General features: G+C 42.1%; 1 protein-coding gene across 3 annotated transcripts in view; it reads right to left on the bottom strand.

Moving 5' to 3' along the window:
- The window catches only part of CTNND2 (catenin delta 2), a 1164839-nt gene extending 1162750 nt beyond the window's left edge, over nt 1–2089 (bottom strand). The window contains exon 1 of one of the 3 annotated variants that reach the window (XM_037893329.2): nt 1239–2089. In XM_037893329.2, the coding sequence (XP_037749257.1) occupies nt 1239–1275 (37 nt within the window). In that variant the 5' untranslated portion in view covers nt 1276–2089. The remainder of the gene's footprint in view (nt 1–1238) is intronic. The other 2 variants (XM_037893327.2, XM_037893326.2) reach the window with 2 other exon arrangements.
- Nucleotides 2090–72089: the final 70000 nt, after the last annotated feature.

Here is a 72089-nt window from a genome sequence, read left to right as displayed (position 1 = left end):
ACACATAATGCATGATGAAAGAACTGAAATCTAAAAAGTTTCTAATCTCTTCTCTTGCTGCTTTCAATAGACAAAAATCATATTAATGTTTCGAGGTGTATATAAATAACAACTGCAATAGCTGCAGTTCATAAAAGTTAATATCTGGCAATTTAATAAAGCCTGTCCCTTTCTAATTATTTATAGTAAACAACTACAAGTTTCCTTGATGAAATTAATCGCTAAAATTAATCTTAAATTCATGAGCCAAAGCAAATCACGCCCTAACATTTAAAACATGTAATATAAAATGCACTAGAGTAATCAGACATCTCATTTTTGTTTCTCACGTTTTATACTCCCACCACACAGCCCTGTCAAGGGAAAAACTTAAAACGTGTTTTAAAATTATCCTTCGTTTGCGTTATTTCTCCAGGTGCCGTATCACTAGTATGGTGCTCCCGCACCTCCCCTATAGTTTCAGTGGAGGCTATGTTTGAAGCAATCGATGCAAGCACACTACACACCAGAATAAGGGTAAGGAAAAGGAAATGAAGAGAAATGCATCTTTCCTTTCAGCCATTAATTATAGATCAACCAACTATCACATTGCTGATCACACACCACCACCCCTTCGAGCCGGATATTTCACAGACATTGGTTCCAAAGAAGAAAAGCCCATACTTATTGTCACTATAACATGTGCCCGAGAACCCGGCTGGCTGCACTGAAATCTCACGATTTGATGCCTCTAAATATAGACTGCACGGGTTTCCAATGTCGGGAAGAAGCAGAAGAAGCGGACATGGACGTATGACTAAGTATTTCAATTTCGTTCCCCAAGTAACAGAATAATGACAGGGACCACAACAGCCCAGGACTACATGGAAGAGCAGGGTCTATTTCCCCCTCCCCTGGTATATTTATGACTTCACTGCTGTAATGACTATATCATTGCAGGACGTTAGAGAATCCAGTATTGCTGATGCCCTACATAAGCAAGCGACTAACGTATAAGGGAAGGGGGGTGGGGGTGGGGGTGGAGGAGGCACAGGAAAAATAACACACTTTGTTACCTCTCCGCTGAAGGCACAAGCAATGTTTCCAGAGCCAGACACAGCTGCCTTCTAGAAAAGAGAGGGACCTTTGCAATGTGGGTACCAAAAGCCAATGCTTGCTAGCACCACCAGAAGCAGAGGAAATAACGCAAGAGCAGGAGAGGAGAAACCTGGCACCATTACGATCGCAATTGCACTCACCGAACGGCGTCGACCCTGCCTGCTTTTTCCCAGGCATACACAGCAAATAAAAGGCAAATCCTCAATCCGGTGGGGAAGGTGTGTGCGGCGCCCCCGGGCTTCAGTGCAAGGTCCTGACCTTGCCCAGCTGCAGCATCCTTCGCTTTGTGTTGTGGTACTGCCGTGGGACAACTGCCTGGTGGCGGCGGCGGCTGCGAGGGGAGCGGCTGGCTCCACATCCACCGCCTCTTCTAGGGAGGCAAAGTCTCTGGATCAGTCTGTGGCTTCCTCCCCCCTCCTCCGGGGCTCTGCCAGGCTCAGCAGCGGCGTTCCGGGGCAGCGGCTGCTGCTTGGCACATCCGCCGCCGGCTGTGGCTGGAGACGATACAGTCACAGCTGCCGCTGCGCTCCCTTCTCCTCCCCTCTCCGGCAGGAGCGCGCGCCTGATGAGCCCGGCTGGGGCGGGCGGCTGCGCTCGCTCTCTCTCGCTCACTGAGACGCCGCCGCCGCCGCCACCGCCACCTGCGCCAGGCGAGGAGGGGGCGCGAGGCTCCTCCCGGGCTGCGTTCGAGCACCGCCTGGTCCCGGGCAGGCGCGCGCCGCGGGCTGGCGGGGAGTGACAGCGGCAGAGCCCAGGCTGTGCGACGGAGCGGCTGCGGAGCTGGCCGGGGAAGAGGGGTTCCTTGGCCAGGCTTGCCTCAGCGCTGCTGCCGCCGCCTTTTCCTTTGCATCCTCTCACAGAAGCCGGGCCGTTTCCCTCCCCGCTCCACACCCATCCCCACGCGGCAGGGCGCGCACGTTGCTTTGTTTGAAATGGGGCTTCACGAGCAAGGGAGAAGAAAGCCCAGCACCGCAGACCCACAGAAAGCCATGGGCAGCGGAGTGAGGCGGGGGCTTTTGAGCGGGCACGAGTCAATAGCGCAGGTGCGTGTGGGTGAGCAGGACACACCCGGCCAGGGAACAATGCGCTCGCAGGGGCACCCACGCTCACGAACGGCTGCTGCACATGGGCCAGAGAAGGAGAAGTGGGAAATGCCCTTGAGTTACCCTCCGATGGGGGAGACGGGGGGAGAGCAGAGCCATGCCGCTGAGGTGTTCATGGGAGGCTAAGGCTTGGATGAGCTGGGCAGGTCGCTGGTGCTGAGCAACCACCGCAGGCTGGCAGCTACCTTCCCAGCGTTACCTGGGCTTGTTCAAACTTCAGGTCAACTAACCCCACCAATGGAGCAATTGCTTACGCCCCTGCTCCTGTCTCCCTCTCCTTCCTCCCCCACTACTCTGAATCCCCCTCTGACTTGTCTTTAGATGGCAAATCCACTTAAACAATTTTCAGGAGTCTCGTTACAGACTGGCAAAGATGTTGAGGAAACACGACAGACATGTAAATTTAATCCCTTGCTATACGCAGAAACGTATATCTTTGCAACCATAACTCAGCCACCAGCCCCTTGGCGGTGTATTTCCTTGAGCAAAGTTTTCTCCCTTGGAAAAGATGTTAATTTTCTTTCCTAGCTGTGACCAGAGCACAGCTATAACAATCAGCAAATCCATGTAGTCAGCTGAGCTGTCAGGGTGATGCGTACATTTGCTAGCAATTCTTAGCTATACCAGATCTAAAGAACCTGTATTCTAGTAAATGAAAACGACGTGTTTTTGAGCCTAGAAAGGATGGGGGGAAGGAGGTTCGGGAGGGGAGGGGGAGAGGGATATGAAGGGAGGGGACGGGTTGTTTCCTTTTTTTTTTTTTTAATCGTTGACACCCAAGTACATAATTTAATTTTAGAACAAAGTCATGTAATCGGCCTGTCAACAAATTGTAATTAGCAGGCACTTTCTTAGCAGATCTGAATTTCAAAAATATATTTTCATCCAGACTGAGCAGACTCAGTAATAACAATAATGATTGCCTCCAATATCAGATTTCAGAATGACTCACTGCTGCCACCTTTTGCCTGGTGATTTCCACAGTTTTCCAAAACAACAGTAAATCAAACCTTGTTATCAGACACGAAGAGCTCTCTGTAAACTGGAACCTTTGTCTCTCTCACCAACAGAAGTTGGTCCGCTAAAAGATGGTACCTCGTGCACCTTGTCTCTCTAATATCCGGGGACCAACACAGCTACAACAACACTGCATACATTATTCTTCACTAACATTTTAGTAAAAGTTATTTCCAATATTAATTTTGTGGGGCAATCAGAGACTGTATTTTAGATCATTACTTTGTATTCATATTAACTCCCAATGCCAAAACCATGATAAATTCTTTATATTTGGGTGTGTATTTTTTAGGGCTGTCAAGTGATTAAAACATGATTAATTGCATGATTAATCACACTTAATAATAATACCATTTATTTAAATATTTTGGATGTTTTCCACATTTTCAAATATAGATTTCAATTACCTCACAGAATACAGTGTACAGTGCTCACTTTGTTTATTTTTTACTACAAATATTTGCACTGTAAAAAAGAAACGAAAGAATTTGTATTTTTCAGTTCACCTAATACAAGTAATATGGTGCAATCTCTTTATCATTAAAGTTGAACTTACAAATGTAGAATTATGTACAAAAATAACTGCACTCAAAAATAAAGCAATGTAAAACTTTAGAGCCTACAAGTCCAGTCAGTCCTATTTCTTGGCTCAGACAATCCAGTTTGTTTACATTTGCAGGAGATAATGCTGCCCACTTCTTGTTTACAATGTCACCTGAAAGTGAGAACAGTCATTCATATGGCACTGTTGTAGCCGGCATCACAAGATATTTACATGCCAAATGCACTAAAGATTCATATATCCCTTCATGCTTCAACCACCATTCCATGGGACATGTGTCCATGCTGATGATGGATTCTGCTCAATCAGAATCCAAAGGAATGCGGACCGATGCATGTTCATTTTCATTGTCTGAGTCAGATGCCACCAGCAAAAGGTTGATTTTCTTTTTTGGTAGTTTGGGTTCTGTTGTTTCCACATCAGAGTGTTGCTCGTTTAAGACTTCTGAAAGCATGCTCCACACCTCATCCCTCTCAGATTTTGGAAGACAATTCAGATTCTTAAACCTTGGATCGAGTGCTGTAGCCATCTTTAGAAACCTCACATTGCTACCTTCTTTGCGTTTTGTCAGATCAGCAGTGAAAGTGTTCTTAAAACGAACAACATGTGCTGGGTCATCATCCGAAATTGCTATAACATGAAATATATGACAGATTGTGGGTATAACGGAGCAGGAGACATACAATTCTCTGCCAAGGAGTTCAGTCACAAATTTAATTAATGCATTATTTTTGTAATGAGCATCATCAGCATGGAAGCATGTCCTCTCGAATGGTGGCCAAAGCATGAGGGGCATACAAATATTAAGCATATCTGGCACGTAAATACCTTGCAATGCCAGCTATTCAAGTGCCATACAAGCGCCTGTTCTCACTTTCAGGAGACATTGTAAATAAAAGCGGGCAGCATTATCTCCCATAAATGTAAACAAACTTGTTTGTCATAGTGATTGGATGAACAAGAAGTAGGACTGAGTGGACTTGTAGGCTCTAAAGTTTTATGCTCTTTTGTTTTTGAGGGCAGTTATGTAACAAAAAAAATCTACATTTGTAAGTTGCACTTTCACAATAAAGAGATTGCACTACAATACTTATATGAGGTGAATTGAAAAATACTATTTCTTTTGTTTCTTTTTTACAGTGCAAATATTTGTAATAAAAATAATAATAATATAAAGTGAGCACTGAACACTTTGTATTCTGTGTTGTAATTGAAATCAATATATTTTAAAATGTAGAAAACCATCCAAAATATTTAATAAATTTCAATTGGTATTCTATTGTTTAACAGTGCAATTAAAACTGTGATTAATCACGATTAATTTTTTTAGTCACGATTAATTTTTTGAGTTAATTTCATGAGTTAACTGCGATTAATCAACAGCCCTAGTATTTTTGTTTTGCGTCCATATTCCCACTTCTGACTTGTTTTATTTCCTCTTTGGTATTTAATTAGCTAGTGAGGGATTATGGGAATAATAAATGTTTTCTTTCAATTTTAAGATTAAAAAGCAGAATTTAATATGCATTCTACCTTGACACTGTCTCATTTCTAAGTGGCTGTAGCCTCAGGAGAAGGTCATTTGCTTCTAAATGAAGAAAGAGAAGGCATCACACAAGAGAACCATTCAAAAGAAGATAATCTGGATCAGTGGGATCACCTAAAATAAGACACCACAATAGCTAGTCCTTCTGCAGGACACTTTACAAATTAGAGCTTTATCTAACTCAATCGTCTAGATTCAAATCAAAGGACTACTCTTAACTAAGCAAAAGTTTTGTTTCTCCCCCTCCACCCAATAAGAGCTGTGTTGGAACTCATCTTTCAGGTCTAGGGCAGCTTTAGGGTGAGAGTTTCAAAAGTACCCAAATGATTTTAAGATTGTGCACCTAGGTCACTTAGGAACCTTAAAAATTCCACCTGTAATGCCTAGTATTAACCAGCGTGATTAGTACCTTACTTTGGGCTAGGCTGTGGATTTGCCACTATCCCTGAAAAAAAGGGAAAATATAAAGGAGTATTATCAGCTGCACTGGCAAATTCATTAGGGGATCTATGAGCATGCACCCGCATGCAGAATCAAATCTCTACCCCACTCCTTGAACCTTCCCACTGGCAGTAGCCCAGTCAGAGGAGTATGGGGGCTCCTCTTACTCCCCCGCTTTAGGGCAGAATGCAAGCATCTAGGGCAAGCCACAAACTCGCCCTCTGATTCTTGAACCTTTCTGTTGAGAAAAATCTTGCTATGGGACAGATTGTGCCACTCTTACGCATATAATGTGATAAGTAGTTGCATTTTATTTATTGGGACTACTTGCAGACAAAAGATACTACTCAACATGAACAAGGGTGACATAAACAAGGTAGTATTCTTAAGAATGGCAGCAGAATCAAGCAATATGTCAAAATTGCCACTCCCAGGACAATCTACCTTGAAGGTCTTATCCCCTAGTTTGCATCTTCTTTCTGTAGTATGTGTTCAACCAAACAAATTGGTTGAAACTATAGTAAAGAACAGAATTATCAGAAACTTAGATGAACATGATTTGTTGGGGAAGAGTCAACATGGTTTTTGTAAAGGGAAATCACGCCTCACCAATCTACTAGAATTCTTTGAGGGGGGTCAACAAGCATGTGGATAAGGGGGATCCAATGGATACAGTGTACTTAGATTTTCAGAAAGCCTTTGACAAGGTCCATCACGAAAGGCTCTTAAGCAAAGTAAGTTGTCATGGATAAGAGGGAAGGTCTTCTCAGGGATCAGTAACTTGTTAAAACAAGAGTGGGCAAAGTATGGCCCAGGGGCTGCATCTGGCCCTTGAGACGTTTAATCCAACCCTCAAGCTCCTACCAGGGAGCAGGGTTGGGGGCTTGGTCTGTGCGGCTCCTGGAAGCAGCGGCATATCCCCCCTCTGGTTCCTATGCGTACAGGCAGCCAGGGGGCTCTGCATGCTGCCCCCACTCCAAGTGCTGCCCCCACAGCTCCCATTGGCCAGCAAATGGCACCTTCAGATGTGGCAGCGTGCAGCAGAGCTCCTGGCCATGCCTCCACTTAGGAGCCAGAGAGGGGACATGCTGCTGCTTCTGGGAGCTGCTTGAAGTAAGCACTGCACAGAGCCTGCACCCAACTCCCTCCTGTGTCCCAACCCCCTATCCCAGCCCTGATCCCGCTCCTGTCCTCCAAACCCCTCAGTCCCACCCTCCTGCACCCCAGAGCCTGCAGCCCCAGCCAGAGCCCTCACTCCCCCACCCGCACCCTGCCCCAGGCCGAAGCCCCTTCCCACAGCCTGAACTCCTAATTTCTGGCCCCACCCCAGAGCCCACATCCCCAGCCAGAGCCGTCACTCCCTCCTGCACCCCAACCCCCAATTTCGTGAGCATTCATGGCCCACCATACAATTTCTATACCCAGATGTGGCCCTCGGGCCAAAACGTTTGCCCACCCCTGGGTTAAAATATAGGAAATAAGGGGCAGGAATAAATGGTCAGTTTTCAGAATGGAGGGAGGTAAATAGCGGTGTCCCCCAGGGGTCTGTACTAGAACCAGTAACTGTACAACATATTCATAAATGATCTGGAAAAAGGGGTCAACAGTGAGGTCAAAACGTTTGCAGATAACTATCTTGAGTAATTTTGCATTAAGTCCAAAGTAGACTGAGAAGACTTACAAAAGGCTCTCACAAAACTGAGTGACTGGGCAACAAAATGACAGATGAAATTCATAGGACCGGCCATACTGGGTCAGACCAAAGGTCCATCTAGCCCAGTATCCTGTGTTCCAACAGTGGCCAATGTCAGTTGCCCCAGAGGGAATGAAGAAAACAGGTAATCATCAAGTGATCCATTCCCTGTCACCCATTCCCAGCTTCTGGCAAACAGAGGCTAGGGACACTATCCCTGCCAATCCTGGCTAATAGCTGTTAGGATATAGATATTCAGGCCTGTCTATAAAGGCCTATACTCTAAGAATTTAGGTGTATTCTTATCACTTGGCTAGTTATAGAGGTATAAAAGAAAGAATCAAAGTCACTGTCTGCCAGTGTAAGGGCCTTCTCTGACTGTAACAGTCTGAGGCCCTGTTCTTAGGCTAAGGCCTTTGGCTAAGAAGCAGAGGCAGCCACAAGCTGGGAAGCGACCAGTCACATCCTCACCTAGTCACATTGAAATCAGGTGTTATTGGGCTGTTAGGAATACAATCCTGTCCTGATCATGCCTATCACCTCCAGAGAAAGGGAAGTGCCTAGAAGATGTAAAAGGAAACTTAGTTTGATAGCATCCTGTCTGGCAAGAACTCACTTATCAATAGCTGGGATGTGAAATCCTCACTTCTGTATTGTTTTGTCATTATAGTTCCCACTTTGCTACTGTTTGTCTGTATAATCTCTGTCTGGTTCTGTGATTGTTTCTGTCTGCTGTATAATTAATTTTTCTGGGTGTAAACTAATTAAGGTGGTGGGATATAATTGGTTACATAATCATGTTACAATGTGTTAGGATTGGTTAGTTAAATTTCAGGAAAATTATTGGTTAAGGTATAGCTAAGCAGAACTCAAGTTTTACTATATAGTCTGCAGTCAATCAGGAAGTGGGTGTGTGGGTGGGAAATGGGAACAGGGAATGGGGTGGGGAAATTGAAATCATGTTTTGCTAAAGGGGGAAATGGGAACAGGGAATGGGGTGGAGAAATTGGAATCATGTTTGGCTAAGGGCAGGAATGGGAACAGGGACACAGGTGTAAGGCTCTGTGGTGTCAGAGCTGGGAAGGGGGACACTAAGGAAGGAAACTGGAATCATGCTTGCTGGAAGTTCACCCGAATAAACATCGAACTGTTTGCACCTTTGGACTTCGGGTATTGTTGCTCGCTGTTCATGTGAGAAGGATTAGGGAAGTAAGTGGGTGAAGGAATAAGCCCCCTAACAATAGCCATTGATGGACCTATCCTCCATTAATTTATCTAGTTCTTTTTTATTCAGTGTTGATAAATGCAAAGTAATGCATGTTGGAAAACATAATCCCAACTATACACATAAAATGATGGGTTCTAAATTAGCTGTTAACACTCAAGAAGGAGATCTTGGAATCATTATGGATAGTTCTCTGGAAACATCCACTGAATGTGCAGCAACAATCAAAAAAGCAAACAGAATGTTGGGAATCTTTAGGAAAGAGATAATAAGACAGAAAATATCTATATAAATACATGGTACGCCCACATCCTGAATACTCCATGCATATCTGGTTGCCTCATGTCAAAAAAGATATATTGGAATTGGAAAAGGTTAAGAAAAGGGCAACAAAAATTATTAGGAGTATGGAACATCCTCCATAACTGTGCCCATATATCTATTCAGGGGACACCATCACAGGGCCTAATAACATCAGCCACACTATCAGAGGCTCGTTCACCTGCACATCTACCAATGTGATATATGCCATCATGTGCCAGCAATGCCCCTCTGCCATGTACATTGGTCAAACTGGACAGTCTCTACATAAAAGAATAAATGGACACAAATCAGATGTCAAGAATTATAACATTCATAAACCAGACGGAGAACACTTCAATCTCTCTGGTCACGCAATTACAGACATGAAAGTTGTGATATTACAACAGAAAAACTTCAAAACCAGACTCCAGCGAGAGACTGTTGAACTGGAATTCATTTGCAAATTGGATACAATTAACTTAGGCTTGAATAGAGACTGGGAGTGGCTAAGTCATTACGCAAGATAACCTATTTCCCCTTGTTTTTCCCCCCCAACAAACCCCCCCCCCCCCACCCCCCCCCGTTCCTCAGACGTTCTTGTTAAACCCTGGATTTGTGCTAGAAATGGCCCACCTTGATTATCATACACATTGTAAGGAGAGTGATCACTTTAGATAAGCTATTACCAACAGGAGAGTGGGTTTGTGTGTGTGGAAAAAAAGTGGGGGGGGGAGAAAACCTGGATTTGTGCTGGAAATGGCCCACCTTGATTATCATACACATTGTAAGGAGAGCGATCACTTTAGATAAGCTATTACCAACAGGAGAGTGGGTTTGTGGTGGGGGCATGAAGACATTATGAACAGAGGATTCAAGACTCTCAGATTAACCCAAAATGTACTGATTCTGTTTTGGTGTATATTCCAAATTCCCTTTTGTGGGTAATTTCCTTTTTTTTTTCTTTCTTTTTTTTTTTTTTTTTGGCCATTGACAATGGCAGCAGGATTTGGTTGTTAATTTTTACCACTAATAATGTCTCCCAGGATTCTCAAAATCATCATTAAACATTTCCAGTAAGCACCAGAAACATTTCCAACAAACATGAGCAAATATGGCTTTTGACTTCTAGTTATTACTTCAGGTGTCTAGACTAATCCTATAAAGCCTGCCTCTGTTGACTTCAGTGGGAGTTTAGTTTGTAAAACAATTGTGGAATTGGGTCCCTCAAAGATCATATAAAAGCCAACATTTTCCAAGTTAGGTGCCAACAGTTAGATACCCAAGTTCATATTTAGTCACCTACTTTTAAATGTCTGATTTTCAGAGGTGCTGAGCACGTACTATTCCAGTTTACTTAAATGGACAATGTCAAGCTGAATGTTTAGCCATTGACAAATTTTAACTTTAGTTAAATTAGTAGATTCAATTTTAGTTGATTTTTCAGAGAGGTATTATTTTCCTGCATGAACTAATCAAGACATCAAGGTCTATTATTTTTATTTTAATATTTTTAAGAGAAAGAAATAATTTATTGCTTATTCCCTTTTTCCAGTTCCTCTTTTTCAAAAATTTCTTTAGTGTGTCATTTAAACATTCCTTGTAGATGCAAAGGTTTCAATATTTATTGAATGGCAAAATAATGAATTAAAGTATATCCTATACCAGAACTGTGCCACCTGCCTCACTCCCAGGAACTTTATGGAAGTCAGATGTATATACAAAGTAGGTGACAACTGGACTACTTCCTTCACTCAATAGCACCAATTTGTCAGCACACCATGCTGAGTTTATAAAAGGATTGCAATGTAGGGACAGGTGGGATAATGCACCTGCTTCAGCTCTGTACTCACTTTCTTTTGTTCTACTATTTGAAAATGTCCACCAACACTGGGATCATTTTATGGAAAAGGCAGTTAAGATTTTTTTCTCCATTCTTCTGCTAAAGAAGAATTGTGTCTAATATTCTTGAGAGATTTATGAAGCTAACCTTTATATTACTCAGGCATTATGCCACCTGGGAGAATATTCCATAAACAAATGGACTTCACTTAGTTTCCCCCAGTATGAAGGTTTATAATACTCAAATGGAAAACTGATCTTTCCAGAGAACTTTCTGTGAATCTTAAGAAAGTGGTGCCTAAGGCCCAGATCCACAGAAACTCTTAGGCAATGCTGAGAATTTCAAAGTTTAACTTTTAGATGCCTAGAAAAATCACAGGAACAACATTTTGATCCACAAAGCCTGGGTTATATGCCTAGACTCCTTATAAAATGGATAGGCAGAGACAAGTGCTTGGAATGCAATCTACAAAAGCCATCATGCTGGGTGGGGAGGTGCCTTAACTAGCCAATGGAAGATTCTGATTAGAGGGGCATGATCTAAGCCCCACCCCCTCACAGAGGAGGAGCCTAAGGCCTGGTCTACACTGCGGGGGAGGAGGGGCAGGGGAGCAGGGGCTCGTTAAGTCAGTTTAAGTTACACAACTTCAGCTACGAAAATAGCGTAGCTGAAGTTGACATTCTTAGAGCTACTTACCGCGGTGTCTTCACTGTGGTAGGTCAATTGCTGTTGCTTCCCCGTCGACTCCGTGTATGCTTCTCGTTCCGGTGGAGTACCAGAGTCGATAGGAGAGCGCTCGGTGGTCGATTTATCGCGTCTTCACTAGATGCAATAAATCGACCCCCCACTGGATCGATCGCTCTGGAGGTCAGTGTAGACATGCCCTAAGTCTGGGCTGCAGGGAGGCATTTATCTCTATGTCTAATCCATAGCCAGGAACCCTTCTCCTGGAGTCATCCAAGGCATTTCTTTCAGGAATGAGTTAGGTATCTGCCTTTCTCCACACCAAATAGCTGGAGGAGGAGGAGAAGCTCACCCTATAATCTTTAGCCCTGTGGTTAGAGGACTCACCTGGGACATGTCTAAGTCCCCCATGTGCTTGCGAGGAAGAAAGGATTTGAATAGGGGTATCCCAAACCTCTCAGTAGGGTACTCTAGCCATTGGTCTCTTGGGTATTCTGATGTATGGGCCCCCTCACTGTCTCCTGTTGAAGCTGTTCCACTTTGGATAACTAGTTAAAGAATTATTGGAGTAGGGGAATTGGACCCTGGGTCTTCCACATGGATGCACTCACCCCCAGGATGTAGAATCATTTTCATCCTTGCTCTCTCTGTGGCCCAGTGACTTATTAACTATTTATACACAGTGGAACAAATTCAACAGGAGAGGCTGAGGGAGCCCCACATCAGAATATCTGTATCCACACCCCAGGTAAGTGCTCTAACCACTGGGCTAAGTTGTAAGATGGGCACCTCCTCTTCCAACCAGGGTTTAAATGGAACCCAATCCAGTAGATGGCCTCTACTTGGATTGGGCCTCACAGATAAGACAGATGCTTTTGTATCTATCTTCCCCTGGTTTTGTGGATTGCATTGGGGCTTAGGCAGGAGATAGGCATCTGGACACCTAGCGTGAGGCAACAATGTGAATGTTCAGAGGCAGAAACTTAGGCACCTAGCAAATTTCCACAGCACAAATTTACATGCTGAGTGAGTTTAGGCACCTGCAGGGTTAGGCAGCATCTATGCGGGAGTTTTGTGGATTGCTGTGGTACCTTATACTGGGACTTAGGTGCTTAAGTATGCTGTTTAGGTGCCTTAGTACCTTTGTGGATCTGACCCTGTTTGCCTAGTGCAACAGAGATAGACCCGCAATCAAGATTTAGTGGAACCTATCCTGATCTCAGTTACACACATGCAAATCCACTGAAGGCAATGAAAATACATTACTGTAATCTAAAGCAAAAAATTTTCCTATAATTTTTAAGATGCCATAAACAAATATCCTTGTTCAGACCACAAAAAGGCTCAAGTCCAACTATCTTCCTCTCTGCAGTAGGGCAGAAAGTTAGCACAATCTCTTGAAGAATATATGTAGAAATACATAAAATAGTATGCCTATGGTCTGTTACTTGATATCATAACAAACTTTTTGCCTATAGAGTATAAGCTTTGGAGAAAAATTAGCATTAATTTACAATTAGTGGATAGTTCTGAGAAGATTAACAACCAGATACAAAGTCCATTGACTATAATGGGTATTGGATCAGGTTCTAAATCAGGTGAAATTTTTATCTCGATAATTGGCTAAGAGCATTAGCTTATTCATTAATTTATCCTCTGTTCCTAATGTTGTACAGGGAGACTTTGCAAACCAGTAAAGTGCCTGAAACCACTATGGCTTATTGCTAAAAGCAGCCAAGTCAGCAGGCTGTAAATTGGCCATTCAGCAGTCTCAGTTTAACCAAAGCAAGGGGGGGGGGGGGGGTTGGGTGCCACAGAAAGGGCACTTGACCCCACGTCCTTCCTGATAAGAATTGTGTTGAAGTTGCTGATACATGCATCTTAGAAGAGCAGGATGTGCCCCAGGAATGTCTACTGGGGCCTCAACGCTGCAAACTCTGGAAAAACCCACACCTGGTTAATCGATAATCAGAAGGTGCCTCTTGCTTGCCCATTGGAACTGCTTGCTTAACAAGTTTTCTATAAGGGACATGCCATTCTATTACTAATGTATAAATAAGGGGGAAAAATTTGAGGTAGTGGGATTCTTTGGGACTCGACTCTCCCTCTGGATGCATCCTGTGTTCCCCACCAGCAGACAGGCTGCTGCTTTGCCACTCGATAGCCACACTCAGCTTTGGTAATTATCGAGGGTTGGGGGTGTTTTACTAACCTGTTGCGGACGTGTGTATAAGTGCTTGAGACTAAGTAAAGTTTAGCTTTAAGTGAAAGCACTCTTGTGTTGTCCTGTTTGTGCCAGCCATCTATTGGTCGGACGGCCGTGTCTCCCCTGATTTATTTCCTGACACCACCTCGCACAGAGTAAACATTACCAAGAGCTTTGGGTTGAAAGAACCCTGGGTAACAATGTCTCTACTTTTGGTTAGGAAGGTGCCTGTTACAATCAATCCTAGAAGCTTGCTTACATTTCATATTACACATCACTTACTTAGTGTTAGCAATAAAATGCTTGAAGATTGTGAAGTCATCTTTGTTACTAAGAGCCCAATACTACACTAGGTTATGCACAGCTCCCATTGAGTTCAATGAGGGTCATGTGGGTATAAATGAAGTCAAGACTGGGTGTTTCCATGGAGACAAGATAGTTTTCTTCCTGATTACAGTCTCAAGTTGGTACTGAGGAAGACTTTGGCTGAAATTTAGACTATTTTGTGAACTATGAAAATCAACTAAGCTATATTAAAATGACATATTTAGGGCAATAAATTAAAGCCTTGTTGCTGCTGTTTGTTTCCTTTTTCCAAATAAAAGTGGAATTGTTTAAAGTTCATAACATCCAATAGAACAGACATATTTCGGACTGGAAGGAACGTTCCTCTGTTGGCATATGTAGAACTGTGTCTTATGAAAGCCAAAAAGGGAATAGACTTGGATGTCTATATGGGTCTGCTGAGTCAACTTTGATGTCGTCTTTCTGCTATTTGGCTCAGATGCAAATATTATCATTAAAGAAGCTAAGTTAACACTGGATGGTGTGCATCTAAAATTTTCTGCAATGCTGTTTTCTTACTATAGATTTTTATGACTTTGTAAAATGTTATGCAGTACTATGTGCACATTGACTTATTTATCAGCAGCATACACACAAATTCTTGGATGGATTTTTTTTTAACCAGAGCTTCAACTCACAGCTAAGAAACTGAATAGAGTTACAGCAGCTCAGTGGAGGTGCAGTTGCACTTGGATGAGGTCATGGGATGTTCACATGAAAAAAAATTTCTGACAATTTTCTTTTAAAAGTATTATTTGCTGATCTATGGCATACCTGGTTTTAACTCAGTTTATTTATGTGTATTGAAGCAGAATGGTTAGGTTTGTTGTTGCACTTTTGTGTCCTATTTGATTGTCAATATGAAGATACAAATTTCATTTAATTTGTAAATCCATTAGACCGTGTTTTGTATGAATCTGCAGGTTCACTTGAAGATCCAGAATCTACATGAACCCAAACACCGAACAAAACTCCCATCCTCCGATGCCCCAGAAATGGCCATCATACTTTTTCATGCTTTCAGTGGGGAGGCCTACTGTTCTCTTGTGCATGGATGGTTCCCTTTCCTTTCTTTTTGGGCCTTTAAGGAGCATTTGGTGGCTGCTTCATCCCAGCAGGATGTTTGGGTAGGAGAAGGGGGTCTGTCCGATATAGGCTGATACCCTAGTCCACATGGAACATAATGAGATAGTGGGAGAGAGGCCCCTATCTCTAATGAATCAGTGGCACTGGTGCCCTTTAATCCCTAGCACTGTAGCTGGGGAACCAGGAGGGATCCTAGCAACAGCAACCTTGGGATCATGAGTCATCACTTCCCTAGTGTATATTGTCAAGGAACTCCATGAATATCCTACCTACCAAGGGAGAATTGTGGAATGTCTGGTGCCATGAAGATTCTGCCCTTATTCCCTCAAAGCCTCCCTCCAAAGACCCTGACTGGACATGGGCATGACATGTCAACCATCCCTGTCAAAAACCTATAGTTAAGGGTATCCTAAAATCCCTCCTTTACCTGTAAGGGGTTAAGAAGCTCAAATAACCTGGTTGGCACCTGACCAGAAGGACCAATGGGGAAAGAAGATACTTTCAAATCTGCGGGGGGGGGGGGGGGGGGGGAGGAGGATTTTTGTTTGTGCTCTCTGTGTGTTCCCTTTTGAGACAAAGAGAGAGACCAAACAGGTAATCTAGCTCCTACTGAAATGATACATCTAAAATTACAGAAATTGTAAGTAATAGCAAGGAAATGCATTAGATTATCTTTTGTTTTAGCGTGTGAGTTTTCCCTATGCTAAGAGGGATGTTTATTCCTGTTTTGTAACTTTGAAGTTGAACCTAGAGGAGAATCCTCTGTGTTTTACATTTTTTTTATTACCCTGTAAAATTACCTTCCATCCTGATTTTACAGAGGTGCTTCTTTTACTTTTTTTTAAAAAATATAATAAAGTTCTTCTTTTAAGAACCTGATGGGTTTTTAGTGTGCTAAAAAACCAAGGGTCTGGTCTGTGTTCACCTTATTAACCTATTTGGTTGGTATATTATTCTCAAGCCTCCCCAGGAAAGGGGATGAAAGGGCTTGGGGGGATATTTTAGGGGAGATAGGGCTCCAAGTGGCCCCTCCCTGAATGTTTGTTTAAATCACTTGGTAGTCGCAATACCGTCCAAGTACAAGGAAAGGATTTTGTGCCTTGGGGAAGTTTTTAACCGAAGCTGGAGGGATATAAGCTTAGGGGACCTTTCATGCAGGTCCCCACATCTGTACCCCAGAGTTCAGAATGGGGAGGGAACCCTGACAATCCCTATAAAAACTCTAGGGAAATTGCAGGAGGTCACCATACTCAACAAGATGGTGTCGCAGCCCCCACAGACTCACTGAAGATACCTAAGGCAAAGTGGCAACAGTGTCCTAGAGCAGAGCAGATGAGTGAAGGAGAATCATTTAGGGGAGCCCACGGGGAAGGTTGCGGGGGGGGGGGGGGGGGGAGAGAACTGTGTGAGCACTATCAGCTCAACTTTGAGACTCTGTTCTGAACCTGGGCTGAGGCCTTGAACCATAACAGGTCATAGAACTTTAACCCGCCTGGCTTTCCTGTGAGTTTTGCATTATATGCAAACCTTGTATAAAACCATTCATTAAAACCTGTCAAAATGTCTTCTGTTGGATTTATGTGTGAAGCAATGTGGTCTAGTGGATAAAGAATAAAACTAATAGCTATAATCTCTTGAATTCTAATTTCAGGTTGGTCATAGTCTTGTTGTGTTGATTTGGTCAATTTAACCTCATAGTTTTAATTTCCCTATCTGTAAAATGGGGACAATTATACTTTCCTTTAAAGTATGAGAACTAATTAGTTCGTGTTTGAATAATACTTTACAGATGTAAAGCACTATAAGTCCTAAATATTATTTTTCCTGTGCGAATATCATATCCATTTGGGAAGTCCATTTAGAGACAATAATTTGCATGACTTTATTTCTTGTCTGATTTGATATGTGTGAAGGCATCCATTTTCTGCTTACCCTACATTCAGTTGAATATTTTAGTAGTTGATGGTATGTGCAATATACTTTGTGATGCGTGCCTAGAGCAAGCTATGTAAATCATCTTTCAGATTTTTCATCAAGTGAAAATTAAAAGAAAGAATTAAAGTGACTCCTTCAGTAGAAAAGATTATTCTAACACCTATTCAGGTGCTAATTAACTCTATCAGCAAGTCCATGGATGGTCAGATAAACAATTATAAATATAACATCACTACAAATAGATGGTTTAACAGTCAACTTGTGCCTGCATATAAAGGATGATCATTTAAACAACATCTGCATTAATTTCTGCATTAATAACTAATTGCATTAATTAGTTAATATTTTCAGCATGATTTTCTTTGAAATTTTGTAAAATTTCAGTTGACCCCGTTAATCATGAACAGCTAGATTGAGAGTTTACTCTCAGTCAGTAGTAAGAGGGAACACGTCTTTTGCTATCCCAAGGGCAGATCATGGAGAGAATTGTGATTCAGGGTCACAGTTCTCTACCTGTCTTCCCACTTTACTCCAAGGAGCAAGTTGTTTTTTACTGGTTGTAGCGGGCCAATGACCCACTGGTGCAGCGCCTCCTGTTGGTCGTCCTGGGAATTAGCTCTTCAGCCTCCAGAGCACCCTCTTCAGGTCAGTGTCTCGCCTGCTGCTGGCCCCCCGTGTCCCTCCCAGACCCCGGTGCCCCTCTGTGTCAGGGTTCTGCCCCCTGCAGTAACCCACAATCTGCGTCTCCCCACCCAGGGGAACCTCCAATCCTCTATCCCCACCTTGCCTCAGTGGCTACTGCCAGTCACCATCTAGCCCCCACTCACGGGGGAGACTGCAGTCTGTAAACCACTCATCATCGGCAAGGGGGGGTTGGACCAGCTGCCTCTGCCTATTCCCAGGCTACCCCTCTGTAGCCCCAGTACCTTTCCTGGCCTTTATACAGCTTTGGGGTTTTCCAGGCTGGAGCTCCCCCACTCCTCTGGCCTTTCCCCAGCCCTGCTCCACTCTAGGTACCCTGCTCAGCTCCCAGGCAGCCAGGTCCTTCTCTCTCTGCAGCTAGAGAGAGACTCTTTTTTGAGCTCCTCGCTCACAACCTTTTATAGGGCCATCTGTGGCCTGATTGGGGTGTGGGCCCCGCTGTGGCTGCCTTCCCAATCAGCCTAGCCTTTTCTCTCAGCCCCAGCCCTCTCCAAGGGCTGGCTTTAACCCTTTCCAAGCTGGAGTGGTGTGATTGCCCCGCTACACTGGTCAATGCAAATCTCAGTTGACTTTCCTCACCATGCCTGGAATAGCCAATTTCCCACCTTTGTCTGCATAGTCCCCACCAACCTCTTATCCCTCTCTCACTGTGACCTATGATGCAATTAGGCAACCCAGAGGAATAAAAGAGTTCCATTGCATGGGTATATAGAGCAAACCATCTCATTGCCCAAAATGTTAGCATAGAGGTAAATTAGGTTAAACTCTAGTTAAAATTCATGACATCTACACAAGTATCAATAAAACAGTTTTTGCCTGGATAATTGAAACTCCTTGGCCATCATTGACCTTCTCTGATACATGGAAACTAAAAGAGCTGGCTAGCTAAGGTCTCAATCCTGCAAGCAGCTCAGTTCAGTCAGACCACTGTCCCTATCCACTGAGTTAAAATGGGCTCCACGTAGGTGTCCCACCAACCTGGGCTCCCTCTCACCCTGTGATGCTGTGAAAAGCAGCAAACCTCTGGCAGATACTGCATTCACACAGACATCCACAGGCAGGGACACACCCAGATGAGTTACATGAATGCTTCTCCCAGCCAATCATGAACTAACAATAGAGAAGCTCCAGCCAATTCCCCCAGCTCCCCAGCTTTGCTTCCCTGAGCTGTACCATCCTGCTTTGGTCAGAAGAACATTAATAATTTAGTCTGTTCCTCCCTCAATGTGGAGAGGACATGCACCAGTTTTTGTTCCTGAGCTCAGTTTGCCCAAGCACTTCAAACAAAGTACACTGTTTTAGGTAAAATATAAAACAGATTTATTAACTACAGAAAGATAGACTAAGTAAGTCTAAGTGGTAGGCTTAAAGGATAGAGATGGTTACCAAAGAATATGAAAATAAGCTCCCAATCTAAGTTCTATAAAGTAAATAGGATTTGAATCAAGCAGTGCCTCACCTTATAGATAGTACAATCAGGTTAAAGACCTTCAGTACACAGGCTAGAATACTTCTCCAGCCTGGGATCACCTTCCCCCTTTCAGTTCTTGCCTTCCAGACATGTTTCCAGGTGTTAAGTTATTGGGGGGGGGGGGGGGGAGAGTGAGGCCAAGTGATGTCATTTCCCTTCTTTTAGATTTTCTTCCAGCTTGCTGTGACATTGGTCAAGTAGTCTCCACCGTCTGAGAAGTCTCCATTGTATATGGTTCCTAGGATAGTTCTTGGGAGTGTGGTTTCCCTTTAATGGGCCATCAGCATGGCTGGCTCCTCTGTTGTTGCACCTGAAAGGCTGGTTGTGGGTGTTCCCAACCTCACAATATATTTCAGTAACACTCATATAGAAAAACTTCAAATATCATGATAGCACATACAATACAACAGGATATTAATGTTCAAAAGATCAAGACTTTTAGAATGATATATCACAAGGCATATAATCATAATTATATCACCACGGTGAATATGGGGGTTCCAGGGTGCTGCTTTGAGGTACAGAATGCCACAATGAGTATATATATGTAAACTGATACTGATTATGTTGCCTCTTCAGCATCTAGTTTAAAGAAAAAATATTAATGCTTCTTTATGGACTTATATCCTGTGCCACTACAGCATTAAAGGGATTAATGTATATGAAGACCTCAGCATTTGGAAATAATAAATTCAAAACCTCAGTCCTGTGTAAGAAAGTAATCACAATCTATCATCACCAGTTTTGTCAGCAGTATGATGTCAACTCAGCTAAAAAGTACGATCTAGTATTAACTGTTCAAAGCATGTTTATCCCTATTAGTGTCAATTGAAATTCCTCATTGCAAGTATTCCTTAATACATTTAGAGCTGCAAAAGCATTTAGGATTAAGGTATAACACTACCAGAATGGTATTACACATCTTCAGATGCCTTTTCCTCTCTATGGTGCATATACATTAGTTAAATCTCCAAACATCTTTCCTGAAAGCCTTGTGATGTAATCATCGCATAAAGCTTGACCCCACAAGGGGCTCTTCCTTGTGCCTTCTTTGTGCCAGCCTACTTGCTGGTTCATACACTCCTGGTGCATAAGACAGGGTTCTTACTGGCAGAGTAGCTATTGTCAAGGTCAACTGGGGCAAGCTGGATCTAAATTCTGCAGCAAGACACTCTGGTTTCTGTAGCACTCTGGTGAGGCTGAATGGAAATTTTGTAGCAGATTAAGATAAATACAAAAAGTGGTGCTTATATTGAATTAAATACGGAAATGAATGATACAATCAGTGCAGTGTCCCTTATGTTGTTTATTTTTATATACAATCCAATTTGCCAACAATTTTTCTATGTGATATAGATTTCTATATTGACAACACATCAGCTGCATTGTAGAAGTTGTTGCAGATTTTTTCAGACAGCTGTAAATTTTAAAAACTGGGTGAAGATCGTGTGGGACATTTTTTCACCCAGGAAAGTATAGGAGGTGACTCGGATTATTTTGCATTGCACAGGAGATCTGCTTGCTATTTACCCCCCCACCCCCATGTAGTCCTTGGATAATATAGTCTCTATATCAGGAAGACAGTCATGTTGGGGTGAAATCAGGGTTTAAGGGCTGCGGCCTCCTTATGCTGGACATTCAAAATAGCTGCAAAGCTGCTCTTTTGTTGTCCAGAGTTACTTTACCCTTAGACCAAGAATGGTGTAACTGCCCGTTGTGGGGCTGATACACCCCATCAACCTTCGGGGGCGGGGAGGAGGTATGTCGCAGCCCTGTGGTTGAGTTTAAAGGGGTGCCCTGTGTCTCAGGGCGGTGCAACCTGATAGGTAGAGTCAATACTATAGCCCCTGCTGTCAGGGCGGTGTGGCCTGATGGCCAGAGTCAGTACTACAGGTGTCAGGGTTCCTTCCCCACTCTGAACTCTAGGGTACAGATGTGGGGACCGGCATGAAAGACCCCCTAAGCTTATTCTTACCAGCTTAGGTTAAAAACTTCCTCAAGGTACAAACTTTGCCTTGTCCTTGAACAGTATGTTGCCACCACCAAGCATTTTAAACAAAGAACAGGGAAAGAGACCACTTGGAGATGTCTTCCCCCCAAAATATCTCCCCAAGCCCTACACACCCCCTTTCCTGGGGAGGCTTGAGAATAGCATCCTAACCAATTGATTACAAAATCATCAAAGACCCAAACCCCTGGATCTTGGAACAATGGAAAAAAATCAGTCAGGTTCTTAAAAGAAGGATTTTATTTAAAAAAAAGAAAGGTAAAAATCATCCCTGTAAAATCAGGATGGAAAATACTTTACAGGGTATTCAGATTCAAAACACAGAGGATCCCCCTCTGGGTAAAACCTTAAGTTACAGAAAACAGGAATAAACCTCCCTCTTAACACAGGGAAAATTCACATAAAACAAAAGATAAACTAATTCGCCTTGCCTGGCTTACCTATACTGGTTGCAATATTGGAGACTTGGATGGATTGGAGAAGATGGATTTCTGTCTGGCCTCTCTCAGTCCCAAGAGAGAACAACCATGTAAACAAAGAGCACAAAACAAAAGCCTTCCTTCCTCCAAGATTTGAAAGTATCTTGTCCCCTTATTGGTCCTTTGGGTCAGGTGCCAGCCAGGTTAGCTGAGCTTCTTAACCCTTCACAGGTAACAGGATGTTGCCTCTGGCCAGGAGGGATTTTATAGCACTGACCCTTTATATTTATATTTATGACAACAGGTGAGCTGGGACACCACCCCGGGGCGGATGGTGGCCAGGATAGGGGGACCCAGGCCTGCCCTCTCCACCAGAACCCAACCCAGGGCCCTGTCGGTGACAGGTTTATTTGCCACCAGCTCTGCCGGGGTCCAACCAAAACACAGGGAGCCTTCGTCTGGTTCTGTCACCAATTCCCCGCAAAACCTCACTGTGTCACTTCCTACCCAAGTCTCTGGAGTCCTCCGTCTCTGAGGCTCTCTGGTCTCTCCACTCTCCGCAACGTCCCTGTCTGTGTGTCAGGGTCTATCTCTCTCCAGCTGGCCTCTGCATCTTGGAGTGTAGGCAGGCCTGTCTCGGGAGCTATCGACACACCTCCTTCCCCTCCAGCTGTCAGCCCCAACTGAGCTGTTCTGCTGCCTTTTATATCCTGGCTCCAGCTGAAGCATGCCCAGCAGAGCTTTGGGTGTGTATGGCCTCCTTGGCTAAAAGAGAAGAGTTAATCCCTGCTGTACCAGTGTGAGGCTGATACACCCCGTCATACTGCCTTTACATAGGGAGTCAAAAGTCATGGTACCATTGGTACACATATATGTATTGTATTCGAGTGGTCATGAAACTCACTATAGTTAAGGTTACAAAAAAGTTATAAGACCCTGTTGAGTCAAATATAGGATAGGTTGCTTAAAAAGGGTCATTTTCAGAATTTTTAGAAGTACAGATTGAATGCTACAGGCTGGATCCCTTTCACAGAAAGCTGTCATTGATAAATGTGCTTTGGGCATGAAAAAATGTTAATTTGCCTGATATTTAAAGTTTTCCACATCATGGTCTTTCACATGGGACATCATAGATTTTATTGTTGGTGATGTTAGAGCTCAAGAATGAAGGAGTTGAGGGGGAAACAGCCTTGATTCCCCATCCATTAATCCCTCTCAGGTTGTTATTTCCATTCATCTCCTTCTCAGTTTTCCCTGCCCTCCTCTGACTCATCTCTTTTTTTGTGTGATAATTTTTAATGTTACTTTTCAACACATCAAAAAAAGAGATAGGGGCACTGAGGGAGAAAGAGAGGAGTGGGAGCCCTCAAGTGGGGGCAGACCTCTCCCTTCCTCCTATCTTTGCTTTTCTCTTTGTGGAGTAAGGTGCTATTCAAGGTGAGTATGGACCTCAAAATCTGGCCCAATGTCTTTTCAATAAAACTACTCTATTTTTGTAAAATCCTGTAATTTATATATTACCATACACCTGGCCTCCATTATTTTTAACTTTGTGAAAACATTTCATCTCCATCAACATGTCTGCATAATATAATGGTAACTGAATTTTGTGTACTGCTAGCTTTGATGCAAGAAGAAAACATCTTATTATTGCTGTCTATTTTCATATGCATCTCTACAAAATAGTTATTTTTAAAATATCTCGACTGTATGTAAATTAATTCATCAATGTAACACTATTTCTAAGCCTTCTGAGATCAATCAAGGAAGGAGAAACATTTTAAAAAATAAAAACTAAGGAACATAATTTAAAACAGATTTATTTCATCTTTAGCTTCAGTGAGCTCAAAACTCACTCATAAAAGGTTTACTGGATGTCATGTATTTAAGTGTTTCGAAGCTGATGTTGGAAATTCCAGAAAGGTCTTGGGATTGGTGAAGATTTGCAAACCTGCTTTTAAAAATATTTGTTTTAAAACTGCTTGATTAAAACATTTCATGCTGTGATACAATACAGCCGTAGCAAAGATTTTCTAAATTAAAAGTACACTTTTCATTTAATTTTTTTCATATTTAATCCAGACATTGTCACAATTTCAGACCACTGAATTATATTACATTTTTGTACAATATGTGCCATAGTATCCAATCCCAGGGCCAGATCTTGAAACTCCTGCAACTGCTTTCAAAGTTGCATAATATTGCAGCAGCAATTGCAGGCACTCAGCAGAAGCTCAGCTTCCACTAGTCTCAGAATCTGGCCCCTGTTGAGGGTGTGCTCAGGGTAAATTGTGATCACTTTGCTGAGTCTAGCAATTTGAAAGTCTGTAAGATGATAAAAGCTCATTATAAATAAACTGTGCAAGATATTTTAAAAAGTTATTTTTAGATTAAAGATGGCATTTCTGAACATACTACTAATGGTAGCTATCTTGCTAAAATAAGTGATGTTATGTGAAACATTGGGCTCTCTTACTACTGCCAGTCAGAGATTGTATAAGACTCTGCATCTCTATAGTATCCTGGTTTAATAATCATACTGACTTGACTTCAATGGGCTTTGGATCAAGCCCATGAAGAACTCATGCTGAACTTGCTCTGGTGACACAAATGGGCTTTGAAGCTTCCCTAAATGGAGAGCTTAGCATCTTTCTGGCATGGAGGGATCCCTTACTGGCATAGAGATCGCATAGGGTTGTGCCCTTGGGGGTCCATGATTAGCGAGTGTAAATTAGAGCCACCTTGGACATTCTATAAAAATATCACTGCTCCCAACTAACCCATTCTTGGTATATTTTTCTGTTAATTTCAGTTAGAGATGTGAAAATGTCCACTTGTTCAAGCTATGATATTGCTGTGTAGCCAGTGGTATGGTATAGAACTCTAGTATATATGATTTATTTTTATTGTAAGTAAATTGGATCTCTCCATTTTTTATTGGAAACCTGACTGGTGAATTACAAGAACTTAATGAGGATTCATTTCATTTTGCTACTGTTGTCCTTTTAATGGTCTGAGTGATTGAAAGAGAAATAGTGTTAAAGGATATAGTCTTCATTAGTATAGACAAAGTTAAAGAGAATCAAATTATCTCTTTAAAGGGGTAATTATGTGTGCTTGAAGTGACGAGCATTCATCTGCACAATATGTAAATTTGGTCTTTCAACATATGCTTCAGTGTTTTGTGAACAGAACTAATAGTCAATTTATTACAGTGAACAAAAACCACAGCTCGAAAAATTGTTAAATGTAGTTAGATATGAAGGGAAAATTTCATCAAATCTTGGAAAGCAGTTTGTTTTCCTGAATAAAATTATACTATTGCATTACATGAAACATGATCTAGATCTTGAAAATATCAAATAGCATGCTCGGGAGTAATTTGAAGGGTTCAGTAGTGGTACTAGTGGGTAACAGAGCATTGGTGCAATCAATTATATATGAGGCAATGGTTAGAGTAGGTGATTGGGAGTCAGGGCACCTGATTTCTGTTCCAGCCTCTGTCACTGATTCACCACATGACCTTGGGTAGTTTATATAAATGAGTCTCCATTTTCTCATGTGTAAAGTAGGGATGAAAAGCACTGCAAACGTACAGAGTATTTCTTATTATTGATATGAAAATATTTGCAGGGTGATATAAGACTAAATGCAGTGGGCTTACTCCACAAAGATGGAAAGAAAAAACAGCAACAACAGCCCTCAATGGAAGGGAGATTGCGCATAGTGTAGTTGTGATGCTAGCATCCTGCTGTTTTTTCACTAGGACATTAAAGGTTCTCAGCTCTGCAAGTGGTGAGTATAACCAGGATATAAAGGAATGAGTTTGTTATAATGTATCCCCAAATTAGTGTCCTGCTCTCCTCTATTGGGTAACATACTTTTCTCCTTTGGAGTAAGTGCCTTTAATTACTCTCTCTCAGCTTAGCATAGATAGTGGAATCTCTTCTGGTTTCCCAAGCAAAACTGCTACTTACTCACAGCTCCTTCCATCTCAACATGCTATCCGTGCTTTCCCATAACCATTATGTGTACTAGCCTGCTTCATTTTCCTCCCACTTCCTTCTATGTGTCCAACATCACTTGATAACACTCCTGATTATAGCTGGGCAAACAACATATTTTTTGGTTTTCTGGAAGTTTTGAAAAATTGGAGAAAAAATTCAGTTTGGGTCAAAGTGAATTGAAAAGTTGTGAAAGACATGGGTGAATTTAAAAAATATTTTGGGTCAAAACAAACATTTGGGTATTTTTAAAGAGCTAGATTCACAAAATGCCCAGAGGAAGAGGTGGTGGTATTAATCTCCTGGCACTTCTTATAACTTTAAGCCCAGTGGTTAGGGCATTCTTTTGGGGTGTGGGAGACTGTGACTCTCCCGAGGGATACCCAGGGTCTACATGAGGCATCTTGCTATCACCTGCCATTAGCATGAATGAGTCCTCTGTGTCTGCCTGGGGTCAGCTCACTGACAACACTGGCTACTGGCAACACAAGTCTAGGCCTCCTGTCAAGGTTCCTTCTCCACTCTGAACTCTAGGGTACAGATGTGGGGACCTGCATGAAAGACCCCCTGACCTTATTCTTACCAGCTTACGTTAAAAACTTCCCCAAGGTACAAACTTTGCCTTGTTCTTGAACAGTATGCTGCTGCCACCAAGCGTTTTAAACAAAGAAGAGGGAAAGAGACCACTTGGAGACGTCTTTCCCCAAAATATCCCCCTGAAGCCCTACACCCCCTTTCCTGGGGAAGGCTTGATATAATCCTCACCAATTGGTACAGATGAACATCGACCCAAACCCTTGGATCTTAAGAACAATGAAAAAGCAATCAGGTTCTTAAAAGAAGAATTTTAATTAAAGAAAAGGTAAAAGAATCACCTCTGTAAAATCAGGATGGTAAATACCTTACAAGGTAATTAGATTCAAAACACAGAGAATCCCTCTAGGCAAAACCTTAAGTTACAAAAAGGCACAAAAACAGGAATACACATTCCCTCCCGCACAGCTTATTTTACAAGCCATTAAACACAAGAAAATCTAACGTTTTCTAGTTAGATTACTTACTAACTATACAGGAGTTGTAAGGCTTGCATTCCTGATCTGATCCCGGCAAAAGCATCACACAGACAGACCAAACCCTTTGTTCCCCCCCCCCCTCCAGATTTGAAAGACTCTTGTCCCCTCATTGGCCATTTTGGGTCAGGTGCCAGCGAGGTTATCTTAGCTTCTTAACCCTTTACAGGTGAAAGGGTTTTGCCTCTGGCCAGGAGGGATTTTATAGCAGTGTATACAGAAAGGTGGTTACCCTTTCCTTTATATTTATGACACCTCCACAGGCCTCACTCTTTCTTTACAGGTTAGCAATGAGCATACACCAACCACTGGGTCCTCTGAGCATCTCCTGCAGTATCCAGCCCCTGCTCCATTGAATTTACAGAATTCTGAGGCCCACTGTTCCCAAAGGAACAATACACAATGGCTTACTAATAGGTTTCAGAACAGCAGCCGGGTTAGTCTGTATGCGCAAAAAGAACAGGAGTACTTGTGGCACCTTAGAGACTAACAAATTTATTTGAGCATAAGCTTTCGTGGGCTACAGCTCACTTCATCAGATGCATGCAGTGGAAAATACAGTAGGACGATTTTATATACACAGAGAACATGAAACAATGGGTGTTACCATACACACTGTAATGAGAGTGATCAGTTAAGGTGAGCTATTACCAGCAGGAGAGAAAAAAACCCTTTGTAGTGATAATCAAGATGGGCCATTTCCAGCAGTTGACGAGAACGGGTGAGGAACAGTGCGGGGGCGGGGGGGGGGAGGAATAAACATGGTATATAGCACGCATGGTAACACCCATTGTTTCATGTTCTCTGTGTATATAAAATCGTCCTACTGTATTTTCCACTGAATGCATCCAATGAAGTGGGCTGTAGCCCACTAAAGCTTATGCTAAAATAAATTTGTTACTCTCCAAGGTGCCACAAGTATTCCTGTTCTTTTAATGGGTTACTAGTTCGCCTTAGAATACAGCTTCTCATAACATACAGTACTTAGATTTGTTTATAGATAAAACAAGTATAAGTGTATTTAACAAAAAATAGAAATTCATATGACAGCAAGCAGGATTAATAAAAACAAATGGTTACATGTAAAACAAAATCATGACACGCTTTTTATGGCCAAAACTCAGCTAACGATTTACCTTCCTGTCTAAAGAAGTTTCTCTCAACCAAAGTTCTTCCTAGCAAAGCCAGGCTGAGATCCCTTTTTCATGAAGCTAACGGACAGTCAGTTTACTCCATCATTGAAGGTGCCTTTTTTCACTCCCAGATAGACCCGACCTTTGATCTTCTCCTGAAAACAGCTCTCCCTCCTGCTGTTTATCTCTTCCTGTTCATTTTCTTTTTAAGTCCCCCCTCCTCCCAAGCTCTTTGTTAGAATTTGACTTAGTATGCTAATAGAGTTCTATTGTAAGATACTTTTCTTCCAAGCAAACCATTGTGTATCTCCCACCTCCTGTCTGGAGGTATTTGTCTCAAAGTACACTACCCCATTCTACTCCTGATCTCCCTTCCCAGCTGCGCATTTTCTCTCCCAGATCCTCCCCTGCTCCAGCACCCTGTCAGCTGCTGATGGTCTCCCCTGATGCCCTTGTGATAATCAGTCACACTGGTTGTGACTTCCAGGTAAGACTTCCAACACCCTCTTGGCTCCAGCTGTATCCCTCTGCCCCAAATAATTCCCATGTCCATCCTCAAAGACTCAGCTTCCCCCTTAGAAATTCAGCTGTCTTTTGTTCTCTCTCTCCCCCCCCCTCCCCTCGGCATTTCCTCCCTTCCTAAGCAGATGTAGGAAACTTGTCCTTGTATTTAGGCTTTGCTTGTATCCTCATCATGGACTGAAATTAGCTACTTCCATTCCTCCATGCTGTTCTGCTGCTCTGGTCCTGGTCAACTTTCAGTTATTGGACCAGATAAGCATTTTGCCCATAGTCTATACTTAACTCTCCTTAATTTAATGGAAATAAGATATGTAATTAGAAAGTGAACATATAAAAGATATAAATGTGGCCATTAGAAATAGCCCTTATTTTAAAAAAAATCCAGAACAGAAATTTTACCACAGATATTACTTGAGAAATTCTGTTTGGTGTTTGTTTATATTCCCTGGCATTTGCACAACAATGGCTCAACTATTCAAGAAAACTGATTTATGACTGGCAGATACAGGAGCTCCTCTTTGTTATGCACATTTGCTGAACAGAGGAGGATCTGGGAATGGCATGACTGAGTATTATAAACATTACCGTATGTTCGTCACATATTTTGAAGAGAGCAGAACTAAACATAATGAAGATCCTTGGATTGCTGCACAGTATGTTCTAATAAAAGAAATACAAAGAATGGATGTTTAATAATGAATAATGGAAATAGCCTCATTCACTACCATGCGGATGTCATAAACAAATATTAAGGCCACGCACCGTCTGAAATCAGTCTACATGCCTGCTGGCCTTCAGAAGTTCCACTTGTCTCTAGAGCTGCAAAGTTGCTTCCCACTGTGTAGTGTTGGTTGGGAAATGTTTTTTTCTCTGCTGAAAATTTGGAGTTTCAGCAAAAAATTGAAAATTGAAGTATTTTGGCCCAAAATTTAAATGTTTTGATTCTAAACGTTGCCATGGCACTTCATGAAAGTTGTGGTTTGGGTGCCTTATGCTCCCATTCTCCTCTCTAGGCTGGGCTCCCTGGTCTGACTATAACTCCTGTGATGCACTGCGGTCTTTTCTCTTGCTGCATCTTGGCAATCACATGGCTGTAGTGCTTCATGGGAGATGAATCCTAGCAGGGAAGCCTAGCCCGAATAGAAACATGAGGCACCCCACATTACAACTTTCAAGAGGCAGTGTAGCTGCATTTCTGAATCCAAATATTTTGGCTGAAAACCAAGGGTTGGTTGGTTGATTGATTTGTTTTGTTTTCAGACATTCAGTTTTTCAAAGAAAAACCAAAATTTTCCACAGAAAGAAGCATCTTTATGGAAAACTTTGTTTTGTCAAAACTCCATTTTTCTGTAATGACACCTCCAAAAAAAAAGCAATCAGAAAAGCACGGGACCCTCTTTCTATCATTCACTATCCTGGGTGTAAGAAAGGAAAAGTGCACAACACACTGAATTTGCAAATAGTCCAAAGTCCATAGTCTTTTACTGCCTACAAGTCTGGGAAGGTCTTGTATATATTTTAATGGTTAAGTCCTGCAGAGGAGCTACTGGTGTCTCTTCCATCATACCATACAAAAGAGAACACTTTTACAAGAAATTTGCAGTGATTTTGCTCAGCACAGCATCCTGAAAGTGAATGTGCTAAGACATCTCTCTCAGCATCTATAAATAAAGGTTTTAATGAGAATTCTCATTTCTCAGCCTCCTACTAACAGAGAGAGACTCTGATGGCTGAAGTAGCTTCCAGGCCACTGCAGCCCCATCACTGGAATCACTCACAGCAGCAGCTGATGTTTTGGGAATCAAGCCTTTATAGCGGACTCACACCTTTATCAGGCGAGATACGCTGTTGTATCCCTGGAGTAGTCTGTTTGTAAAATTATATTTTTAACATTTGTCCAGGACCACTTAGAGCAACGGGTGAGTGTTCCATTTTCTGAATGTGGGTATAAGTCAATATAAATACATAAAATAGCAAATATAATCTTGACAAATATTTTTTGCAAGTTTGAAGTCTGTGGGCTCAATCTTCTCCCCATACAGTGTGTGGAAGAGAGGCCTGATAGTGAGACCATTTCAGATGGGCAGCATAGAAGCAAGGAGAAATGGCTTCAGAATGCTCTCTCCTTCTCTGGTCCTGTGAAAGAAGCTTCTCTGCAGCTACACTGTTGGGGTCAGGCTCTGGAGATGGGAGGCATGATCCAAACCTCACTGATGTCAATGGGTTTTGAATCAGGATCCTGGAGGGCTGGGCCAAAGGGGATCATTGTTTAGCCTTGCTCTGTCCTCCCCCGCAGACCCACAAGAGGATAAATTACCTAACTTGAGAACACTGATTCTTAAGAACAGCATTGTCTTATTTGGCGACTTCTTATACTGAATGCATCCCCCACCATGGGGTCTCAGGGCCAACCACTCGTGGGGACAGCCAAGGAGCCCGGCTCTTGGGAAATTATGAAATTTTAGGGGAAAGGTGAGCTGAGAGAGCTGAGTGGAGACACTGGGCACCACATGAATGGCTCTTGGACTCTGAGCGTCCTCATATTCACATGTTTCTTGGGATATCCACTGCTTTTGGAGGAGTAAATCTCATTCCAAATCCTCTTGCTTCACAATGGAAAAAATAAGAGGAAATTCAACATGCTGAAATGTGCAGGTTTTTCCTGTCTCATACCCTGGTTTGTCCCATATAGGGCCAGGTTCTCCTCTATATAACAAGGTCCTACAAAAAATAAAAATGAAATGCTGTCTTGGAGCAGACATGGAGGATTCATATCATCTCATTCACAATCAAATGGAAACAAACCCTTCACTCCAGGAAAAAAAAAAAACTTTGATAGTCATCAGTCCCTGAACAAGAGAAATCATCACCACCACGATAAGGAAAAGAATATCTCAAATGCTAAATGGGTTTAATTCATGCTTTAATACTGGTTTAGCTCTGTTCTCGAAGAAATATCAATGAAACCCTTAGAATTATATGGACTAGATATTATTATATTTGTATTGAAACTAAACTGGGAACTATTAGCTGGTTGAAAAATGGGTTAGTTTTCAAGAAAACAATTTTTTTTGTTGAATTTCAAAATTTCAGTAGAAAAGTTCATATTTCTAATTTCCAGATTTTCTACTAATTCTAGTATCTATCCTTTGCTGAGCTGAAATAAGTCTAATGCAACAAATCATACTTTTTTGGACATATTTGACTCCCAAAAGAATGGCTAATATAGGAATTAGAAATAATTGTAATTGCAAATCAGAAAAAGACACATTAAAACCTATGTTGTAGGATTGCCAGAAACAAATAGCAATAAATGCTGAATTCTTATAAATGCATAATTTATTAAGTGATAACTTATGTTTGTGGGTAGCATGGTATATGCATCATTGAATAGTATCAGATTGGGCTGATGTCTAAGCAAAGCGGAGCAAGATGGGTACAACTTTCTTTTAACAGCTGAGGATATCAACCTAACACAATGTATGTAACCATCATTTCTGTATCACTTTGACATCTCATTTATACAGCATGCTGATTCATTAGGATTACAAGGATTTAAAAATTAAAGATTTTAATGCCTGCTTCATCCATATATAGTATCATAATACACATGACTCAGGCCTTGTCTATACTGGCAAGTTTCTGCGCAGTAAAGCAGCTTTCTGGGGTGTAACTCTTGAGGTGCACATACTGTCAAGCCACTTAGTGCATAGAAACTTTGCAGTTGCAGCACTGTAAAAAAACTACCATGAGGAGAGGCGTAGAGCTTTCTGCACCGGGGCTAAAGGGCCGTGGTGCCAGTGTAGACACCCTGGTCAATTACAGCGCAGCGACTGGCCGCCAGGACGTGTCCCACAATGCCTGTTCTTGCCTCTCTGGTCATCGGTTTGAACTCTACTGCCCTGCCCACAGGTGACCAACCATGAGCCCCAATCCTTAAATTCCTTGGGAATTTTGAAAGTCCCCTTCCTGTTTGCTCGGTGATGCGTGCAGTGCTCTCAGCGCATTTTTCCATGTGACCATGCCTGCTCCATGCACCAGGCGAGCCGCCTCTTTGAGCAATGCTGAGCTGCTGGACCTCATCAGCATTTGGGGAGAGGAGGCTGTCCAGTCCCAGCTGTGCTCCAGCCATAGGAATTATGATACTTACAGACAGATTTCACGATGCATGACAGAAAGGGGCCATGACCGGGACACACTGCAGTGCAGAGTCAAAGTGAAGGAGCTGTGTAAGGCCTATCAGAAGGCGCAGGAGGCAAACCGCTGCTCCGGTGCTGCGCCCACGAGCTGCCGGTTCTATAAATTGCTGGACGTGATACTCGGCAGTGACCTCATCTCCACTGAGAGGCCACTGTGGATACTTCAGTGGCTCACATGCCAGTCAAGAGTGGACTGAGCCAGGAAGAGGAAAACTTGGATGAGGATGTGGAGGGGGAGGGGGAACCCAGAGGTACAGGACGACATGGAGGTCAGAGATGCCTGCAGCCAGGAGCTCTTCTCTACCTCGGAGGAAGCTAGCCAGTCACAGCTGTCAGAGCTTGGCAAAGGACAAACAGGAGAGGAGTCCCCCGATAAGTGGATTTGATTTTGGAAATCGCTGAAGTGAGTTGTTGGGGGCAGGAGGGTTGCAGAAAGCAGGCTTGTGTCTGTATGATGCATGTACTGCTGCATACCTAGTCTGAGTGGTGGATAAGGGTGTTGATTGACTTCCCCACTTCCACGAAACTCTCATGGAGATACTGGGCAATCTGCTGCAGAGGTTCTTTGGCAGAGCTGCATTATTTCTTGCCCCATTAAGAGTAACTTTCCTGTGCCACTCTGCCATCACTGGGGGTTGGGGGGGGCATTGCGGCACACAGGCGAGCCACATAAGGGCCAGGGCAGAAGCCACAGTCTTGGAGAAGACCCTCCCTTGATTTCCTGCTCACCCTCAGCAGCAAGATATCTTTCATAATGAATACAGCCTGTGCAAAATGTGGGGACAGTAATGATTATAAGGCCTGACCCACAGAGCTGGCTCTCCCCAAGAGTCATGTGCCCAGTGTACAGTATGGTCCTGGAACACTGATTTTTCCTGCCCCTGTGGTTACTCACCATTTTGGGGGTCTTGTGGCTCATGTGTTCTTGCCTGGGGTCAGCCAGTTAGTAACAGGTATGTGAACAGTGGCTGTGTTTTAAATCACTGAATCAGTGGTCTATGTGTTACAAACAATACTGCTTCTGTAAATGTTGCATTTTGCCTTCACAGATATGACCTTGGGTGCCCAGCCTCCCCCTTTGTTATCTCCAGTTGAATGGCTGCACAGAAGTAGAAAGCAGCCACGAAGAACTAAAGAGGACTTTCTGCATGACGTCCTGATGCACTCTGTGGCAGAAAAACAAGAATTGAAGGAGTGGTGGGACAGCAAGAAGAGGGACCAAAAGGAGAACACAGTGCACCACAACAAAGCCACGGAGCGGCTCTTAAAAGTTATGGAGTGCCAAGCGGATATACTCCAGGTGCTACTAGCACTACAAACCGAGAAGCTCTGTGCCCGCCTTCCCCTGCAGCCACTATCACAAAACTTTTCCCCATGCACCCCCCAGACACAGCCAACACACTCTTATCAACCTCCTGGCTCCAGTCTGTACCTGCTGCATCCCACTCCTGCCCTGTCACAGTCCAGCCCTGCAGACTCCCAGTACCTACTCCACTGAACACCCGTCCCTCTGCAGTTTAGTCCTGCTGTAGTACAGTACCCGCTACACTGTACTCTAAAGGACAAGGTTGCATATGATACCTGGACATACACAAATCTGTAGCTGTCCCGGAACCCCACCTCCTCCTGGGACCCCCATCCCCCACAATGCTGATGTGTTGTTTTTTTTGTCTCTCTCCTCCAGTTTTTTTTTAATAAAAGAATTGTTTTGGTTTGAAAGCAATATTTATTCCATTAATTGAAAGCAAACAGGCCCCTGCAAAGCAACAGGAAATTTTCTTAAACCATTGTGCATCATCTGTACCAATCACAATCACCTCCTAACATTACAAGCACTGCACTCCCTAGCATAGAAAGAAATATTAGTGGATTTCAGCTTCAAATTGCTCCCTCAAGGCATCCATGATCCTGATGGCCCAGCGCTGCACCCCTCTAATAGTCCTAGTCTCTGTCTGTTCAAATTCAGCCTCAGAGGTCCAGCCCTGACTGAAGTTTTCAACCTTCCCTTCACAAATATTATGGAGCATACAGCATGCGGCTATGAGCATAGGAATATTGTCATCGGCCAGGTCCAGCTTCCCATACAGACAGCGCCAGCGGGCCTTTAAACAGCTAAAAGCACATTCAACAGTCATTGTGCACTTGCTCAGCCTGTTTTTAAACCACTCCTTGCTGCTGTCAAGGTGCCCCGTGTATGGCTTCATAAGCCACGGCATTAAGGGGTAGGCAGGGTCTCCCACGATCTCAATGGGTATTTTGACTTTCTCTTCTGTGATCTTCTGGTCCAGGAAGAAAGTCCCTGCTTGCAGCTTCCTGAACAGGCTAGTGTTCCAAAAGATGCGTGCACGATGCACCTTTCCGTACCAGCCTGTGTTAATGTCCATGAAGCGCCCACGGTGATAGACAAGCGCCTGGAGAATCATAGACAAATACCCCTTCTGATTGGTGGCTACGTGGTCTGGTGGTCTGGTGCCAGTATTGAAATATGCATGCCGTGCATCGCCCCTCCTCAGTTAGGGAAGCCCATTTGTGCAAAGCCATCCACAATGTCATGGACGTTGCCCAGAGTCATGGTCTTTCGGAGCACGATGTGATTAATGGCCCTGCACACTTCCATCAGCACGAGTCCAGCAGTCGACTTTCCCACTCTGAACTGGTTAGCGACTGATTGGTAGCAGTCCGGACTAGCCAGCTTCCACAGTGCAATCACCATGCGCTTCTCCAATGGCAGAGCAGCTCACATTCTCATGTCCTTGCGCTGCAGGGCTCGGATGAGCTCATCACAAAGTTCCATGAATGTGCCTTTCCTCATCTGAAACTTCTGCGGCCACTGCTTATCATCCCAGACGTGCATCATGATGTGATCCCGCCACTCAGTGCTTGTTTCCCGAGCCCAGAAGTGGTGTTCCACTTTGGTCAGCACCTCCGTGAATGCCACAAGTAATCTCATGTCATAGCTACTACACGTGGTGAGATCAATGTTGCACTCCTCTTGCCTTTGTAGTTTAAGGAATAACTCCACCGCCACTCATGATGTGTTAGTGAGAATGAGCAGCATATTGTTCAACAGTGTGGGATCCATTCCTGCAGACCGAAGAGGCAGAGTGTGCAGTACACAAACCACTGAAAGATGGTGCCAAATGCAAACAGAAGCACGGGGATTGCTGGGATGCAAAGCAATGCATCACAGGGCATTGGGACAGGACCCAGGTTGTCCCATGACCCTTCCCACAGCTCTTAGCAGCAGAAGAGGAAGAGATGCTCTTTGGGATAGCTGCCCAGAGTACACTGCTCCAAATACCTCTGCAAATGCCGCAAGTGTGAACACTATTGCACAGGCAGCTGACAGTGTGAATACACAACAGTGGTTTCCCTTCAGTGCTCTCTGAGCAGTGCTGTAACTGCCGGTGATGTAACTCTGCCAAAGTAGAGATACCCTCAAACAGCAAAGGCTGAAGACCTTTCCTGTCTCTTTCTGTTATGAAGCCTAAATTACTAACTTGGTGGTTAGTTGCATTAATTCTGTTTTGTAAACAATAGTACTAGTCAATTACATTTTCATTTTTCAGAACTGAAAATAATCTCTTACTGCTTGCTGCTGCTAATTAAGTCACCCCATGTGAAAAAGTTTATAGATATGAATTATGCTGGCATTTTCACCTAAAAGCATTTCTTGCTGTTATTTTTTGGTGTGTATATATAATGGAAACATCAGCTCATCACAACTATGATGCTGATTCAGTTTAGCAACTGAGAAATCTACATCTGATCAGTTGCTTCCACATTGAAAACTGTCACAGCAGCCCATGACATTTATAATTAATGTCAGGAAATTCAGAGGTGACTGAGACAACCTAATAGGGTGGTTCCACACATGCTGGTAGAGTTAAATAGTTTCTGAGCATTTACATTATAAATCCCAATTCACAAGGTGCAGTATCTCAGTCCATTTTAAATCGTAACCTGCTCTATCAATTACTAACTTGGGTCAAATGTATTTTCGATCATAATTTGATTTTACAAAACACAAAAAAGAAAAATCATAAGATCATACTGGCTCCCATGCAGAAAACTCTGTATTGTAGGTTTCAATTGCTGGCATTTTATCTCATCATATCAGTGGATGTGGGCATCAGAGATAGGACTTTCCTCCCCTTTCTACCAAATGTGACTGTCTGAAGGAGGAACAAATCAGTCCCATTTGTCCTGACATCCTTGGGAAAATTCTATGTGGCAGATGCATTTTTCTAGAAGCCTAGTGCTCTTGCATGACTTCTTTGGCCCCAACCCTCACAGTGGAAAACTTATTTCCATTAGATTGCTGTCAAATGTTGCTCCAGCCGACTCCCAATGGTGTGGACATTTTGTGTAAGTCAGTGGAAGGGAGGGTAAGCTTTACCTGCAGCAGGGAAATCCCCACTCATTGCAGGGGAGGATGCTGCTATTGAAGGTTGCTTTCCCTGTAGCCCCACCCACTTATCCATGAAGGCCTGACCCGGCAGAACATAGATGAAGTAGGGTGGAGCATTTTGTAAATCCGTTTGCCTCCACTTTGTTTGGTTTCCAACAGATTATGTTTGCCTCTCATTCATTAGTGCAGAGCACATTCTATACATATGCTTGTACAGAGTTTCGAACTCTGTTTTAGTAGCTCTCAAAAACAAGATTTAATTTTAAATATTAATATGGAATGAAGTTAGTGCTAATATTAAAGGAAATACGCTAAAATGTTTTTGATACTTTTTCTTGAAAATTAGCTACTCAAAAAAGTTCCAATGGTTAATTTTCCTAACATTTATATGTGTAAAACAACAAACGCATAACACATTTGGGCAAGGTAAGAATAATCCTTGATAGACCATATGGTAGGGGCAGACACTGAAGAACAATAAAACCATCATCTTCTGGCCTTTAAGTTTCATATGTTTTCATGTTAGTTTGTGATATGCCTTTTGGCAAAATTATAACTTCTGTTTGTGTGTAGTAATTTTTATTACGGCTTTTTTGAAATTAAAAGTGTTTATGTTTAGCAGCTATTCAGAACAACATATCAAGTTAGCAGAGGAGTCCTATCTAATATATATAGCAACAAAAAGTGAGTATCGATACCTCATACAGTGTGATATACAAAATCGAACATTAATAAAGCCTTTTGACAGCCTCCATCTGTTTTATCTTCACATTTCCCCCTATTTTGCAAAAAGAGGTTTCTAAATATTTCAGCATTTCCTCTAATTTATTTAGTCAGTCTTGTTTTGTGTAGATCAGAAAATCTTAACATATGAGTCACTAGTCTTGTGACCAGAGCAGTTAGCAGCAGTTATCTGGTGGGGTCATAGGTGCTTCTTTTGAGGCTGTCCTGAAGCATAACTGATTCTGAGTTGTTGTTAGGAGCTGAATATGGGGTCATGAAGGTGAGTGGACATGACTCAAAGCAGAGTTTCAGAAGAAAAAAGACTGAGAAGTCCTTGTATAGATCATGCAGTTATAAAGGGACCATTCGTGCTGGAAATAGGATGATTAATTTCACTAACAAAAATAAAATTCCTGTACAACTTTTCTTTGTAAAGATAGACAGTGTCAGGTGACATATCCATCTCAGGAGTGAAAATCCAGGGATTATGTAACTTCCGTGCCAAAAAATTCTCTACAACAATATCCCTATGTGTCCCTAAAGTAACTTAGTCCAAAATTCTGAAAGTAAGGCAAAAAAAATCTATATTTAGGCCGTTAAATTAGGTTGTCTTGAGGTGTCTTCTTAACTTAAGGCATTCAGTTGTGAAAATGTTGACCCTGCGTCCTCAGACATTGTCACAGCAAGTACAAAGAAATTTTAGAATAATGCAGGGTAAAATCTTGGTCCTGTTAAAGTAAATGGCAAAACTTCCATTGTCTTCCATGGGGTGAGGATTTCACCCTTAGTCTTTCTTTTGGTATAATAAACTGATACAAATCACAGCCTATTTAATAATGAAAATATTTAGAGACATTTTAAATATAACTGCATGAATGATGCCACCATAATATATCACTTTGATCACCTCTGATTACTAGGATTAAGAAATCACATGCAAATACCTGATCTGAGACCAGGTGGGGAAGGCAATATCTTTTATTGGACCAACTTCAGTTGGTGAGAGAGACAAGCTTTTGAGCTTACACAGAGCTCTTTATGTTTGAGACCAATACATCAGGTATTTGTGCACACAAATTAGGCACATGAGAATGTTGTGCACACAACTTTAAAAATCTGGTCCAACAGGCATTGAAGAGCAAACCCCAAAAAGTAAAGCTTTCTAACTATATTTGATTGTGATACCTAGAAATGTTTGGATCCCTATCTGGATCTTATAGATTTCTGGTACTTCTTGCTTCCTGTCAGGTCAGAAACATGAGAAGAACATTTCTTATTGTACAAAAACAATAAGGAGTCTGGTGGCACCTTAAAGACTAACAGATTTATTTGGGCATAAGCTTTCATGGGTCAAAAACCCACTTCTTCAGATTTCTTATTGTATGGCATTTCTGTTTCCGGTCCCAGATGGACATGGGAAGGCAAATGTCATTTAAAAATTAAAAAAAATAATGGGTGAAAAAGTATGGTTTGGAGTTTGTTTTACTTTGTGAGTGTTTATCTGGTCTGAAGCAAATTTCCGAATCCCTAATTAAAAGAGAGTTTTTCCTATCAGCTGAATTGTATATAGGTAGTATTTTTTTTACCATCATATGTATTTTGCCCCTACATGTAAATATGATTTATAATGCATGTGTGCAAGAGGTATACTTATAGAGTTCCCAACTTTATGCTTGCACAAAATCGAACAGTCTTGCCCCGCCCCCTTCCCCAGGGCCTCGCCCCTTCCCCCCAAGGCCCCACCCCCACTCACTCCATCTCCCCTCCCTCTGTTGCTCCATCCTCACTTACTTGCTCAGCTCATTTTCACTGGACTGGGGCTGGGGCAGGGGGCTGGGGTGTGGGAGGGATGAAGGTTCTGGCTGGGGGTGCAGGCTCTGGCGTGGTGCCAGAAATGAGGGATCCAGGGTGCGGGAGGGGGCCCTTGGCCGGGGTATGTGGTTGGGGTGCAGCGGGAAGGGTGAGGGCACTGGCAGGGGGTATGGGCTCTGATTTGGTGCCTGGGATGAGGGGTTTGAGGTGCAAGAGAGTCTCTGGGCTGGGGCCAAGGGGTTCAGAGTGCGGGAGGGGGTGTGGGCTTCAGGCTGTGCTTACCTCAGTTGGCTCCTGGAAGCAGCCAGTATGTCCCTGTGGCTCCTAGGTACAGGGGCTGCCAGGGGGCTCCATGTGCTGTCCTCACCTGAAGGTGCCACCCCTGCAGCTCCCATTGGCCGTGGTTCCCGGCCAATGGGAGCTATGGAGCTGGCACTCGGGGCAGGGGCAACGCACAGAGCCTCCCTGGCCGCCCCGTGCCTTGGGGCCACCGGGATATGCTGACCGCTTCCTGGAGCCAGGGCAGGCAGGGAGCCTGTCTTAGCACCACCTACTTCACCGACCAGACTTTTAACGGCCCAGTCAGTGGCGCTAACCGGAGCTGCTAGTGTCCCTTTTTGACCAGGCATTCCGGTTGAAAACCGGATGCCTGGCAACTCCATATAGTTAAGGTCCCTGTGTGAAATTTAACTTTTGTAATTTATTACTTTTGTGCAAATGACATATCATCGTTAAATGTTTACTCTAGGGCATTTGAAGCAAACTTTGTAAACTTATAAAAACAGTTCTAAAAACTTTGCCTTGTATACGTTAATTTTCACACAAAAATTCTTTCCTATTTCTTAAAAAAACTAATCATATCTTTGTTTCAAAAAAAAGATTATTTGCATAGGTTTCCATCATTTTATGGGTAGCAATGTAGTCATATTTAGAGCTGCTTTGATCTGGGTCAAATATTCATTCTTAATGAAAGAGAAATCTAAATCTTCCAAAGAGACAAAAACCTCCCAGATTGTTACACAGGGCCCTATACTTTATGTATGATGTCTCGTTCCAGGAGAAGGTTTTCTTCCAGAATTTAACTTTTTTAATATATTAGCTAGGATAAATTTATTTCTGAGACATTGGATATTACAGAATAAATTTAGTAGAGGTTTCCTTTGAGGGAACCAGATTGTAGTGAATCTACAGACAAACCTCTAAAAAATTCTTCAGAACTTAGCATGCTGCTTCTTCAAAGTATCAAAGCTAACTAAAGCCAATACTAGTACAAGGATCAATCTACAAATTATCAATGGAGATCAAACAGACTGGTAGTCTTTTCTTTTTCTTAATTCCTTCAGTCAAGAAATACTTTCCTAGTGCTTAAACCTAGAGAGGTTGTCCAACCAGCAACTTTGGAAATAACTTCAACTACAATCCATGAGTTCTTGCCTGTTCAGGGACCACCTTTGCCTAAAAGGATGGCTTTTAATATTTCTTTAACTCCTGGGTTAATTGCACTGGGTACAATGTGACTCTACAAGTCAAACAAGAATGGTAAATAACGTATAGAATTTCTGGATGCTCCACTGATATTTTGAACACCTATAATTTAAACTCCAAAACTGTGGTAAAATACCCTAATCAAATTTTCTAAAGATAAGAGCTATCATCCCAGTTCTGCTAGAGAAATATTCACTGGAAACAATGTGAGATACTCTGCAGTTACATAAGAACATAAGAATGGCCATACTTGGTGAAACCAATTGTCCATCTAGCCTAGTACCCTGTCTTCTGACAGTGGTCAATGCCAGATGCTTAAAAGGGAACAAACAGGGCAATTATCAAGAGATCTATCCCCTGTAGTCCAGTCCCATCATCTGGCAGTCAGAGACTCGGGGACACCCAGAGCATGGGGATACATTCCTGACCATCTTGGTAATACCCATGGATGAACCTATCCTTCATGGACTTATCTAATTATACTTTTTGGTCTTCACAACATCCCTTGGCAATAAGTTCCATAGGTCGACTCTGGGTTGTGTGAAAAAGTGCTTCCTTCTGTTTGTTTTAAACCTCCACCTATTAATTTCATTGGGTGACTTCTGACTCTTCTGTTATGTGTTATTCATTTTCTCCACACCATTCAAGATTTTAGAGACCTCCATCATATCTCCCCTTAGTGGTCTCTTTTCCAAACTCTACAGCCCCAGTCTTTTTAATTTCTTCTTGTATGAAAGATCATTTTGTTGCCCTTTTTTGTACCTTTTCCAATTCCAATATATCTTTTTTGAGATGTGGCGACCACATCTGCATGCAGTATTCAAGATGTGGGCATAGCATGGATTTATATAGAGGCATCTCAGAGAGGTGGTTAAGAAAAAGCAGAAAGCATACAGAGAGTGGAAGATGGGAGCGATCAGCAAGGAAAGCTACCTTATTGAAGTCAGAACATGTAGGGATAAAGTGAGAAGGCTAAAAGTCAAGTAGAGTTGGACCTTGCAAAGGGAATTAAAACCAATAGTAAAAGGTTCTATAGCCATATAAATAAGAAGAAAACAAAGAAAGAAGAAATGGGACCACTAAACACTGAGGATGGAGTGTAGGTTAAGGATAATCTAGGCATGGCCCAATATCTAAACAAATACTTTGCCTCAGTCTTTAATAAGGCTAATGAGGATCTTAGGGATAATGGTAGCATGACAAATGGGAATGAGGATATGGAGGTAGATATTACCATATCTGAGGTAGAAGCGAAACTTGAACAGCTTAGTGGGATTAAATCGTGGGGCTCAGATAATCTTCATCCAAGAATATTAAAGGAATTGGCACATGAAATTGCAAGCCCATTAGCAAGAATTTTTAATGAATCTGTAAACTCAGGGGTTGTACCGTATGATTGGAGAATTGCTAGCATAGTTCTATTTTTAAGAAAGGGGGAAAAAAGTGATCCGGGTAACTACAGGCCTGTTAGTTTGACATCTGTAGTATGCAAGGTCTTGGAAAAAAATTTGAAGGAGAAAGTAGTTAAGGACATTGAGGTCAATGGTAAATGGGACAAAATACAACATGGTTTTACAAAAGGTAGATCGTGCCAAACCAACCTGATCTCCTTCTTTGAGAAAGTAACAGATTTTTTAGACAAAGGAAACGCAGTGGATCTAATTTACCTAGATTTCAGTAAGGCGTTTGATACTGTGCCACATGGGGAATTATTAGTTAAATTGGAAAAGATGGGGATCAATATGAAAATTGAAAAGTGGATAAGGAATTGGTTAACAGGGAGACTACAGCGGGTCATACTGAAAGGTGAACTGTCAAGCTGGAGGGAGGTTACCAATGGAGTTCCTCAAGGATCAGTTTTGGGACCAATCTTATTTAATCTTTTTATTACTGACCTCGGGACAAAAAGTGGGAGTGTGCTAATAAATTTTGCAGATGATACAAAGCTGGGAGGTGTTGCCAATTTAGAGAGAGACCGGGATAGCATACAGGAAGATCTGGATGGCCTTGTAAACTGGAGTAATAGTAAGAGGATGAAATTTAATAGTGAGAAGTGAAAGGTCATGTATTTAGGGATTAATAACAAGAATTTTAGTTATAAGCTCGGGACGCATCAATGAGAAGTAACGGAGGAGGAGAAGGACCTTGGAATATTGGTTGATCACAGGATGACTATGAGCTGCCAATGTGATATGGCCGTGAAAAAAGCTAATGTGGTCTTGGGGTCCATCAGATGAGGTATTTCCAGTAGAGATAAGGAGGTTTTAGTACCGTTATACAAGGCACTGGTGAGACCTCACCTGGAATACTGTGTAAAGTTCTGGTCTCCCATGTTTAGGAAGGATTAATTCAAACTGGAACAGGTACAGAGAAGGGCTACTAGGATGATCCGAGGAATGGAAAACCTGTCTTATGAAAGGAGACTCAAGGAGCTTGGCTTGTTTAGTTTAACCAAAAGAAGGTTGAGGGGAGATATGATTGCTCTCTATCAATATATCAGAGGGATAAATACCGGAGAGGGAGAAGAATTTTTTAAGCTTAGTATCAATATGGACATGAGAACAAATGGATATCAACTGGTCATCGGGAAGTTTTGACTTGAAATTAGATGAAGGTTTCTAACCATCAGAGGAGTGAAGTTTTGGAATAGCCTCCCAAGGGAAGCAGTGGGGGCAAAAGTCATATCTGGCTTCAAGACTAAGCTTGATAAGTTTATGGAGGGGATGATATGATGGGATAGCCTAATTTTGGTAATTAATTGATCTTTGACTATTAGTGTTAAATATACCCAGTGGCCTGTGATGGGATGTTAGATGGGGTGGGATCTGAGTTACTACAGAGAATTCTTTCCTGGGTATCTGGCTGGTGAATCTTTCCCACATGCTCAGGGTTCAGCTGATCGCCATATTTGGGGTCCGGAAGGAATTTTCCTCCCGGGCAGATTGGAAGAGGCCCTGGGGGTTTTTCGCCTTCCTCTCTAGCATGGGGCATGGGTCACTTGCTGGAGGATTCTCTGCACCTTGAAGTCTTTATACCATGATTTGAAGACTTCAATAGCTCAGACATAGGTGAGAGGTTTATCGCAGGAGTGGGTGGGTGAGATTCTGTGGCCTGCATTGTGCAGGAGGTCAGACTAGATGATCATAATGGTCCCTTCTGATCTTAATATCTATGTATCTGTGTAATATGATATTTTCTATCTTATTATCTATCCCTTTTCTCATGGTTCCTAACATTCTGGTATCTTTTTCAACTGTCACTGATTACTGAATGGATGTTTTCAGAGAACTATCCACGATGACTCCAAGATCTCTTTTTGAGTGGTAGCAGCTAATTTAGACCCCATCATTTTATATGTATAGTTGGGATTATGTTTTCCAACATGCATTACTTTTCATTTATCAACATTGAATTTAATCTGCCATTTTTGTTGCCCAGTCACTCAGTTTTGTGAGATCCTTTTCTAAGTCTTCTCAGTCTGCTTTGGACTTAATTATCTTGAGTAATTTTGTATCAGCTGCAAACTCTGTGACCTCACTGTTCACCCCTTTTTCCAGATCACTTATGAATATGTTGAACAGTACTGATCCCAGTACAGATTCCTGGGGGTCACCAGTATTTACCTCTCTTCATTCTGAAAAGTAACCATTTATTCCTACCCTTTTATCCTGTTTTTTTACCAGTTACTGATCCATGAGAGGACCTTCCTTATAAGTTGATAAAGTACAACTTGTATCCTCTCCTCTTTACTAGGATATAGAGAAACCCTGTTAATAGATCCTCCCCTATGCAATGTCTTTGTCTAAAGTGTGTGCTCCTGTGTGCCTGTTGGCTTTTCCCCAGCCCTTAGTTTAAAAGCTCCTCTATGACCTTCTTTAATTTAACATGTCAGCAATCTTGTTCCATTTTTGGTTTAGGTGGAGCCCATCCTTCCTATATAACAGGGGTGGTCAACCCATAGCTTGCAAGCTGCATGCAGCTCTTTTACAGTTACAGTGTGGCTCACGGAGACCCCACTCTCCCATTCTCTGCCTACCAGACTTGCGGAGAAGGAGTTTAGAGTTTCTTCCCTGCAGCAAGTTGGTGGGGCTAGGGACTTCTGCCAGAGACAACTGGTGCCTGCTGAGAGTGGGTGGGGGCATATTTTAAAGGTTGGCCCCCTAACAGCTTCAGTCACCCCCCCCCAGGCACACACCCCCTTTTTACTGTCAGTGGCCCCTCACTGCAGCTCCCAGGTGATAACGCTGCATGTAGAGGCAGCGGCGAACACTGGGAGCTGCAGGTGGGGCCTAATGCTCCAATTCTGCAGGGAGAGGCAGCAGCAAAACAGCGTCTCTCCCTGCAGCTCCCATCTGCTTACCGCTGCCTCTCCCATGGCCGCAGCTCACAGCTTGCCAGCTCCAGCAGCTGCCATGCAGGAAAGGGGCACAGTTGCACCATGAACTGAGTGGGGCCATCAAAACCTGAAAAAATTGCCCCCCCCCATGTGTCCCCTCCACATATCACTTCTGGCTTCTGCCCAGCAGTGAGGGGGGGCTTGGGGCTTTAGCCCCACAGGGCATGCCTGCCAGGGCTTGGGGCTTCAGCAGGAATGGGGCAGAAGTCCCAAGTTCGGCAGGCACCTCCTGCAGGGCTGAAGCCCAGAGCCCCAGCAAGTGTGCCCTGGCTCTTGAATTTCTGAAGATTGTTGTATGCAGCTTGGAGGGTAAGTAAGTTTGACCACCCCTGATAGATAGGTTCCTCCTTTCCCAAAAGATACCCCAGTTCCCAATAAATCTAAATCCCTTCCCCCAACACCATCATCTTATCTATGCATTGAGACCATACAGTTCTGCCTAACTGGCCCTGCATGTTTCAGAGAATGCTACCATGGAGATCCTGGAGTTTAATCACCTATCTAGCAGCCTAAATTTGGCCTTCAGCACCTCTCTCCTACCTTTCCCTATGTCAGTTGTACCTACATGTACCATAACATGCTCTTCCCTAGCACTGTCCATAAATATACCTATATGTCTCAAAAGGTCCATAACCTTTGCACCTGGCAGGCCATTCACCGCACAGTTCTCCCAGTCATCACAAACTCAGCTATCTATTTTTATAATGATCGAATCCCCCATTACTCTTATCTGTCTCTTCCTAATAACTGATATGCCCTCCCCTGCAGAGGTATTCTCAGTGTAAGTAGTTACCATGCCATCATCTGGAAGAAGAGTCCCAACTATGGGATCAGATGTGCTTCATTCAGTGCAATAAACTGGATAGCCCCCACTCTGCTGCTGGACTTTTGCCTGCATTCTTTTTACGCCTGTAGCTCTTTTTTGTTTTTGTTTTTTGGGGGGAGGTGTTTATTGGCCTAAGTTTAGAGAATGTTAGGGGTATTTGGCTCTCATGCTCTCTTTCTGAACTCCCTCACAAAATTGCCCTGTTTGCTAGCACCTGTCCCCCTTCATGGTCTAGCAAGGGCACCCACTCTTGCTCCCAGCTCATCAGCTGTCAGTGCTCTTGGGTGAAGACCTGTGTCTCTCTCCCTCCCAATCATGGTCTTTCCAGGCTGCACAGGTCCCTGCCTACACTGTGAGTTCCCCAGCAAGCCAGGACACCTAAACAGGCTCGTGTCTTCTCTTTGCTTTCTACTCAGAAGCTATCAACTGCTGTAATTGCCAAAAGTTATAAGATACCACACAGCTCTTTCTGAGCAAACACATTTATTCTGAAGGTGAAAGCATTACAGAGAAAGCATATTAAAACAATACATGCAGGCTAATAAGCTTACGAGAGATCACCCTAACTCCAACAAAAGCTTTGATAGTTGATCAGTCCTTCAGACTCCACACAGGGGTTTTTCTGTGATTACAAATTCATAACAGCTTTTCCTCAGAACAAGAACCACCATGAAAAGTACACTCGTTCCTTTATACAGGTTGGGAATTTGATCTGCAGAGACCATGAATAGGTAATCAGCAGACAACGGTTCTCTCCTCATAGCCTAGCTTCACCTCTCCCCAGGTATTTCTTAGGAAACCCACTTAACTTTCTTTGTCCCAAAAATTCCTTCTTGTCTGGCATATTGTTTGTTTAAAATAGTCCTTTGAAGCTCATAACACTTTCCAAAGTTTACATCAGCTATGTCTCCCCTCTAGAGAAGTTGCAACCAATCCCACAATAATACATAAGCTTTGCATTTAATACAATGGACTCAAAAGATACTTTAATTCAATAAGGCCATTCAAGGTTATTGCAGGAAATTGCCCTATCTGTCTCCCTATCCGCATTGCTTTCCCTGTAAACACTGTTTCAATACATTTTTGCATTTTGCACAAAAGAATGTTTCCATTATTTGAATCTGCTATGGCAGAGGATAGGGTAGTGTGGCCGTGGCTGTGCCATGCTGCTGGGTGCCATTTTGAGCAGGTGAAGGGGTGGCTGGGGGTGGTGGATCAGGTTCAACAGGCAGGACAGATGAGGAAAGGAGAAAAGAAAATAGGTAGCTAGGCAAGGGCCATCAATGATTTGGTATTAAAAACAGTTAGTAGTCGGGGTGGTGGTGGTAAGTATGAGACAGAGACCAGTTGCATAGCACAGCAGCCGCCATTTTGCAAACATGTACAGGGCGCCAAATGGACAGCATGGGCAGATGGAGGGAGGGAAGCAGAGGCTGAGGACTTGGAAAGGCTCGGAACTCACATCCTCTTTTAATAGCTTCTGCCATGGGGCACCTGAAACACAAGGTAGCACAGCAGTAAAATACAATAATAAATTGTAAAGATAGATACTTATATACCAAGTTTCCCTCTACAGGATCTGCCTCCTCAGTCCCACCCTGGGTTGCTGCCTGGGAATTGGTTGCTGCAGGGTAGGAATTGGGCTCACCTTCTCCTTGGCTGGCATCGGGGTCCTGAGTTCCAAAGACATCCCGCCTTTCCAGGGAGATCTCATCACTGGCCTCCTTGTACTCATCCTCCGAGGAGTCTTGCGGATTGTCCTTGGGGGTTAAGGGCAGGGGAAGAGAGTTAGCAGCAGACACCACGACCTTTTTGGGTTCAGTGGGAATGTAGTTGTGTAAAATCCTGCCCGGTTCCTCCAAAAATGGACAGTTTTCATGTCTTTTGCTGGATTTTTCCCCCCTCTTATCTTTTGTTTTAATATAAGTCCTCCTGAGCTGTTTGCTCTTTACCCAGAACTAGTCAACATCCTGGTTGTGGTCTCTCCAAGTTATCTGCTTAGCAGCATCCACAAAAATATTTGTATTCCAGTGGCTGGATACAAGATTTTGCTGCACTGACACTTCTCTCCTGATGGTAATGAGACCAGGGTCTCAGCAGATCTCCCTGTGGCTGCTTGAGGCATAGTATAAGGCTTCTGAAGTAATATTGCAACAATTCCAATGTACTTGAATCCAGGAGCAAATGGGCAAATTCTGGCTCTGTGTCAGGTTTTAAATGGGGGAGGGGACATCTGGTCAGCTTGACTCCAGAGCAAGGGAGGGCACACAGGTAAACAGGCAGGTGAGTAACGGTCATCTGCAAAGCAGTGTGGCATAGCCATTGGAAGACAGCCAAAGCAATCCACAGCAGCTTTGTGTGCACACAAACAATACACCAAAAGAGGACTCCAGAGTTCTGCAATGAATGCAGAGTTAGTGATCTATAATTAAGGCTAAGATTTTGTCACAGATATTTTTAGTAAAAGTCCCAGACAGGTCACGGGCAATACAGAAAAATTCACAGAAGCCTGTGACCTGTCTGACTTTTACTAAAAATATCTGTGACAAAATGGGGAGCTCAGTTGTGGTGTCCCCACACTGGGTGCCGCACCTGGGAGCTCCCAGGGGCCCCTGGCCTGCTGCAGCCGGGAGCTCCATGGTTTCCCCACCACCCACAGGGGCTGGGAGCTCTGGGGTTCCCCCGCTCTGAGGTTCCCCCACTGCCCATGGCACCTTGGAGCTCTGGGGGGACACTTGCCGCACGCAGTGGCTCAAAGCTCCCAGGGGCACTGCGCAGCTCCCAGCTGCTGTGGGTGGTAGGGGGACCCTGCAGCTCCCCGTGGCCATGGGCTGAAGTCACAGAGGTCTCAAGAAGTCACAGATTCCGTGACTTCTGCGACCTCAGTGAGAAAATCATAACTGTAGCTATAATGTATTGTGTAGTCTACACAAGCATTTTCAAACCAGATTAACTCTTAATCCCACTGAAACTCCCCTGTGTAGACAAATCTTTAGTGTTTGCAGCATCACCCAATTTAGAATCACTTATTAATTTAAGTAATGTGCTTTTTAGTCTCTCTCATAGATCATTAATATGTATTTAAATAGGCTTAGCTGCCATTGGGTCTCTTTTTTCAATGTTATGGAACTTAAATCTCCCGATGGTGGTCCTTCATTGGAGTTACATAGCACTGATATTTACTGATTAATAGAACAGCACCCATTATGAGAGATAATAGTTCCTTTTCAAATAGCTCTGCAAAATAGTTACAGATTTTTATGTGAATGTATTTTAATAAGCATGTGGGAAGAGGGGCTTCCTTGGTTTGTATTCTTGAATGTATTCATACAGATTGAAATGTAATTTAGATGTCAATGGGTGCACTCCTTTTTATTCCATTTTATTTCATGCCCGTGTTGAAGTAGCTTAATTACACTGATTTATACAAAGTTTTAATAACAGTTAATGTTCAGGTTTATCAGGGTATAATACTAATATCCCTCTGAATTGTCTGAAAGAATGAGCTGTAATCTCCTAGTTTAGCTCTCATGTTATCCAAGTGATAGTTTATTAAAATATTCCTGTTATTTTTATCCTGGTGCTATTATACATAATGTTTGAAAATTAGTGGGGAAAAGGATTTAAATGAATAAAATTGGGTATAACCAATCCATGTGGCATCCTACTAGACAGCTCCTCCCTTCTCTATAGTTCATTGCTATTTATCCTTTGTTTATGGTCCTTCAGCCGGTTTTCAGTTCATGTGACAATGCTTCTATCCAAGCCAATTTGAATGAATTTTTCATTACACGCTGACCATAAAGATTATGCAATTTAATCTCCTCAGGGTGCTGAGGTCTAGGATAAACAGAAGGTAAGGTGATACTTCAGTTCAAATGGAACAACATATTGATTTTCTGTATGAACTCCGGAACTGGATTCAGCAGTACTTTATCTGGAAAGAAATGTATGAATGACTCATTGATAGACAAGGATCCTGGTTAATTTAGCCTTCTGGCTGAAGTGAATGGTGAACGACACAAAGAACGAGACTTAATGAGATATCAAAATCTATATAATTGATATAGATATATATTAAACAAGAAAAATATCCAGCAATGGCTTAAACACTATGAGTTCACAAATTACTGGTAGATTAAAATTAGATTAAAATTACACTTTTTTAAAATGCTGCTACACAGGTGGTCTTCATTTGGATACTGCACTTAGAAAACATGCTGTGTAGCTAGAGAGTTAATTTATTTTTCTTCTCATACTGTAACAAAGCTCCCAATGCTGAGTCCTGTATTCTGAGTGAACACAGACTGAGACCCTTCTTGCATCCTGTGAAAAGAAAACTTAACATTGTGTCTTTCTAACATTGCAGTGTAGATGTTTGAGCTGGACACTCCTTCCTCACAGAGTCCCAGAGCCCGAACCCGAATGTCCACACCACTATTAAACAGCCTTGTAGATCAAGCCCTGCAAGCCAGCTTTAGGTGTTTTATTGCAGTGTAGACCTTCCCTGAGCTTCTAAACCATCCCCTACATTTTAGCACATCTTTTATTTTTGCAGAAATCTACCATTTTACTATTGTACAGCAAGACTCTATGAATGAAAAGAAGGAAAAATTTGGATAGAACAAAACTTCTTCTTCAAAAGGAAAGACTAATTATAAAGACACAGAAAACAAAATGCAGATTGGGCTTGTCGAGATGGCAAATACAGGCTTACATGAACTGCCTGCAACAAAAAAGTATTTGACTTCAAAATGTTTATAGAACTAAAACATATTATAAATTATATAAAGAAAGTTATTTCTGGGGTATAAAGTCTCTGCTGTAGTCGTAAATAAGTAGCCAATCTACTCTATTCATGAGAGAGTAGTGTGGCAGATATTATAGGCACATGCAATATCTTTGAGACTATAGTATCGATTTTCTAAATGTTATCTCTATCTCTGTGAGCCAGAGAATTTATTCTAATTCCATGGGGGAGGCTTACCAAGCTCCCACCAGGAACTAAAATCAGCAAGGGCTAATTACTGCAGTTCTGGGGAAGATGAACAACTCCAGAGGAATACCTCCCTCTGGGGTGACTACTGGGTCAGGCCTGGTTCCAGAGGCCTAGGAGACAAAGAAAGAGTTTGTGATATAAAGGGGCAGCCTGAATTCATTAAGAGAGCCCTCATTTTGATCCAGCAAACTGACATGAGATTGTAATCAAGAGGACAAACCCCTGCGGGAAGGGTTCAAAGAAACAAGTGTCCTGACACCACTTTCTGACAAAAATACTGTACCATTTGAGTATTTTGCTGAAGATCTATATTATTGCTATATACTGAAAATGATTTTCAATCTACAATGCTTTGAAAGAACTTAATACATTTTGGGTACCTGTGTTTACAAATAGGCTTCTTTTAAGGCTATCGAGGTCATAGTTATTTGGAGCTATTCTTTAAATAGGAACTGATAAATATTCTAGGCAAACTCGTGATTTGCTGATTCAGAAGGGATTACCTGAGAGCTGTACTTTCACTCTGACAAGTCAAGTGTAAAAGTATAATTAGGCAGGCTAAAAAAATATTTTAAAGAGTGACTAGGAAAACCCAAAAACTAACAGCAAAAAATACTGTAAGTATATCAGAAGCAGGAAGCCTGCCAAACAATCAGTGAGGGCCACTGGATGATCGAGGTGCTAAAGGGGCATTCTAGAAAGAGAAGACCATAAAGCCTCACCAGAAGGTCCACAAACAAGAAGAGGCAGAGAGGCAAAATGTATATTCGCTTGTGTCTTTAGGCACCTCTCTTGCATTGTGCTCTGCTCTACAACTGCTCCACATTGATATTTTGTTTCAGTATTGTTTTAATTAAAGATTTCTTTGTAGTTAGACAATAGATTGTTGTTTAATATATTGTTCCATAATTAAAAACAGTTTCATTATCATTTAAAGGTTTATTTATATGTTACATAAATAGATTGTTGTTTAATTAAAATCTTGAAAACTTAATTCATAGGGAGTTGACAATACATTTTACACAGGCAACCATTACGTTTTATATAATTCATAAGGTTTTACAAAAGTACCCAGGCAAAGACATGAGGTAAAATGGGGACTGACATAATGTTGTACTTCTACCACACATAAACAACACTGAACTGCTCACAATCCATCCCACCACCCATCATTCCCTTCCATGGGTTTACAGCTTGATATACAACTGCACAGCTTCAGGCCTGAGACTCAAAACAAGAGCCATGAGCTTCCCTGACAATATATTGGATGCCTTGCTGGTAGCTCAAACCACTGAGCAGGTCTCTGCACCTCAGCATCCCACCCATAGTTAACATTTTCTCTCTTACTTTCACAAATACATCTATAACCTTTGGCACTTCTTTGGTGCCTCTTCCAATTTATTGTACAATCAGCACCCCCTTCCTTTCAAATGACCAAATGCACACTCTGCCATTCTGCAACTACTGAGGTAGAAGTTAAACCGTTCCTTTCTTCTGTTCAAGTGGCCTGGAAATGGATTCATTAATGAGGGAAGCAGAGGATAAGCCAAGTCACCCAGGATAATTGGAGCAATGTCCACACCATTAATGTCAATAGTGTTACTGGGGCAAACTGTCCTTTTTCCATTAAGGCAAATAGAACTGAGTTCTGAAAGATCCTAGCATCATGGCCTCTTCCAAATCATTCTGCCCTCATGCCCATAAACCTACCATGGTGGTTAACTAGTCCTTGGAACGCCATGGAGAAATACCCCCTTTCTGTTTCTAAACTTTGATCCCTGATCAGGGAGGAAAATAATAGCCACATGGGTCCCATCAATTTTCCCTGTATAGCTCAGGAACCCCATGGTGCAGCGCTATCAATCTCCTTAGCATTATCCAGCTTTATAACCCGATGTGACAGTGCCTTTTCCATGGCATCACACACCTGCATGACAAAACCCCCCACAGTCAATCTCCCCATGCTGAATTGGTTTACCACAGACTGGTGGTATTTGAGTGTGGCCAGGTTCCAGCTAGCAGTGGTGACCCACTTGTCCTTGGATATGGGGCACTGCATGTTGGTACACTGCTGCTGTAGCTCCAACATTAATTCAGCATGTATGTCCAAAAAGGTTGCCTTCTCCATCCTGAAATTCTCTCACCATTGCTGGTCATCCCAGGTCTACAGAACTATCCTTTCCCACCAATCCATGCTGGCTTCCTAAGCCCAGAAATGGCACTGTACAGTGTGAAGCAGCACCAGGAACTGGTTCTCTACTTTCAGTTGCTCGGTGTCCTCATCTTCTTCCTCATTCTACATCGTCTGGTGCTGAAGCTCCTGCTGGTGCTGGAGGAGTGGCTGCTGCCGCCACATCATCTGCTCAGCAAAGTCCAAGGCCAAATTCATCTGGTTTTGAGTGCTGAAATACAGCTGAAGCAGCCTCTGCATAGTCGCGGATATCAGCCTACTGACATGAAGCATTGTTGGGTCCATGCTGACCAACAGTGATTCCAAAATGGTGGTAGCCCCCTCAGCAAGCAAGTATGGTTTGTTTTGTTTTTTTTAAATTTGAACTAGTCCATTTTTTGCTATGCATCCTACAATGAACAGCAAGAAAAATCTCAGAATGCACATGGCTCAGCAGCGAAGTAAAGGATACCCTCCAAGAATGTCATGCCCTTCATAAGAAGCAAGCAGCCGTCATGTGTACACAATGATGCACATTGAAAAAGGAGGGCACACCATCCAGTGTGCATACCAGTAGTGCAGCTTGTGTATTGTACATTACGTGATGTGTGTCCAAAAGTTGCAGATTAAACTCCCTGTGTAGCCAAGCTGAGCTCTTAGATGAAATTCACCCCTGTGCAGCAGACCCACATAAAGTTCTTCACACCACTTAATACCCATTTAAATCCTTAACATGGCCATCTGAAGCAGGGTGAATTTCATTCACTACTGAATACATAATACCAACAAAACTAGGAAGGTTAGAAATATGGCCATGAAATAATAAAATGTGCTTTACTCTGGGAAATGCAAATAATGCAGCTGGAAGAAAATAATCTAAAGCAGATATTCAATAGAAGGGATCCTCATGAAAAACACTATTTTCTAAATAACCTATCAATCACTTAAGCAAAAGTTTATAATGTTATGTGGCAGCAGAATAAAACGCAGTAGAATTCTAATTCTGCACTGATGACATACCACCTCCAAAATTGCACACAGTTCCAGGCATCTCAAACTACAAAAATAGCAACAAATTGGTGTAAAATCAGAGAAGAGCAACAAAGATGGTTATTGGACTGGAGGAAATGATTTATGAGGAAGGATTAAAACAAATTAAACATATATAGCATGGCTCAATATAATGTGCCAGCGGAGAACTGGTGCAGTGGTGCTGTGCTCTGCCCTGCCCCTACCTTGACACACCACATATACTGGGGTTGGAGCACCACTGTGCCAGCTGTGCCACCTTTGCACCAGCCAAGAGCTCCTTCAGTCCCCAAGGAAATTCTTTGTGGGGCACTTCAGCAAGATACTGGCTCCTTTGCACAACTCAGGCTGTGGGGGAAAAAAAAGATAAAAAAAAGCCGTGATATGAAGAGAATCTTGCCCCAGGAATTCTTCTAGATTGTGAGCTGCCTTTGATACCATTGCTAAGAGGTCTGTGTAGTGCATCCATGGAACTTAGCAGGGGTAGATGGAGTCATGGTTCTGCTTACATTCTGATGAAAGCTTACATTCACACTTCTGCAAAGTGTCTGCAAGGTTGGTGGAAAACACTTCCCAATCAGAATGGTAATTTTAGACTCACATTGCACTACTTTTAGAGGCAAGAGAATCAAGATCCTTACGCTTTAACAATGTGGGCCCAGTGCTGCTCCTAATGTGGCATATAATAAAACTTCCAATGAATGCCCTAAAACACCATATAAAAATAAAACAAAAGCTTAAAATGAGTTTAAAAAGAAGCCAACATGTTCCAAATTCTAGTGAATTTTTTTCTGTAGCTTCATAGTTTTTCATTTCTAATTCATCTCCTAAAAGCACACCTAAGTAATCCAAAATATCAAAGGTGAGCTTTTAGGAACTCTTCCAGGCATGTTGTTGTTTTGTTGTTGCTATATATAGTAGCATGACTTCTATTTTAAAATTTGTGATTATATTTAGAGGTCATGAACAGTGCCATATTAGCAGCACTGGAAAATGAAGTTCTATATTTATCCATAGAACATGTTCAGAATCTTCCCCATGCCAACTGTCAATGTTCTCAATTCTATTCTTGGAGGATAATTTACCTGGATACAGTAAGCAGTTCAGTCACAGTGCCCAGAAAGCCCTGGTCCTTTTGTTGTGATTGCCAATATGGCAGTATCTGAGTAGGTGTTCATTTGTGATGTGGACACTTGTACACCAGGAACTGGACTGCTCCCACCCATTCAGTTCATATAGGCCATGGAAGAAGCATCAGAAGGTGATGCCTTGGTGCAGTGATCTCTCACTACTAGCAGTTAAACTTTATAAAATTGAAGGCATTTGGTAATGCATAACAGTCCCTGCCATCACTACTGAAGACCACAATTGCCCTCATCATTTTTACTGTCACTCAGAGACCCAGATTCTGGTAGATTTATTTTGTCAACAAGTAATTCCATTACTCCCTGAGGTCAAGATGAGTGAGAGTATCAGAATCTGGACCAGAGGGGTCTTTCCATAAAAGGTAAGATGATTGAATCAATTTTGTAGCCCAGCATCAATATGCATCTTCGTTTCAAAAGAGCTGGCTCAGGAGCTTGCTGGACCAATAATGTTCATTTTCAGTATGTGTTAGAACACTGAGGAAGTTCTAGATGACTGGAAGAAAGCTAATGTTGCACCAATATTTAAAATGGTAAATGGGATGACCTCGATAATTATAGGCCTGTCCGTCTAACAGTGAGCCTGTGCAAGATAATGGAGTGGCAAATACAGGACTTGATTAATAAAGAATCAAAGGAGGGTAATGTAAGTAATAAATATCAGCTAGGGATTATGGAATATAGATCCTGTGAAACTAACTTCATATCTTTTTTTCATGAGACTACAGGTTTGGTAATATACTAAGGGTATACATGCAAAAAAGAGACCCATGGCAGAGGGTCTCAGAGCCCAGGTCAACTGATTTGGTCTTGTGGGATTCAAGCTATGGGGCTAAAAATAGCAGAGTAGACATTCAGGCTTCAAGCTCTGAAACCTGGTGATAGGGGTGGGTCACACAGCCTGGGCTCCAGCCTGAGTCCAAACATCTGCATTGCTATTTTCAGCCCCATAGCATGAGCCCTGTAAACCCAATTCAGGTGACCCAGGCTCTGAAACTCACTGCAGCTGGCCTTTTCCTTCCTTTCTTTCTTTCTTTCTTTCTTTCTTTCTTTCTTTCTTTCTTTCTTTCAATGTAGGCATATTCTTAGACTTCTGAATGGCATTTGGCTTGATACTGCACAATATTTTGATTAAAAACTAGAAAACTATAAAAATGACACAGCACACATTAAATGGATTAGAAATGGATAGGTCTCAAAATGTAATTGTAAATAGGGAATATTAATTAAACTGCTGTGTTTCCAGTGGGGTCCCACAAGGATTGGTTCTTGGCCCTGCATTATTTAACATTTTTATCAATGACCTGAAAGACAACTTAAAATCATCACTGATAAAGTTTGCAGCTGACACAAAAATTGGGGGAGTGGTGAATAATCAAGAGGAGAAGTCATTGGTTCAGAGCAATCTGACTTGCTCGGTAAACTGGGCGCAAGCAAACAATGTGTCTTTTAATACAGCAAAATGTAAATGTATACAGCCAGGAACAAAGAATGTAGGCATGCTTGCAGGATGGGGAACACTATCCTGGGAAGCAGTGACTCTGAAAAAGATTTGAGTGCCATGGTGGATAATCAGCAGAACAAGAGTTCCGAGTGTGATGCTGTGACCAAAAGAGCTAATGTGTTCCTGGCATACATAAAGAGGGGAATCTTGAGTAGGAACAGAGAGTTTATTTTACCTCTGTATTTGGCACTGGTGCAACTGCTGCTGGACTGCTGTGTCCATTTCTGGGGCCCCCAATTCACGGATGATATTAATAAATTTGACATGCTTTAGAGAAGAGCAACAAAAATAATTAAAAAATTAGAAAGCTTGCCTTATTGTGATAGACTCAAAGAGCTCAGTCTAGTTAATTTAACACAGATCAGGTTAAAGGGTGACTTGATTACAGTCTATACCAATGATACCCAAACTTTTGTTGTCATGCCCCACCTTACCAGTAATGGAATCTGTTCGCACCTCCATTACTGCACAGTTGGCTCAGCTTGGGCTGAAGGTGGAGCTGAGGGCAGAACTGGGTATGGGGGAGGAGCTGGGGAAAGGGAATGAGGTCAGACTTGGGCTAGGGATGGAGCAGGGCGTGGAGAGGAGCTGTGGCTGGGGCCGGAGCAGGGTGTGAAGCAGGGGGAAGAGTGGAGCTGTGGTTGGAACTGGGCAGGGGGCGGAGTGGAGCTGTGGCTGGGGCTGGAGCTGGGCTGGGGGCAGAGGGGAGCTGGGTGGTGCACCCTCCCTTCCCCCCCCCCCATGGGGGGGCTGGCTCAGGCGTACAATGACCAGATAGCAAGGGTGAAAAATCAAAACAGGGGGTGGGAGGTAATAGGCACCTATATAAGACAAAGCCCCAAATATCGGGACTGTTCCTATAAAATTGGGACATCAGGTCATCCTACTCAGGCCCCCCCACACATCCTCCCTGCATGTTCCTCTGCACCCCCCTGGGAGGAAGCGCACCCCATAGTTTGGGGACCACTGGCTGTGAGTCTGTCATGGAAGTCACGGAAGCCACAGGTTCCGTGACTTTCCAGGACCTCCGTGACTTCTGTAGCAGCAGTGTGGCTGACCCTCGGGCTGCCCGAGCAGCTGGGGCAGCCCCAGGGCCAGCCGAACCAGATGCTGCTTGGGCAGCCCCAGGCAGCTTGCCCCGGGGGAATCTGGAGCAGCAATGGTCCCGGATGCTGCCCCAGAGCAGCAGTCTCGAATCAGGTTTCAGAGTAACAGCCGTATTAGTCTGTATTCGTAAAAAGAAAAGGAGTACTTGTGGCACCTTAGAGACTAACCAGTTTATTTGAGCATGAGCTTTCGTGAGCTACAGCTCACTTCATCGGATGCATAGCATATCGTGGAAACTGCAGAAGACATTATATACACACAGAGACCATTAAACAAAACTTCCTCCCACCCCACTCTCCTGCTGGTAACAGCTTATCTAAAGTGATCATCAAGTAGGGCCATTTCCAGCACAAATCCAGGTTTTCTCACCCTTCCCCCCCCCCCCCCCCCCCCACACATACAGTCTCGAATCAGCTGCTGGGCCCAGGGCTGCCCCTTCCAGCAGCTGCGGGGCTCTGGGTTGCATCCCCTTTCTCCAGAGCGGCTGTGGTGCCCTATGATGCCCACCTCCCCCTGGAGCAGCCCGTGACTGGTCCATGACTTTTACTAAAAACACCTGTGACTAAAACATAGCCTTATTTATAAGTATCTACATGAGGAAAAAATGTTTAATAATGGGCTCTTCAGTCTACCTTAGAAACTTACAGCATGATCCCATTGGCTGGAAGTGGAAGCTAGACAAATTCAGACTGGAAATAAGGCATACATTTTTAAACAGTGAGAGTAATTAACCACTGGAATAATTTACCAAGTGTCATGGTGGATTCTCCGTCACTGACAATTCTTCAGTCAAAATTGGATGTTTTTTTTCTAAAAGATATGGTCTAGGATTTATTTTAGAGAAGTTCCATGGCCTGGGCTATACAGGAGATCAGATTAGATGGTCACAATGGTCCCTTCTGGCCTGGGAATCTATGAATATTATGAAGAATAAATGTATCACTTTTATTGATCTGATGACAAAATCCTTGAATTACATATGCTGTGAGTCTCAAAAGCAATGTCTGACCCTGGAAATTTGTTAGGATTTAGTTATTTAATGACAACACTAACTTCCTGAAGTCAAATTCATTCATTAACTTATTCAAAAGCATGCTTTTTTCGATAAAGAAGTTATTTTCTAAAGCTATTTGCTTCTGTAGAATACCGCAAAGCCTAAACAAATTGTTTAAAAATGTTTAGTATAGATTGTTTGGGATCAAATCAGATATGAAATAATAGTACATTTTTTTTCTTTTGTGCAGGACTTTGCAGTTCCTTACTGAGGCAAATCTTTGAGAAAAGTCCACTGAAAATTCAGCAGTATTTTTGTCTGAGGACGGACTGCAGTGTCTGGACCATAGTTAGCATTAATTAAATAAGCAGACAATTTTTAAGATTTATTGCCTCATTGAAAAGAATTAAGCACATGTTAGGAATAGCTTGCTTTTTGGTACTGCACCATATATTAATCCCCATCTAACTCCATTTGTTTCTTTCTATATCTATCTCTCTGCATTGCTGATCCTGAATTCCAAAATCTTGGTTTTTCTCCATTTTTGGATGATAAATGTCTTGGCTATCTCCCAAGACCACAGAGCACTCATTTTATTCTCAGTTGGTGCATCCCACTGTATCTCCACATTCTTTAAGCTGTTCACTTTGACTCCAAAATAATTTGAACACCTTTGCTGTAAATAACTCAATAAACCATAACCAGTCTCACTAGCCAATGAAATTGTCACATGATCATATTTAACAAGTTAATGCTTGCAATATCCATCCTATTAAACCTATCATTAATGTTAGTTGATTTAGGTTATTCATAATTGTCTATTATGGAGGTTTTTAAGCTTCCTATGAAGCATTTCATATTGGCCATTGTTGGACTTTTGGGCAACCTGGATCCAACATAATATTCCTCTATTCTGATTCTTTAAATGGCAGGGGAAGCAAAGTAAGAAGAAAGTAAACTCTGTCTCTCCTATGTAAGGTCCTCCACAAAGCAATTGAGAAATGTTCATTAGAAAAGGATTCCAAACATCTATTCCCTTTCTAATATTACTTTGTACTGAAACTCAAATGTTCACTAACCATATAAAAATAAATCCCTGTCATATATTAATATGTAGACTGGCAAAGCATAATAATCATTTAATTTTTTAAAAAGAAAGGATAACAATGACCTCTTGAGTACAGATATATGCATGTAAGTTAGCCCTTTTGCTGAAGCCTGCCATCAGGAATTACCCAGCTACCACTAAAGATCATAAGAATAAAGTTACTTTAGAGGGAAGCCAAAATAGCCACTAAATGCTTATGACACGTAAGAATCCCTTTCTATTGCAACAATCAAGACTCTTGTGTTTCCTATATTGTCACCTGAAGGATAAAAACTTTTCCCTCAGAAAATAAAACAAAGCATGCTACAGACAGATGGGATTTAGGCACTGTGACACGCCGCATCACATGTTGACATCTAACTGTTAGATGCCTAGAAAAATCACAGGAGCAGTACTGTGATCCACATTGCCTGAGGTAGGTGTCTATGCTGTCTGTACAATGAATGGGGAGAGATATGTGACTTAGAATGCAATCCACAAAAGCCAGCATTCAAGGCAAGGAGCTGCCTAAACTAGCCAACAGGACATGCTCATTTCAGGGGTGTATCCTGAAACCCGCCTCTCTCACAGAGATTGATACCTAAATCCAGGCTATAGGGAGTTGCCTAGGACTGCTTAGTGATCCATGAACTGTAGGGGAAGATAGCTGTTTGGCTGCTTGAGTTGAGTGCAAGGCCCAATCTGTGCTCAGAGGCGACCTGCTGGATTGGGCCCTGTATCAAATATGGCAATTTCCTGCCATAGCCCTGGGAGACCTTACTGAATTAAATTTAAATATCTTTGTGGTCCATTGTATTAAATGAATGGCTTATATATTGTGCGCCAGAATTGTATATAGCCTCTCGGGGGGGAGATGTGACAGATGTGAGACCTGGGGGATCAAAGGACTATATTGAACAATATGCTGTACGAGAATGGAGTTTTGAAACAAAAAAGTGTTCAGTGAATTTCCTGGAGAATATGTAGGGGAAGGTGAATGCAAATTCCCCACCTCTGCTTATGCAAAACCCAACCCTTTTGAGGCTGAGCTCCGAGGAATGAGAGATTGTTTGCCGATTACCCGTTACATGAGACCACAATCAAAGTCCTAAGCAGTTTAAAGGAAAGATGGAACTATTCATGCTTGTTTTGGTTCTTAATCTGAGACTATTAGGAATTTGTGACCATGGGGAAAATTCAGTTGTGGGTTTTGAAGGACTGACACCTACCAGTACCTGAGGGTGGAGTTCAAGTGGTCTCTGGTAAACTTTTTAGCATGCATGTAGGATCTTTTATTATGTTTAATATGTTTTCTCTATCATGCTTTCACCTCAAGAACAAATGTACTTGCTTAGAAAGAGCTATGTGGTAACTTATAACACCAGGCCATTATGGTGTTCATAACCTCTGGAGAAAAAGCAATGCACAGATGCTGGCCTATTTAGGCAGTCTGGTTTGCTGGGAATATCACAGTCTAAGCAGTGAACGGTGCAGCTTGAAAAAAACCCTGGTCATGAGGGAAATGATATGGTTCTGTACCCAAGAGACATGAGGAATTTGGAACTTAGAGTGGGTGTCCTTGGTGGACCATGAGGGGGAATACAGGTGCAGTTGTCCTGAACAATGACATATATTTTCTTGGGTTCCTAAGAAGTTCATTCAGGCTGGAACTTCTTTGCTAAGGTTTTTATTATAAAGAATACAAACAAATGCAAACAATGCCAGACCAGTAGGTGCTGTGATTTATAAATCCATATGATACCAAGCTTCAGGATCTCTCTTAATATCGTTCAAGATCATTAAGCCAAGTGTCAACACAGATTCACTATAGTTCAGTGGTTTTAGACCTTTTTTCTTTTGTGGACCCCTAAATTTTTTTGAATGAGATGCAGAACCCTTTGGAAATTCAACCTGTGGTTCTCAGACTGCTATCATAGAAATCTTAGACTGAAAACTGACTGAACAGAATTCAACTACAAATGTTGCACATTCGCAGCATGGCATTTATTGCAATGTGACAAAAGGCACGAAATGGTGGGCTTCTATGTTAACAACATTTCCAGGTTTTGAACTGTAGGGGGGCAGTACTCTCATGTTTTTGATTGATCAGAAAAATTGAATATCTTTTCCGGGATCTGTAACTTTATTTTCATAGTCACCAGACCCCTTAGACATTGTCTACTGACCAAAGGTTGAAAACCGCTGTTTCAGTTCAGATTATGACCACTCATGTCATGACATATGGAATCATAATGTACCATAAACTGGAGGCGGCATTTATGAATGAAAACTATAAACTACAGACACAAACAAATGAACAGTCATCCACAAAGTGTGAGTTCCCCCTTTTACAGCTGTCTCCACTTCTGATATACTTAGCTGGCTGCGGAGAGAGGCATATGCCACACCCTCTTAGGGAGTGGCATAATAACAGTGCTCCCAGGACCTCCAGGAGCCTTTGTGAACTATAGTCACAGCTGTGACTTAATGATACAATCTGGTGCCTGATAGTGTAGCTTTAAAAACCTTCTATTTAATATAAATGCCAATGTTAGATGGGGCTCTATATCAGAGTTTCAATTAATTCCTCTTTCATTCAAGCACCTCTCTTGTCTTGGTACATTGCATGTTATGGTGTCTAATTTTAATTTAACACATTTTTCCAGAACAAAGTGTAGTGTAAATAAAGCTCCCATCAGAGAGACACATATTTACAAACAAATTAAATAATGTTTCCAAAGTACTTTGATGATGTGGAATGTTATATCTATGCCACATATTATTAATTTGAAATAATTAAAAACAACTAGCTAGTAGTTCTTGTTATATTGCTTCCCATTATGTGTGCTGACAGATCATCAAGAACCATGTTCGACCCCTCTTCACCAATGAGTGACTTTCATTATTTAGCAAGAATCATGGTCATGTCTACATTTTCAATCAAGATGGGGTGCTCACAAATTCTACATTCTTTAAAATACTCACATTACAATATATGGCTATTGTATCTTACTTTCAGGTCAACTGCCTGGAAGGCATATTTTTTTGTTATTAGCCCCATTTTTTATGTATTTATTAGTACTAATTTTAGATGCGTGTATAATAGTTCAAAGAGTTTTACAGGTTGTGATAGATCCCCAGGGTGCAGCTTGGACCTGTGGGACAACTGTGCCTCCTTATCTCTCCAGCCTGGGCTGTCTTTCATGATGCTTTGCTAGTGACAAAGCACTCAAGCAGCAAACCTCTCAAGGTTCTGTGATCACTCAGTCAACAACATGTAGGGACATACCCAGCTAAATTGCATGAATGCTCTCTGAGCCAGTCATGAAACGTACACAGGGAAACACCAGCAAACCCCCCACCCCAGTCTCCAGCCTTGTGCCTCTGAAATACACTGTTTTAAACTGCTCAAGATGGGGTGCTCACAAATTCTACATTCTTTAAAATACTCACATTACAATGCAAGCAATGCAAGCTCATTAATTAGTTCACCACTTTGTCAAAAGCTAGTGAACATGCACTAGCCTTGGTAATCTGAGCTGATGCCCCAAGCACTTTAGACAAACTCACTGGTAAGGATAAAACATTAAAATAAGTTTATTAACTACAGAATTATAGATTTCAAATGATTATAAGTGTATGGCATAAAAGTCAGAGATAGTTACCTAAGAAATAAAAAGTAAACATGCATTCTAAATCCTAAACTTTATGAGATGCAGTAAGTTTAGAATCAACAGCATGTCTCACCCCACTGTGTGTTGCAGGCAGATTACAGTTGTTAATACGCTGGCTGAATTTCCTTCTCAGCCTGGGACCAATCTCCCCAGCTTACTCTTTGTCTCTGCAGCATTCTTTTTTGCCTTCAAAGTAGGTATGGGAGGAGAGAGATGGTCTCATGGTGCCATTGTCCCTTATTTTATACTTTCCATTCATGTCCATGAAAAAAATACTGGCCCAGACATGTCCTGGTGGACCTAGCTGAGGCTTTTGTCTACATTAGTGCTTTTGTCTGCAAAATTTTGTTGGTCAGGGATGCAAAAAACCCACCCCTCTGACTGACAAAAGCGCCAGTGTGGACAGAGCTGTCAGCGGCATAGAGTGGCTACACGGGAGACCTTACAGTGGCTCAGCTGTAGCAGTATAGTTGTGCAGCTGTAAGGTCCTTAGTGTAAACATAAGCGGAGTCACAGAGTTGAGCAGTCCTCATTGTGTGGTGCTTGTGCAATTGTCTCTTACTGAATTGTAAATCTCTTGTTTACAGTTCCCCTGCTGGTCAATGGCTGGTGATGGTCGCTTAACATGCATCTGGTTAGGGTCATCTCCTCTGTTGCCACTGGAGAACTAACAGTGTGTGACTCTCAGACACAACATATTTAAATGACAACCATGTAACAAAATTTCATAACTCCACATACAATGATGATACATATTTTGACAGAATAATGAGTTTCCACAGATCATGAGCTCTCATATGATGAAATATCACAACCCTACACAAATGATGAATATAGAGGTTACAGGGGGCTGTTCTGAGGTACAGCATGTCACACAGGTTTACCAGTAACAAAGTTTATAGCTCTTTCTGCATGCATTCTGTACAGCACATCTAGATAATTTATCATCAACCAATCATGACTAGCTCTCAATGTCTAATTTTTTATATTTCTTGTGTTTTTTTATGAAATCACGGCAATATACCTTATATATCTTGTGTGATAGTAAAATCATATAATGGAAATCTGACCACCCCCCGCCCCCAATCAATACACAGAATCTGAGTTCCTAGTTCTTTATAAGTACCACAATACGGAAAACTAATCAATTCTACATACCTGCTTTAAACAAACCTAACAAGCCTGCTAATTTAAATATACAGTGGAAACTAATAACATTCTATTATCTCTATTTCTATAGACTCAGTAAGTGTTCCAGGTAAGAATAATCTTTATTTTAGGTTTATTTAAATTGACAGCAGAGAGCAAAACATTTTTAAATGGTAGTTCTCTGGAAAAGTATTCAGAGTTTTATGATACAACTGATGGAAGATTTGAAAATGCCAACTGTGGTAAAATTATTCATGTAACAATTGTTTAACATTGATAGATCACTGAGGAGAAAAAACAACTTAAATGGACCTTGTCCAAAATGAAATTTTTATAATTCAGTAGTGGAACTCTCATATTGTTCATTATATTTAAATTGCAAAGTTATTGTATTCCCCACTGTCTCCACAGAAAACAGGATACAAATTCAGGAAGATGTGTGCATTAGAATGGGTTGGCTCATCCCCTTTGCTTCCAGAAATACAGGGACTCAATTCCAGAACTTCTTTCTGACACATGGAAGGGTGAAGGGTATTGTACAGTAGCCCCAGCCCTGAAGCTCCATCATGCTTTAGAGATGAGGAGACTGGAAAGGGAAGAAAGGGGCCAATCTCTCTCCTCAGTACTGTCCTTTAATGACTCTGTGGACTTACAAGCAGAAATCTTCAAATGTCTGCCTTTGATAATAGTGCTTCTAATTAACTGTTGAGAGAGAGCTGGTCTATTGCCATATCTAGATATTGTACCTTAATTCATAAGCCATCTCTTCACTGAATAGATTGTCCCATATGATTCTTCACTGTTGTCAGTTTGTCAGAAAAAGCTCTCTGCTAACAAAAGAAGAAATTAAGTGACTATTTACAAAGCTTAATATTGAGTGTCTTTAGCATTTTCAGGCTAGATCTTCAAGTTTGTTAATAAAATAGTGATGATAAAATGGCCTTATCATGTACTTTTATCATGCAGGCTGATTAGGTTGTATGATAAACCCTTAGTACACTTGCCAACTAATAGATGTTTACTTTTGGGTCACATGTTATGGGCATCTGCCTTTAGAACTGAAGGTCCTAGATTCTATTCTCAGTGCAAATATGTTATCTGGCAATATTATGTGTTTGTGCTTATGGCTTTAATACAAGATCATTTTGGCATTGTTTCAGAAGGCAAATCTAGTTCATTTTTGAACTGTGTGAAACTTTTGCAATGAAATTCAAAAGCATCTGAGTTTCATCTGATTTGAGGTTCTGCTACAAACCTTGGTCAGGACTTGGAGCAGATATGCTTAGCATTTTAGATAGTTAATGAAGCTAGCCTAAGTTTTTCACAAGCATGGGTTGATTTATTGTTTCAGGTGTGAACGGTGCTAAACTGAAAAGTTACACCTGGTTTCCACCCTGAAGCAAGGACACATTGCTCTAAACCCAAAAGCAAATGCAAAATATCAAAGGCATAGTTCAATGCAAAAGGAAATAGAAAGCGCTGGGAATTGAAACCTGCAATCTTCATACAATTCCTGCAATTTTGTCCCCCACAAGAAGCAATTTATAAGCCAGAAAAATATTGAAAAGGGAAATTACCATAAATATGTAGAAACACTGAGTTTGTTACTCTAAAAATAACTACACTCCAGGATCCCCTAGAGATTCCTAGTGGCAGGGAAAATCTTTTTTGTGCGTGTTCTGTACAGACCCAAGTGTACTTCTTCTCATAGCTTGTGCTAACCAACTAATACATCATCTGTATTATTATTAATGAGTGTGGTGTATCTGTTATATCTTGTTTTTTGGGTGCTGCATCTTGAAATAGAAAGAAGTCTCCCTCCAAGCTGTAGGGGCAGCTGCCATTTTGTATTCAGATGCGGCCTCATGCGGAGGGAGACATTCACACAGTGTATTCTCTAATGAAAACCTTCCTTTCTTGTTTTGTTCTCTTAGGTCTTGTCTATAGGGGGTTGCTTAACAGCACAACTCCACAGCCACAGTTATATCAATATAGCTCCCCCTGTGGATACCCATGCTTGAATAAGAGCACCCTTTTCCAGTTTAGAGTAAACTGCTTTCCAAGTGGTGTAAGCAAAAGCAGGGAATGTGGAGGTTTATATGGGGTTTATATCAGGCCGTTAACTAGAAAATCAAGTTCATTCTGGCTGAAATCCTGTGGTTGCTCTTTGTGTTTGGAAGAACATAACAGGTCCAAATCCTGATTGCTTTTCTCCTGCAAGCAGTCCCATTAGATTGGATTGGGTGAGCAGGATGTGGCCCCAGGACAAAGTCAAGTAATTTGATAACAAAGTATGTTACCAAAATATTTGTCCTTTATCTACTAGTAAAGACTAGCAGTACAACTTAGCAAACAGATTTACCCTGTCATCTTTAGCTTAAAGGCACTACAAAGCTGCCTTGGAAAATTTGTTTTTATTGCCTAATGTGTCTGTGCTTGTTACTTCATTTCACATTTTTCTGTGTGTGTTTTCCATAGAACAGTACTATTAATTAGATATAATCAAGATCCAGGAAGATCGATGCAAATGTATGCTGGATAGTTTCATATATATCTTTTTAAAAAGTAATGAAGTTATTATATATTCCTTAAAATGAGGTGTTCAGCAGAGATTTGGGGAAAGTGCAACATCTAAAGCTCCATAGGCTTTCCCCCCACTTACTGCCCCTGGTTGTTCTATGTCAATATAATATTTACGCTAAGGTGTACTTGTGCATCTGTTACCAGGCAAAGTATTGGCTAAATTACACCTTCCCTCACACAGGTGTGTTATGGAAAGAAAAAGGCTCAGTGAGCATTAATGCATGGGCATCTGCTGAAGACACAGTCATAACTGGTTTCAAAACTCTGAGGAGCACAACGGAATGGAGCTCGCTAGTATGTCTGACCCCCCCACTCCCCCCAAAGGGCCATTTCAGAAAGCTTAAAAAAAACAACCACTGGTAAAGCAAGACTCTGTGTTCTGAACTCCAACTGGCAGGAAGCAAGATACTTCTTTTAGGGCCTTTATTGAACACCCATTGGAGTCAATGGAAGTCTTGTCATCATTGTCAACAGGAACTGGATCAGGCCCTCATAAAGCAAAAACAATTATCATGCTGGTGCTCAGGCAGTGCATCTCTTCCCCTCCCCTTGGGGCCAAATTCAAAACCAGCTGAAATCAATTGAACGACTTAAGCGGTCTTTGGAATCAGACCCATAACACCTCTCAGCCTCCCAGAAGACAGTGAGGCATAATGGCCAGATTTTTACCCCTTTCACACATGGAGTGGTACCTTATTCCACAAAGAATCCCATTGTGAATAGTTCCATTAAAATCACAGTAAGAGTCAACTCAACATGAATAAAGGTGGCACAATCTGGCCATAAGTGGTTTAGATATAGTTTTCTTTAGTAGCTTTGGAGATAGTTAAATGGGTAAGTGGAGCACCCACACAGCATTTATGAGTATTCTAAATAGTTTTCTAACACCAAAAAAGTTAAGAGGCTATGAAGTGTGTAGCCATAGGGCAAGTTTGCCTATTATATTCACTTGCTTGCCTTCATTATATTTAGCTGCTTTCATTATATTCAGCTATAGCGCAAGAAACCTATAGGACTGTATCCTGTAAAACATTATCTGAAGCTTAAGTTAGCATAGGCGTGATTAAGTAGGCTTTGGCATAGATAAATGCCCTAATGGTTATCTTTAGATTTTGAGAACTAAGGAGAGCTTGCTCAATGGTAGGAGCTAGAATGTACCAGTAAATGCTACCATAAGGAACATGGAAGTAATAACCACAAATCTGCTTAAGCAAGGGGTGATGAATGATAATGAGCTAAGATGGCAGTTACACATATCAATATGTGAACCTATAGAATAAGTGCAGCTCAGTATTATGAGGGTGAAAAGGCTAAATTTGGGCATGGAGGACTGAGCATGAGCAGATGATGCTCAGGCCCTATAAGAGAGCAGCCACCATGTGGTCCGTAGTTTGGTTTTTTGGGGGCTTCTTCCTTCACTGTCTGCTTTCTGTTATTTGACCCTTCAACTCATTGAGGAACTTGGACCATCGGACACTGTGGCATGCCAGAGAGAAGGCAGGCTCCTTTGTCTCTTACCACCAGGACCTCAAGGAAGGGTGTGAGTATGCAATTCTAAGAGTTTATGCAAAGAATGCTACCACAGATAACCCCAATATTGTATTATCTCTATCTTTTTCTATGGCTTGTGTCCTTTCTGGCTTTGTTCATTATTTTAATAAAGATATCTAAGGCTTTACTTCGCCCTCACTGTGAGTGCCCTTGTCATCCACCCCGAGAATCCCTAGAAGATATTGAACTCCGTAGAGTTAGTCCTGTGTAGCTTGATTCTGGGGTAAGAACCTTTCACAATCAGATCAATTGGCCAATCAATCCAGACATTATTAATCTTAAAAAGGGTCAGGAACAAGTGGAACAATATCTGTAGTGTGGTGAGGTGAGGCAATCTTCGTGAACAGTACTGAGTAGTGTAGTACACACTGTTTCTGTCTTCTCCCATCCTTGAACTTGATGATTTAAGTGAACACTATTGGAATTTTTTTTGGTGTATTTTCTTCAGAAAATTGTTCTGGCAAATTTGACTATTCAGGAGTTCAGGTACTATAATACTGCACTTTTCCCTCCTCCCCTTGCCCTGGAATTGTTTAATTTTTTGATGGAAATTCAAAACCCAAAATATTTTGGCCAGATATTTGAACATGTTGCTGGGTGCCTGATGGGAGAGTAGTTTGGGTGTCTCATGCTCCCATTCTCATCTATAGGCTGGTTCCCTACTCATAGATTCATAGATTCATAGATTCATAGATATTAAGGTCAGAAGGGACCATTATGATCATCTAGTCTGACCTCCTGCACAACGCAGGCCACAGAATCTCACCCACCCACTCCTGCGAAAAACCTCTCACCTATGTCTGAGCTATCCAAGTCCTCAAATCGTGGTTTAAAGACTTCAAGGAGCAGAGAATCCTCCAGCCAGTGACCCGTGCCCCATGCTACAGAGGAAGGCGAAAAACCTCCAGGGCCTCTTCCAATCTGCCCTGGAGGAAAATTCCTTCCCGACCCAAAATATGGCGACCAGCTAAACCCTTACTATATGGGCAAGATTCACCAGCCAGATACCCAGGAAAGAGTTCTCTGTAGTAACTCAGATCCCACCCCATCTAACATCCCATCACAGGCCATTGGGCCTATTTACCATGAATAGTTAAAGATCAATTAATTACCAAAATCATGTTATCCCACCATACCATCTCCTCCATAAACTTATCAAGTTTAAGCTTAAAGCCAGATAGGTCTTTTGCCCCCACTGCTTCCCTTGGAAGGCTATTCCAAAACTTCACTCCTCTGATGGTTAGAAACCTTCATCTAATTTCAAGTCTAAACTTCCTGATGACCAGTTTATATCCATTTGTTCTTGTGTCCACATTGGTACTGAGCTTAAATAATTCCTCTCCCTCTCTGGTATTTATCCCTCTGATATATTTATAGAGAGCAATCTCATCTCCCCTCAACCTTCTTTTGGTTAGGCTAAACAAGCCAAGCTCCTTGAGTCTCCTTTCATAAGACAGGTTTTCCGTTCCTCGGATCATCCTATTAGCCCTTCTCTGTACCTGTTCCAGTTTGAATTCATCCTTCTTAAACATGGGAGACCAGAACTGCACACAGTATTCCAGATGAGGTCTCACCAGTGCCTTGTATAACAGTACTAAAACCTCCTTATCCCTACTGGAAATACCTTGCCTGATGCATCCCAAGACCGCATTAGCTTTTTTCATGGCCATATCACATTGGCGGCTCATAGTCATCCTATGATCAACCAATACTCCAAGATCCTTCTCCTCCTCCGTTACTTCTAATTGATGCATCCCCAGCTTATAACTAAAATTCTTGTTATTAATCCCTTTAAATGCATAACCTTACACTTCTCACTATTAAATTTTATCCTATTGCTATTACTCCAGTTTACAAGGTCATCCAAATCTTCCTGTATGATTTCCCGGTCTCTCTCTAAATTACTCAGATTACATCTCCCATGATGCACCATGATCTCCCATCTTGGAGAAGGGATTCAGTGCATCAGGGAAGATGTAGTGTGTTCATGAAGCCCAGGGACATAAGACAACCAGATGACAACTCCCATGAGCAATGTTTTCAAATAGAAAGATTTTGGTTTTCAGCTTACGTATTTTATTTTTGCAGTATTTGGTTTTGTGACCAAAAAAAGTCTTCTGTAGCAAGCAGGTACTTTGTTGAAAAATTTCATTTAATCAAAAAATCTAATTTTCTGTCAAAAAAAGTTGACAGAAATGTTTCTACCAACCATATATGCTACCAGAAGAAACCAGTTCTTGTCTCCTTTTCTTAATTGCTGTTTTATTATATGACATCTTTTTGTATAATTCACTGTAGTTTGTCAATTGTCAGTTTGAGACTTAAAAAAGCATGTCAAAATATAAATAGTTTGGCAAAGTACTTTTCTTAAAAAACAAATAAAAGAAGTTTTCCAGACTTCAGTCAAAACATTCAGCTTCTAAGTTAAAGCAAAGCAGGGGGGCAAAGATACTTGGAAAAGAAGTTAAATGTTAGCCATGTTAAATGTTAGAAGTTAAATGTTAGCCATGGACTAGATTCACAAATGTACTTAGGCATTACAACACCTAACCCCTGGGTGCCCTGCTCCTAGTGAAATTCTGAGCTCCAAATTAGGCACCCAGGCTCCCCATATAATGCATGGGGAAAGATAGCTGTCTAAGGAAGGGATTCTCAGAAGCCAGCAGCAGAGAATCACCAAACTAGCCAGGAGTGAAATGCAGAGGAGCCTTGGGTCAGAGAGAGAAAAAAAAAGACAGTGACTTTATAATCAAGGGCCTTATCTGGATGGGAGCAGTCAGGTTCATGTCCCTGCTTCAAGAAATGCACATACATACACACATACACCTCTTG

This window comes from Chelonia mydas, chromosome 2 (assembly GCF_015237465.2).
Source record: "Chelonia mydas isolate rCheMyd1 chromosome 2, rCheMyd1.pri.v2, whole genome shotgun sequence".
NCBI classification, from domain to species: domain Eukaryota; kingdom Metazoa; phylum Chordata; order Testudines; family Cheloniidae; genus Chelonia; species Chelonia mydas.
The sequence above is the reverse complement of the archived record's forward strand: the minus strand, read 5'-3'. Positions and strand labels throughout refer to the sequence as shown.